The 72,089-nt window shown below is 38.6% G+C and overlaps 1 protein-coding gene across 1 annotated transcript; it reads right to left on the minus strand.

The window, feature by feature from the left end:
* Window positions 1-8,801: 8,801 nt before the first annotated feature.
* Window positions 8,802-52,913, minus strand: axl (AXL receptor tyrosine kinase). Its single transcript, XM_081370795.1, has 20 exons — window positions 52,334-52,913; window positions 48,024-48,231; window positions 47,375-47,475; window positions 46,972-47,154; window positions 41,374-41,454; window positions 40,642-40,757; window positions 37,035-37,218; window positions 30,183-30,322; window positions 28,084-28,228; window positions 27,970-27,987; window positions 23,623-23,752; window positions 22,205-22,296; window positions 18,171-18,266; window positions 17,976-18,053; window positions 17,795-17,887; window positions 15,989-16,110; window positions 14,976-15,085; window positions 14,404-14,563; window positions 12,947-13,083; window positions 8,802-11,625 (listed from the first exon to the last, which is right to left on the minus strand). Exons 1-20 carry the CDS (start codon window positions 52,482-52,484, stop codon window positions 11,178-11,180), a joined length of 2,793 nt encoding a protein of 930 aa, XP_081226921.1. The 5' UTR covers window positions 52,485-52,913; the 3' UTR covers window positions 8,802-11,177.
* Between the last annotated feature and the right edge of the window lie 19,176 nt (window positions 52,914-72,089).

The raw sequence follows: 72,089 nt of genomic DNA on the forward strand, positions 1-72,089 counted from the left end.
AACATCGAGCTAAGTCACCATCTGAATATTCCTGTTGCCATAGACTCACCATTGCCTGGTTCCCGCTCCCGTTCCACCCTTAGTTATAATAAACAACCTGTTATCCACTTACCTGTCTGTTCCCTTCTGTTATGTGACACTACCGGTTGCTGTTTGCATCAAGTTCAAGTCTATCATATTGCAAACTAGACTTGATTTATTATGATTCTTTATTCCTTAAAGGAATCTACCTTTTTTTGTTGTTGAAGTAACCAAATATGTTTCTATTTCTGAGTATCTGAATTTTTGTGTAGGCTAGACCACTGGTTGTGTACTTTACTTAAAATCTACTTTACTCTTTCCCTGCCATTGACTGAATTTTCCAGCTATCCATGTTTTCAGTGTTCTAGGATAGGGAGTTAGATATTATGTATCTTCTAGTACAAAATTTCCAGATCAAAACACCGGTGAAGAAGCAGAAAAAAAGTCACAGAAGATAATTGCTTACACAAATGTAAAATAATTTGATCATCAAACATAACACAGCATAAATCAAAACTGCCTAACATCACTGAATGAAATGTTGATGCAGGAAGGGTTAAAGTCCCACTGAAGTACCTTGGAACGCGCAGCTTTGTATGATGTGTTGACGTAATTTCCACTGAAACCGAAGCTGAGGCGGGACATATTAAATGGCTCCTCCCCTTTTCAAATAGCCAATAGCGTTTAGTTTACCTCACAGACTGCAAGTCATACTTGAAAGAACCATGGAAGTGAATCCAAGCGCTGATGATACGCTGGATTCAACAGTACAGGTAGAGGTGTGAATATATTCTACCTATTTCATTATTTACCAATGTACAGTTGGAAAACTGAATAAAACTCAAGCGTTTTGAGCAGCTGAACACACAGACTCTGACCCATATTAGGCTACTCCGTGACGCGTCAATGGTTGCTTTGGCCAGGTAGTATTTACAGCATAGGGGGCGGAGTTTTAGATTCTAGAGAGCATTTGATTGGACAGAAGATGTGATGAGAAGCTGAAGTCATCAGTGATGTTATTAAAATCCGTGATCTATTTTAGTGGAAGTGAGAGGCTGTAAGATTTGAATGCTTATATCTCCTAAATGTGAATTTTGTCATTGTTCTGAAACACACCAGCTTATTCATAACCTTAAGGCTAACTTATTCATACCACAAGCTTAAAGGGATAGTTCACTTTGAAATTAAATTTTGGTATGTTTTAGCTTACCTCAAGGGCATCCAAGATGTAGGTGTCTTTTTTTCTGCAGTAGTTTCAATTTTGATATTTTTAGGTCAAACCGTTCTTGTCTGTCAGTCGTATAATGCAGGTCTACGGTCACTGTCTCAAAGAGCATAGAGTCCAGATTAAAACAATTCCCCATCGTCCAAATTAAACAATTCCCCATCATAAGTACACATTGATGGCCTAAGACACGAAACTAGCAGTTTGTGTGAGAAAACAAACCGTATTTATATTGTTTTTAGCTCTTATACACAGCCACGTCCAAGTGATCTTTTGGCGCTCGCGCATCCTAGTGTGTGACGTGTGTGCAGACTGGTGCATAGATATATACACTACATGTTGCCTTATCTACGGCAGTTCATTGGAACGAATGTCTTTAAGGCGACTCTAGTGTATATATCTGTGCACCAGTCTGCGCACACGTCACACACCAGGATGCGCCCGCGCCCTCAGATCACTTGGACGTGGCTGTGTTATAAGAGCTAAAAAACTATATAAATACTGTTCGTTTTCTCACACAAACCGCTCGTTTCGTGTCTTAGGCCATCAATGTGTACTTACGATGGGGAATTGTTTAATTTGGACGATGGGGAATTGTTTTAATTTGGACTCTGTGCATGCTCTTTGAGACAGTGACCATAGACCTGCATTAAATGACTGTCAGACAAGAACGGTTTGACCTAAAAATATCAAAATTGAAACTACTGCGGAAAAAAAGACACCTACATCTTGGATGCCCTTGAGGTAAGCTAAAACATATCAAAATTTAATTTCAAAGTGAACTATCCCTTTAAAAACCTAAGTTTTGATTTCAGTGGGCCTTTAACTACTGTTCAGCTTTGGGGGTGTTGATGGACTCAATCTACTCCATCAGTTTATTTATCATCGTTTCGAATCCAATCCGGATCTAGTAAAAAAATGTGATTTAAAATGTTGCTTTTTAAAATGAAACTTACCCACATTAAAGTGTTGATAAAGAAGGATGAATGAAGCTAGAATAAAATGTTTTTAAAATGTAAAGAGTTAAAGTAGCTACAGTTAAAGGTATATTTCAAGTGTAAAAATGCATATCTATATAGGAACATAGTAGTATACTTATAGTTTACTATTTATATATTATTTTTGCACTTTAAGTATGATGCTATGTTCACTTAAAGAAAACTTACAAGTATACTGGCAGTATAAAAATATATTGAGAGTATACTTCAATGTGTACTTTCATAAACTAAAAAATGTGCTATACCTGTGTTCAATTTTAGTATAGTTGCAGTACAAACACTTAGTTGAAAACTAATTGTGTACTTAACGTTTACTACTGCTACACCTAAAGTGCTTTTATACACTAAAAAGTGGGCCAAATTAGTCACTAGTATTGAAGCAGTACATGTATACTACTAGTACATTGAAATTGGTATATTTACTAAATATACTTAAAATATACTTGAACATTACTTAAGTATAATTAATTAAATGAACTTGAGGTATATTTATTATTGTAAGGATAGGTACATATTTGGCATGTATTATTGCCTTTCCTTCTTTAGTGCATTGTTTTTGTTTGTAAGTGTTTTAGACTATTAATGACTGAAACCAGCCCATAATCATATTCTTTTTAATGTTCCAGTCAACTGTGTCCTATTTTAGTTGTCATTCTTGGCCACTAGGGGGCGGGCAGGGAATATGTATTGGGTTGGAGATTTCTTTATGCCAGAGAGTAAAAGACTGAGAAAGTGACACCTCTATATAATGCCATGCCTCTTTAATATAAAGTTTGGAAAAGGGGATTCTTCCAACAAGTTGGAAACATGGGATAATTGTCCCAGTGGCAAAAACAGGAAAGGACAATTCAGTCGCTAGTTATAGGCCTATTGCCTTAGTGTCTAATCTGTGCAAGATTATGGAGAGAATGGTTTTGTTATGTCAAGTCATGTGCTATGGATTCAGCACTATGTCTGGAGTCTGATATTAAGAAGACTCACGTCAACAAGGAAGTACTAATAGGAGTGTTTTTGGATGCGGAGAAAGTTTATGATATGTTGAGGAAAGAAGGCTTTTAGTTCAATTGGATAATTATGGGTATTGCAGGGAAAATGTTTAACTGGATTCATAATTTTTGTTTGACAGATCTGTTCAAGTTAGGGTGAGATCATCATATTCCAAAACATATTACACAGAAAACAGTACTCCTCAATGTAGTGTGTGTAGTCCTATTCTATTTAATGTAATGATTAACGCTTTTTTCCCAGGTTTTTTTTTTTTTTTGGTTTTTAACTATACACATGAACATATACATTTCCATGTAACAGAAACCAAGATCAAAAACCTCTCAGTATTTTACACTGATTTTCTATACCTCCTCTTTTCTTAGTCTAGAATATTCTATTAGAATTTAAGTCTTTGGAAAATAGTTTTAGGGGGAGGTAGAGGAATGTTCTGGAATAAATATAAAAGTTTTGGCAAAACATTCATTTTCGAGATATTTATTTAGGATAGCCAATTAAGGATATGGGTAAGGACATCCATCTTTCTATAGAGCTATTAACACTTTCAAGAAGGGGATCATAATTTACTTGCACAACTTCTTCTAATTTTGGTACATTTTTTACACCCAGGTATGTAAAACAATCAACGAGATTGAAGGTTGCAGCACACTATAGGTTGCTGTCTGTCAATCTCATTTAGATATAGAAGGGAACTTTTAGAATTATTAATTTTGTATCCAGAAATTTCTCCAAATGTATTAATAAGATCTAATAAAGCAGGTACTGATATATCAAGATGTTTTAGAAAAAGAATTACATCATCAGCGAATAATGCTATTTTCTGTCTAATCCTAATGCCTGTTAATTCCACATGTCTTTTTACTGCTATTGCAAAGGGCTCGATGGAGATGGCAAAAAGAAGAGGAGAAAACCGTGTCTGCCCCCTCTTGATATGCTAAATGGTTTTGAAACCATATTATTTGTCCACACTTCTGCTGTAGGGCTATTATAAAGTAACCTAACCTACTTGCAATACCCTTCACCAAACCCAAATCTACACAACAAAGCAAACAAATAAGACCATTAAACCCTATCAAATGCCTTTTCGGCGTCCAATGATAGTAGAGCAGTATCTCGCTCACTCCTCTGTTCATGGACTCTTCAACATTATGAAATCCTTGCCTGCGTTGTATGAAACCATTTTGATCCTCTCCTATTAAATTTGGTAGAATACCTTCTAACCTCTTGGCTAGAACTTTACAATTTGACAAGCTAATTGGCCGCATATTTTCACACTTTGTGTTTGATTTCCCTGGTTTTGGTAATAATGTGATTAAAGCTCCTCTCATTGATGTAGGAAGAAGGTCTTGATGATAGGCCTCCACTATCATTTCCAAAAACGGGGTTAATAACTTTTTTTAAACTTCTTATCAATGGCTTCTTGTAATGTGAGGTCTTCATCCAATTTGTTTATTTTTTTTTTCTTCAATTGAAATCTGTGGTATATTTAGACTATCTAAAAATTGCATCTGTGTATCCAAATTTAATGAGCACTCTGAACTATAGAGTTTTTTTATAATAAATTCTAAATGCTTCATTGATCTCTATAGGGTCAACTGTTGAACTCTCAATTACTGTGATTGTACGTTCTGTTTGTTGTTGTCGGATTTGCCATGTGAGTGACCGACCGGTTTTATCTCCATATTCATAAACATTTGTTTCAATCTCAAAACATTTGAAGCTGCTCTACTTGCTGATAATTCATTATATCGGGACCGGAGTAATAATAATTTCTTGTTTGCTTCTACTGTGTCTGTAGCTTTCTGGAAAATATCATTTTCAAATTTTTTGATCTGATCTTCTAATTTTTTCATTTCCTGTCTAGACCTCCTGGCTTTTGAACTGCAAAAACAAAAAATATGTCCTCGAATATAAGCTTTGAATGCTTCCCATCTAATACCAGCAGATGTTTCAGAATGATTAATTTCAAAATACATATCAATTTGTTTATTCATATATTCTATAAACTCTGGATCCCGAAGCCATCCTATCTGAAAGCGCCATCTAGGGGGTTCTTTATGAATTTTGAAGTTTTGTATGATAAGAATACCACAGCATGATCAGAGATGACTGTGCTGTGATATATACATCTGTTATTTTGTTAAGCAGTTATGATATATACGTGATGACGCAATGCGTGGCGCGTCACAGACCAGCACAAGACGAACAATTATGGTTAAAAATTATATTAATTTATTACATTTTTTTTTAGAAAATGACGGATCGTTTCGCTAGATAAGACCCCATTCCTCAGCTGGGATCGTGCAGAGCATTTGAAACGGCATTGATTTGGACTTCAACATCCTCGGTGTCATTGAACTCCATTGTGTGGAGAAAAATCCTGAAATGTTTTCCTCAAAAAACTTAATTTCTTTTCCACTGAAGAAAGAAAGACATGGATATCTTGGATGGCATTGGGGTGAGTAAATTATCAGGAAATGTTCATTTTGAGGTGAACTAATCCCTTAAGCCTATATCTATTTATTATCACAACCCTGTTTATAAAATTATTCTCACTTACAATAAAATATAAACACACATTTTCACACCTCCATAGAGCAATAACAACTGAATATGCTTAATTATAGTCAAGATTGAACAAATTACTGTTAGGCTAATTCAGTCCTCACCTCAAAAAGAGGATAACGATATTTGTGGAATATAATCTTCTTTCCAGACTGTAATAGTCCATCTGAACTGAGCCCACCTTTATTCTTTGTCTAGTTCTTCAATGAAGCTTCCCATTGCAGTCGGTGTGTCAGACACCCTTGATTTCTCCTGGTGTGTAACAAGTAGACGAGCAGGGTAGATGAGCCTGTGTTTACTGATTCCTCTCTCTCGTAGCCTCTGTCTGACACCATCGTAAGCTCTCTGCCTACTGTGAACTTCAGCAGAAACATCTGGATGAAAACAGAGAGTGTGTTCCTTGTGTGAAACCGTCCCCTTGGACCTGGTCACTCTCAGCACCTGCCAGGTTTTTCCAGGTTGATGCAGGAGTTGAAAAGGTGATGAGGTGAGGAAAATGGGCTGATAAGTGGAGATTTTGCTTATCAGTATCTAAAACTCTGGTTATTTGTTTCTCACGAATGAGAGCAAGTTCTAGTGTAAGATTAAAGATCAAAGTGTACTACTTTTCCTACTAAGGCCCCATCCACACTACTGCATTTTCGTTTAGAAACGGAGACCTTTTGCTACGTTTGCACCACCTGTCCAGACTAAAACGCAAAAACGAAGACCTATAAGGCAATTAGATCTCCCATTCCTGCTCTACAGGTAGAAATGTGTAAACTACCGGTATTATTGTTGGCATATGGATGGCAGTAAAGGGACATCATGAATCTTGTATAAAAAAAAAAAAAAAAAAAAAATATTGGTAAACTGCTGGGAATTGAGTCAGCAAATGTAATAACTTTTGGATGGATTGCAGAAAAAGAAAGCACATTCTTCAGGATATGAGCACTTGTCATGTTCTCTGTGTTTGTCCGTGGACTTTTAGTTCCTGTTTTCTGTCCCATGTGACATTTAGTAGTCAGTTTGTAGTTTTTTCCCCTTGTCTTCACCAGGTGTGTCTCGTGTTTTCGTCATGTTTTGTTGGCTTTGTCAGTCGTTGTTTATGCAGATACATGGGGCCTATACCATGAAGCTGTTTAGGTGACTAGCCCGGTGTGTTACATAAGTTGAGTTTGTGCCAACCCTGGGTTTTAGCCATGAAACTGGTTTCATCGCCATAGTAACTAACACACCACCCTAACCTGCTCTGGGGCAGGTTATGTTCCAGGTAAGAGATCTCAAGCACATAATTTGGACCAATCAGATGTTAGCAAATGTCACATGTTTAATGCAATAAAGTCACTCCCCTTGTTTCAACTCCAAATTAAATGTCATTTTATAAGCATGCAGTTTAAATGAATATAAATATATAAGGGTAATGAGCTTTAGAATCAATAGATGAAGCTATAGAAATTAGAGCTTAAATGTTCAGTACTCTCTATACCTAGCTATATCAACTGTATAAACTAACTTCACAATTTTTACTTGCACTGATTATGCAAAACAATTTGTTTTTATTTTAGTTGTCCTCTTTCATAGACATCTCTTTTCTTCTTGCTGTGTAAATTTGTTTTTCAATTTTTCCTTCTGGTAATATTCTGCAGAAGAGAGAAGTGAATCTCAGTTTCACTGTCCCACAGCATGTGATTGCTTGTTCACTATTCTAAGGAAATACAAACTAAAAGTTCATGAAAACGAAAACAAACAGGCAGACCATGACAATATACCATGTTATATATTATATAGACTGTGAATCAGTCTACATGATGATGACACCATCAGTAAATAAGGGTCATCCTTATTTACTAAAACTCTCGGCAACAGCTCATCCGCAGGATTTTCATTTTTTTTTTTTTTTGTCATAGCAAATATACCTTACAGACACAGTTACAACAGCCAGAAAAAAGCAAACGTTAAAAAGTCAAGGGTCAAGAGCTCAACTAAAGCAAACACTGACCACTAATGGTCACTATAATTCAAACCAAACGGTCTGTCATTGTCCCAACACTGTTTTATATGTCTTTGAATTTACAACTTGAAATTGTGTGTAAAACATGCCTGAGATATTTAAGACAGTCAGTTTCCACACTCTGTAAAAATATTGCCTCGGTTTAACTCAAAAATATTTAAGGCAACTATTTGCATCAGAATTATGAATATTTTGAACTCAACAAATTTGTGTTTGACACAAATTAACCTTCCTCGTAAACTCAACTCAAAACTTTGTGTAGCAGAAACACAAAGAGTTCAAAAAGAACTCTTGTGAATACACTTTAGTGCAACATAGTAAAAACAACATATATTGTCACATATTTTTCAATATATGAAAAGCAGTATTTCCTTATGTATTATTCAATACATTGTAATATATAAGGCAATATGTTACTCCATATATTTTTCAATGTATTTTAACCATTTAATATATTGATGGAAATATGGAAGTGGAAATACATTTTCTTTCCATAAGGTGATCGCCTTATCTCCTGGTATTTCTCTCCGTGATCTTCGTCTCGTCTGCTTGTGTGTGTTTGTGTCTGTGTGTGTGTGTGTGTGTGTGTATCATCTCTTGCCTGCCAAGAAACCAGTTATCATTCTGCCTTTCAATCCTCTATTCTACTATCAAAGTCACTCCTGCATTGCTTTAATCTTGCCTTCATACATAAACTTACCATTGTGTTCTCCAGGTCTGCTATATTCATTTGTATATTCACAAATATTCATATTTCCATCAATTAATGTTGTGATCAATGTCGGTGAGTTGTTACACTCAATAACAAGTCTCTTTTTTACATTAATTGTGCAATCATTATAACAACACACACACACACACACACGCATGTGCACGCACACACACACACACACACACACACACACACACACACACACACACACACACACACACACACACACACACACACACACACACACACACACACACACACACACACACACACACAAATCCTCAACTGTGCAGGTAGTATTTATTTTAATACAAAGCTTATCAAAATCACAATAATGACATTGATGTTATCTAGACAACATTAGACATATAAACCTAAAGCTAAACATTTGTGCACCATAACAGCCACTTTAAGGCGAAATACTGGCTTTCAAAGGCACTTTGAAGTGCGTGCTTCTGTCTATGAATTCATATTTTGATAAAACAATATTTGTACTTCTGTCACTGCACATTTCAGTACATAAAAATTGTCCGGTTATAATTCTTTTCCACACCATTTGATCCTAATTGGCTGATTTACTGACAATCAGCAGAATATTAAATAAAATTCTGTATTTGTGAATAAAGCACAATCTATAATGAGCCTAATTTACCTAGGGAAAGGACTGTCTGGGTGAACAACAAATGACAATGAATTTAAAATGAACGACTCATAGATGGCCATTCATCCGGCCTCCAGATTGCCGCTAGTTAGCGAATAACATGCAGGTTTTTGCATTGAAATACCACACGCAAAAGGGGTTTCAATTTGTCCTCTTCAGCTGAGGTCAGATGAGACACTTCAAATCCATGTATTTACACACAGTGTTCCACATCATGAAAGAAAATGAGCTGAAAATGTGAATTTGCATGCAAATATACACAAAAGGTGACTGACGACATTTTGCAGGGGGTTTTGTGCTGTCAAGTTAATGTTGGACCAATATTTCATCCACTAAAAGGTGTGTAGACAGCAAAACATGTTACATAGATGATTCCAATGGTGCACTGGCATACATCAACATCATTTAGATTTGTCATCAAATGCTGTATGTATCTAAAGCACTGTGGCTTAAAGTACCTCAGTCAATCTTACTAGTACCACATACATCCATAATCATCTTTTTTTCCAAACACTGGTTCTGTGATGAAAAATGATTTCGCTTCAGAACGTTTAATTCACTTATTTAAATTTCAGATTAGATTGAAGGTTGAGTGGAAGAAATGACTTTAACAAAAGACCATTTTTAGCAAATCAAATGGCAAAATAACAATCAGCTAAATGTCATCTGCATTTGACCTTATTTGGAAACTCTATTTAAATTTTTTTTTTTTTTTTATCATAATATGGTAATATTATGGTAAATGTTTTTGTATCATACACTGTCTAAATGTCCATATCAGATAAAAAAAATGCATAAACAAAAGATAAACAAACAATACACTGACAAAAAATTGATTAGTGCAAAATATCAAATTTACAAAAAAAACATTAGGAAACGAGTAAAACAATACTGTGCTTGAGTCTGGGGTAGGGTCTCTGAGAAGCAAAGACCTTAGTCTAGTCTACTCCTCTAAACCTGCGAATCTTGACAGAAACCACAAAATTGGTCTCAAATCAATGCATAAAAAACAAACCTTTTGACTCTGAAGACCTTTGAAACAGAGTTATCAAAATGTACGCTAGCACGTAGGTTAGCGCGAGTGTGTCTCCAGCTCACGCACACACTCACTGAGGATTTGGTTTGACATGTTAGACCAAACATGGAATGTAATCGTCATCCTCCATGTGTTTCTTTGGAAAAAGATGCTGGTCAGGAGACTTGAGAGAGTTTATGTCAAGGACACAGATTCAGTCTTTGACCAGTTCCATCCCAGTCTACAGAGTGGCAGTGTCAAGCTAGTTCCCCGGCATTTGCTGAATCTGAGCTTTGTGTCATTGGTCACTGTGAATCCAATCACCTCCTGAGTTGGTGTGATCAATATCAGCAGCATGCTGACTATACCATGAGCTTAGACCTCACAGAAAAGGGCTTTAACTGGTCAGATCCCAGTTGACTGATATCAGTCTCATAAGGCTGCAGTAGCTGAACGTTTTGGAGTCCAACACCATGTCCTAACCAGTTGTGATGTGATAAAAGCAAACAGGATTTGAAGATTTCCATGAGTTTACTAGGGTGTTACGTGTGTTATCAAGCCTCAATCGCCTCAGGCCTCTCCTTCAATGCAAGTCTAAGTTACTCTTTAAAGTTGTGTCTCTTTGAAAAGTAACAGCAACGAGCCTTACAACCGAAGTGTAATATACAGGGCTGGGGGGGGGGGGGGGGGTGTTTACATTCCCAACCCTGAGTATGAGAAACAGTAAGCAAACACTGCTAAATATGCCAGTTTTGTTGCTGCGCACAGACAAATGACTTTCTCACTGGAAACTTATCACATCCTTTCTGGTTACGACACAGTGCAAGACAGAAAGTTGATTATGACTTCTTATAACCTACACTGAACAGAAATGACAATTTGGAATACAAATATTTGCATATTTCAACGCTGAATGTGGAGTGTGTGGAGTGTCTGTGCAAAGTGAAGGGGTAGGAGCAATAGCTCAGCAGTCTGGGCAGCATCATCCCTGCCAGGGCACTTTCTTCATTTCGTCTCTTTCCTCTGAGGACTCCGAGGGCGGCACTGGAGTGGAGCAGGACGAGGGCTGCAGTAGCGGGACGGGTGCGGAGCCCGTGAGGTTCAGGCTCTCCAGGGAGTCTGCGGTGAGCAGGCGCTGGTTCTCATGTTGGGGGCAGATCACGTACCGGCTGGGGTGGTGGACCTCTACAGTGGCCACAGAGCCCGAACCCTTCAGGGCCCCGAGAACACAGGGGACACCCCCCATTAAGGGGTCACGGCCCCCCACGGCCCCCAGCTCTCCAGAGGTCTCCTCCATATTGACATACAGTATCTCATCCGGGTCTTGGCTCGGAAGATCTTCCAGGACCTTTTCCAGCTCACCGCACAAGATCTGGAAGCTCGGTCTGTCCTTCGGGCTCAACAGCCAGCAGGAAAACATCAGGGAATAGCTGTGGAAAACAGGGAGAGACACAGAGGTGTCAAGGACGTCAAACATCGCTTGTCTCGTGATTGGACGCGGTGTGTTTCAATGTTGTGTAACGTTATAAATATTTGAGAGCAATGGTAGAGGGGATGGCTTTCATTAAAAAAACAACTTGAATTTTGGTCTTTTCCTCACACGATGCTCTGGTTTGACTTTATAAGACTTGTAATGTAGCACATGAGTAGGGCTGAGGATCAAGAGCCAGCTCTTAATCAGTACTGGTTTTTTTTAAACTGCATATTGGGCAGAACACTATAATAAAATAGTGATAAGCCCTATTCGGACGGGATAAGTTAGAGGGAGTCATGTAATTTTACCACAGGACGTTTGTAATAATAATGGCCATTTCGCACGGGATAAGAAATCTCAGTAAAACTATCAGAAGTGGGAGAGTAACTCGATTTACGCATCGCCGTCACCCTCCTGTCGTCATGTGCGTATTAACGTTGCTTTCTGATATCAAATGCGCAAACACATTTAACCTATATTTATATATAAAGAGTAAGGTCCAGTCGAATGATTTATTAACTAAATTAAGGTTGGATTATATTGGTAATATAGGCACTTGCCTAACACTAAAAAAGTGTTTTCGACCTTCTTTCTGATCTGAATGGTGTGTGGAAAACACTTGAGTTTTTCCACAGACTTGTCTCAGCATCTGGAACGCAACTGAATGCTTTTTCAAGCGCATCCAGACTTGAAAAGCCGCGGAAAACTACTTTTATACAGGAAATTACAGAATATTTACAACAGTGGGTTTATTCGCACGGGATCAGTATTACCTGAGGTCATTTTTCCAGACCTTTTTACTGAAGGTAAAAGTCGGCGTAATCTTTATTGCTATTGTCCGTAATGATTACTGAGATGCACATTCAGACGGGACTAAAATCACTGTGAAGCTCTGGTGATAATTACTCTACCCCACCTCTCCATGTTAGACTCGTCCCGTCCAAATAGGGCTAGACAGCTGTGCCACAACCAAATCCACTGACTGAATTGTTCACCAGTTTTGGACACTATCATTATATTTTCAATTCCCTTTGGTGTCACTAGAGGCTTTTAAAGAGCTAAGTGTGTACAAAATCAGATGTCTTTTTTGCATTAACTAGCACTGGTTAAATTTATTACTCTCATTACCCAGCGGTGCTACCTCCTTTCATAATGACAAGTGTGAAGCAATCCTTAAGCTGAGGTTGGAAGTGGTTTTAACCAGGGGTTAAAAATATGTTAAGCCAGGTCTAAGCATAGTGTAAAAAGCCTTTCAGGTTTTTGACAGGCATACTCACATGCTGTCCAGGCAGTCTGGAGGTTGTTTCAGACGGTTGCCCTGCCTCAGATAATCGTAGATTTCACTGTTTTCCACTCCAGGGTACGGCGTCTGACCTCGAGTCGCAATCTCCCACATTGTCACTCCAAATGACCACTGCGGGACACACAAATGCATCTTCATAAACAATATGAACTCCGAGAAAGAGAACAGCAAATGATCCTCAAACTGTCTTTGGAATAACATGCTCTGATGAATCATTCACAATAAGACCAGGCAGACTTATTAAGCTCAGGTCTGAATCCCTCTGTACTTTGTAATTCTTGTCTAGAGTGAACTAGTGCTGCAACCACTGTCTGCTGTTGCTTCTGATTGCTTCCAGAGTGAAAAACTGCCCACATAACTGCTGTTCTAGGATCTGCTTTCTCCGTAATAATAGCATATAGGTGAAACAGATTTGTCATATGATCCAATGTGTTTCGGTTTTTGTTGTTTGATAATATTTTTTTTATTTAAAATTTTGTAATTTTTAGGGATTTTATGGTACTAACTTATATTTATATATCCATTTCACAAGTTTGTTTGCCCATATTATCTTTAGGCTAATAAGGTTAAGCGTATTTGGCTTGCTGTCCGCAGTGGAGGGCCTCGAGGAAGCAAGACGCCTAAATGTTGTTGGTGGAGGTTGGGAGGTGGAGGAATGCCAAAACAAGGTGAGCGGCTGCTTGCATGCTCCGGCAGTTAACTGAAAGATTAGATGGGTTCACTCCTCCCGAAATTACGTTTGTGAATGTACTGCCTGTTATCCACTTTTTGAGCATTGACCTGAAAATGAAATTTCCAACTTAAACTGTTGTAAATATTGAACGCATAAGAGCACAGACTTAAGTTTGATTTCTTTTTAAAGAAGAAACTTGGCAGATTATTGCTGAAGTGAAAAATCTTAAAAGCTAAAAGAAGTTAAGTTTATTATTATGAAAAATACATAAAAAATACTATTTTTAAATTTCATGTGAAATATATTTTACAAAATATGTTGTACTCAAAAACTCTGAGAAAATCAAAGCCATAAACCTAAACTAGGTTGTGTTCCAAATTTAATTCCAAATTGTGCTCACATAGAAAGTGCCAAAACCTTTACCAAGTTTTGTAACACTCCGTTTAAGTAAAACATTCTTACAAAAAACAAAACGTCAAATTTTTTGGTCAAAAATGACTGGACAAAACCTCTGGCTTGGGATGTGGAGGTTGTGCGGTGAGACGTAACTTGAAACTATTTCAAGGAAATCTATTGAAAAGTGTTTTTAAATGCGAAGCACATCTCCCTAGTCTTATCCTGGAGTTGGTTCACCTTCCGCCTATGGCTGCAAAACTGAGATTATCTCTCCAATAGGGATCAAAATCATGTCCACTACTAATGATATGAATCAGTTCTTTCTCAGTCTTTATCTATTCATCAAATGGACGATGTCTTACCACATCACTCTTAGTGGTATAGACTCTGTCTGCCAGACTCTCAATGGCGATCCACTTGACAGGCATCTTAGAGATGCGCCCTTGTCTGTAGTAGTCCCCATTATAGATCTTCTTAGACAAGCCAAAGTCAGCTACACACACATTCATGTTCTCATTTAACCTGGTTAGCAGAGAGGGGAAGAAAAAAACTCGAATCAATATTGCATGTCCATATCTGTAGTACTGTAAGTAGAAAGTGTGCGTGTGTGTGTACTTGTACAGCTATCTCTGTGAGGACCAGTTTGAGTTTTAGACCATTGGAGTGGGACAAAGAGAGTAAAGGGAGGACATTTTGGCCGATCCTCACTTCTGAGAGCCTTTAAAGGCCTGTTTGAGGGTCAAGACTTGGTTTTAGGGATAAGGTTATAATGAGGTCAAGGGTCGGTTTAGGATCAGGGTTCGGGTTAGGCACTTATTTGTGATGGGTAAGGTAAGCGGCTAGAGATTGCATTGTGTCAGTGAATGTCCTCATAAATATAGATGTACAAGAATGCGTGTGTGTGCATGTGTGTGTGTGTGTTTATTTCACCCACATGCAGTTTCGAGCTGCTAGGTCTCTATGAATGAAATTTTTGGCGCTCAGGTACTCCATTCCTCTGGCGATATCTGTCATGAACTTCACCAGCATCTGAGAGGGCAGATACTACACACAGGAGACAAAGATATTTTAGATATTTAAAACAGTAATGATTTTGGTCTTCAAACTGCTGTAGAAAGCTAGTGCATCTTCCAATGTAATGTAACATTTGTCATTAGATGTTTTTGTGAGTTCTTCGTGTGACAGGCAGGTGGTGCCAGAGACTCTCCCAGAAACTGCTCGGACATCAGACACGTACATTGACAATAACAAAAATTATAGACCAGTGGGCGTTAAAAAACACTTTGCGGTACAACATGTTCCTGAGACAATGTATTGTGAGCGTGTGCCTCACGTCTGTCCTTTAGAGGAACTTAATTTATGATAGCAAAGGAGTTTCCCAACTCTGACCATGAGAATGTGCCTCAAAACAAACTGGTCATTAGTTTGATCTTGACAGAATCATTCACTGTGAACGACTTGCTTCACAGTGTTTGCATTCATAACCAATGGTGTAACCACTGTGAAAAAAAGACTTGTTTTAGTAGCGTTGGTGCTAGATAGGATAGGCTGTATCACAGATGTGTCTGTATGAGCCAATGTTTCAAATCTGAGCATAAAATCCAAAATATTTAACTGTTTTTTTTGTTTTTTTTTTCTGAATAGTTCAAAAGTCCTCATTTACTCACAAAAAAGGATTTGGAACCACTTGAATGTGTTAATATTTTTATATATTGCTTTTATGAAAAAGAGCAGCATGAACAAAGAAGGTCACACCGGTTAGGATGACATGAGGGCAAGTAAATAATGACAGAGCTATTTTTTATTTTAAAGGGAACTGCCACTCTTTTAGGTTAAGCAATGCTGAATCTTTTTTTTTTTTTTTTGGGGGGGGGGGGGGGTCTCTTTTTCCCTTTTTATCTCTTCCAGATCTCTCTTCCTCCAGTGTTTCGGTGCGCGTGAACTCACCACAGGAGTGTCTCCGAGTCTGGAGTACAGCAGGTAGCTGTGCAGGTCTCCATGCTTCATGTAGGGAAGAATGACAACAGGAGACGGATAGCCTTCACTCTCCACTGTCTGCAGACACACACCTATCACACAAACACAACCATATCAAACAAACACATTTCTCACATTGTATGAATACAGCGTCAGTCTAACGGCTCAGTAAAGTAACAGCACACTTCTCCTCATCAAACTGCCAGATCATTCATGTCTGCAGGACAAGTTACACATCAAAGTTTAATTCTTAACGCATGTGATTTAAACAACCTCACCCTAAATATGAACATATTTGCAAATAATTGTAATAATTGTAAAGCAACTAATAAGAACATAGCCTATGACATGACATGGATTTTCATGATCTAATCAAATCCTGAAGCAAAAAAAATCTAATCTTGTCCTGCATTATTTCACACTGAATATTCCGTTCTACCTCGACGCAAAAGTATGGGTTAGTTGCGGCATGGATGATCCATGCGACCATAACCAAGGAGAAGATGCCAGAAGCACGACTACGGAGGTACAGACATGTCTTAGGGAGCGACACGGACTCAGTGGCCCGAACAGCCCTGCGGATAAATCCCCGAAGACGCCGACCATGGGGACGACCAAAGATGCGGATTAGCTGAGGTGACGTGATGCTAACAAACAGCAGACAAACGGCTAGCAGTGACATCAGCGGCAATCCACCTGTCACTCAAGTGGCCACGCCCTTAATTATGCAGAACTTTAAAGCTTAATATAATTTAAACGGATGAGTTGTAAAAAAATTCGCTTGGTTATAACTAGGTACTAACCCTGAACCTAGCCTTAAACTTAACCCATGTACATTTCTTGGAAACTACACTGTAAGTACACATAATGTAAAACAAAGTATAACCCAGTTTTTACAATCTCTAAGACACATTTCTCAATACTTAGGTCACTTTTTCAACTCTTCACTCAATGATCAAAACAGCAGTCTATGTGGGCTAAACTCTGGATCATTTATCATTGCTTTGGCACAAATGCATTCAATGACAACATCTTTTAAATTACATCACCTCTTTTCTCACTTAGACACAAACACCACCAAAACCCAGTGAACCTACAGACCAATTTGCACGTTTGCATACTCTTTTCCAAACTATTAAACTTAAGTTCAAAACCTAGCATAATACAAAACTGAATAAGACAAATTCTCAATTTCTACAGTAATAACATATTGAAATATATTCTAAGTCTAAAAAATGAAATATTATCAAGCAATTAGATGTATCTGAACACCTACACAATTTAATTAACACAATTTCTATTTAATTACCATCTATACAAAAGGGGAAAACTCAGGAATAATTTTGTACTGTAATGTAAACATGGACTATGTAACAAACTGCAGTCAATCATAAGCAGTAGAGAGTGTCATTCTTGTTTTGTAAAGAACTTTTACAAAAGAAAATATTTGAGACATCTATGAAGTGTTTTGGTAGTTTTAGTGCATTTTGAATGTGAAATGAATTGCTGTTCCGAGTTGAAAGTTGGTTAGGAGAATTGTCTAAAGAGTTTTGAAGTATTGAGTATTGAGAAATGTGTCTTAGCGATATGGAATACCTTGTTTTTACTAAAATATCAGTCAGTTAGACTAAGCTAATCTACAAACTACTGAAGATTAGTTGACCACCAATAGAAGTGGTGTCATGTGACCATCTCCTGTTACTGTATTTGGTGACATGGAGGAGAAATGGGCAAAACTTTCTTGTAGGTTTCTGTCAGGAGATTGACCCCACTTACCTAGAAGCCGCATGACATTCTGATGATCGAACTCCTTCATGCACGCTGCCTCTCTCAGGAAATCTTCCATTTCTGTGCGAGTGCAGATAGCAACTGACCAAAACACAGCAGGAGGATGAAGTTAGTTGGATGGAAATGCTTGCATGTGTTTTCAGAGATGCTGTGGGCGTTATTGACTCACTTTTCATGGTCTTCACTGCCACTTTGAGCACAGAGTCCTCCTGAGTGAGTAAACCCTCCATAACAGAGCCGAACTCACCTGCACACACACACACACACACACACACACACACACACACACAAGCCTTTATCTGATCTGATCGTGAGTCCGGACAATACAAGTCACAGATCCCAACAGCAGTCATGTAACGCTCACCTTCCCCGAGTGTTTTTCCCAGCGTTAGCTTATGTCTGTCCACCATCACGTCCTGTAACTTTTGTTTGAGCTCATCGCTGATCCCCAGAGAGTTTACTGAGAAAAGAAACAGCCACCTGAGAGATTAGCATCAGTTTTCAAAGCCTCTTTGAGAGCGTTTTCAACATCATGCCATACAAACAATATAATCCTATTCTTTAGAGAGAATATTGTCTTTGACATTTTCTCTTTGTATTGTAATACAATCACCAAGTGACACACTATCAACCAGAGTGAGTTAAAGGTGATATCTGTTGACACTAAATGCATGATAATTAGGGTTGGGTACCGTTCACATTTTAATCTGTACCGGTACCTTTTTTCTGTACAGTACTTTAGGCATGTTTACCTCAAAAACTGTACAGAAACTGTAAGTCATTTATAGAAGTGTTATTGACATTATGCCAGAGCTGCCTTGGTCGCTGTCTGCCATTGTCTATGATGAATGTGTTGAATATAAAAAAAAATAAAACATTTTAGTAATAATAAAATAAAAATTCTATGAAATGTTTTGTTGTGAAATTTTCTAGTAATCAAATGAAGACATAAAACATTAATTTAATTGATCCTTTATATGAAATTTAATTTTTTGTCAAACAACATGCGGCACAACTGAGCTTTATACTGTTAAAATTACAACATAGAAGAAAAAGTGGGATCTAAATGTACAACAGTAATATATTATTAAGTTAAACCAAACGTCACGCGTGCTTCAGTGTGTGTGTGTGTGTGTGTGTGTGTGTGTGTGTGTGTGTGTGTGGTAAATGAAACCACGCGTCTGCGCCACTCATTCACACAGAGACACGCAAAAGATGTATTAGCGTGTAGTATTTAAATATTACTCTCGCGCCCAGATGAGTTCTCAGGTACTGAAATTTGGCACCGACTGATGTGAATCGTTACTTGGTAGTACCGACGTAATTAGAGTTCAGTACCCAACCCTAATGATAATCGTGTTACGTTTTTGATTGAAAGTTAAATGTCTTGTACGAAAACAAAGAATGATGCTATTCCCATGAATTCCCATGTCAAATTTAAGATATTACAGAAAAAATGCTCTTGCTTAATAATATTCTAATAATAATAATGAACAAAATAACAATAATGGTACAATATTCTGGTGGTCCGAGATCAAAAAGTGGATTAAAACCTGATTAACAATGCAATGAAGCAAAAGGAAATGGTACAGAGCCCCTAAAGGGACATGGTGAAGGAAAACAAAATTGAGATGGAGGAAAAAGTATTTGTTTTAGTTGCTTTTGCTTTCTCTCGCAAATGGTTTGCATTCCTCCGAGAAAATTTGGTTTTGCAAGCAAAGAGCTCCAAAGGTTTTGTGAGCGAACGCAAGGTTTCTTGGGGGAACGCAAAACATTTCAGAGAACGCAAAAGCATTGGAATATAATTTTTCCTCCCGTCTCATTTTTTATTTTACCACCATGTCCCTTTAGGGGCTATGCAAGATGGAAAGTACGTGCATGTCTTTTCCCCTCTCCTGACTTTTTAATCCACTTAAAGAGCTTTGTTCTTCTCATTCACACTGCAAAGTTTTATTAGTGACAAATGGAGTTTGTGAATTCCTAAAATGACTGAACAGTTCGGTTCTGTTACTTTGGGAGCATTTTTGCCTTTTTATATTTATCTCAAGTGTGTTGAAAGTAAAGAGATTTGGCTTGCCATTTGAGATAAAGGACTCGAGCTCAAAAGCACAGATGAACTAGCTGAACTATGAACTCTGACTGAGGAATGCGATTGACACTCCTGAAGTAGCAAACTTTGTGTGCTCAGTAGAGGGAGTGAAAACGTCTCTGTTACAAATGTAACCCTCGTTCCCTGAAGGATGAAGTACGGGCTGTAGAAGCCGGTCTTCATATCGGCTGGAGGGACTGGACTGCAATCTCTGCCTGGAGCACAGGGGCATTGTCCACCTGAACTGAATGCCACTGAAGGCTGGGGGGACGTAGCGTTGAACGTGAGCAACTGATAGGGAACTGCATTTAGCAGCAGTGTGTACGCTGCCAAAGAGAAATCTGAAGAACTCTATGATGTTGCAAGATTGTTTTGCTCTACAAATGAACCCCGAATGGAAATCAAGATAGAAAGGGAGTGAGAGCAAAAACAAAATATTATGGAGCTTGTCCAGATGACATAAACCCTCCACCTTTTACTACAAAACAAGATCACATTCATATGAACGCCATCATGACCGTACTCTCTCACTATCTCACAACACATGACGTCAGGCTTCCCTGGAAATCTCTGGCTCAGATACCAGATCTTGAGATAATGCAGATGTTTCTACTCTAGAGCAACACTCAGCTTTTGTTTTAGCGATTGAGCTCATGACAGCACTGAGATATGCATGAGGATTACAGTATAGCCAATATTTGTAAATACTTTTACACATCTCATTTACTTTCAACTCATTCTCATGACACAGGTGAGGTAAAACATTTATTAAAGTAGTAGGAAACATAAGAAAAAAACAAATCAATTCAAATGCACTTGGATGGATGTGTATCCCTGATGTTAAAGGAATATTTCAGGTTAAGAGACAGTTAATCTCTCTCTCTCTCTCTCTCTCTCTCTCTCTCTCTGTGTACTGCACGTCCTAATTTCCCCAAATTGGACTTGTTCCTGGGTCAACATATTTTGTTCATTCCTGTGATATTCTGTTCATTCCAAACATTTCTGTCCGAAAAAGTAGTCCTTACCTCATCCCAACCCCTAAACCTAACCCTACTCAAAACTTATCCCTAAAATCAGAGGGAAATGACAGATGAATAACACTGATGTAGAAGCACCTTACCCTGGTTGTAAGCCTAAACTTGACATAAACTGTAAACTTTTCCCTCAGATCTGATTGATTGATTGGAATGTTGTTCCAGGATCAACAAAGATGTTGATCCAGGAACATGTTTTACTCGGTGAAATCAGGTTCTTCATGTGTGCACGTAAAACTACTGTATCTTTAGACCATCAAAGTGAGGACAAAGAGAGTAAATAGAGGACATTTTGTCCGGTCCTCTCTTTCTGAAACCCCTTTAAATGCCTGTTTGAGGGTCAAGACTAGGTTTTAGGGATAAGGTTATATTAGCTTTACGCACTTTAGGTTAAGGAGCTAGAGATTGCATTGTGTCAATTAATGTCCTCACAAAGATAGATGTAAAATAATGTGTGTGTTGGGTTCAGTCAGGTTTCAAAGCCAACACCCATTTATCATGTTTCTATATTATGCTTAAAAAAAAATTTCTTCATCTGTTTTTCTCAAGGTTCACTTCTCCCTCTTTCTATCCAGTTTTGTTGCTCCTGCATGTTGAGGCACGTCAGTGTCAATCTGTCCCTGTCAGTAATAGATCCAGCAGTTTGAGGGTGAAATGTGATGCCAGGTTAGATGAGTGCATGCTTATTTCCTTCAAACCTCTGCCAAACAACAGTGAACACATCTCAAGTGTACTCAGAAGCGGGGTTGGCTGATTTTCCTTCATATAATACTGTTGAGACCATTCATTTACATATATTCTTCACATCATCATGAAATTATGCATTTTATGATAGTAAGTTTCCTGAGAGAAATAGCACTGCTTACAAGACAGCTAAAGAAAAGTGTTAAAGTTTAGGTTTTAGTCTTCAGTCTGTGCGAATGTAATGCTGACACTCAACTTTTCTGTCAGACAGGTGTGAGAGTCAATACAACACAACAGCGTCTTTTCTTTGTAAAGGCGACAATGGGAGGATATAAAATACTAACTCAGTATGTTAACCTTACCATGACATCATTTACAGTGTAAAAGTAAAATGGAGATTTTCAAACCTACAATTTAACCAGCAGTATAAGTTTGGTAAAAAGCCCACCTAAGACGTGGAGTTGAAGCCCATCTAAGACTTTCATTGATCCATTTTTGACCAGGTGTTACTGTTCTAGTTACAGCTTCATGTGCAAGTAAAGACTCAGAATCAGACAGTTTCATATATGGCTAGAGAAAAAGCAAACTCACGTGTGGCTTCTGTCGTGCGTCGGCTGTACGTGCGACGAGCTCGGTATCGAACCACGAGTTCACCGCTCTCCATCATGGGTTCAAATGCCTCACTGTACAACACACACAAATGTACATATTTCACATGAAACAGAACCCCTTTGTATTTATTTATTCAGTCATTGTATTTTTTGGTAATGTTAAATACCTATATTATACCTATAGTAAACGTCACTAAACAAAAATATGTACACTTAACAGATATTCCACATTTTCTCATTAATTAATTTTACTAAAAAGAATGATGCCCGACCCCATGGAATCAACATTTTTTTTGCAATTAAAACGCATGTCCTATAAGGTTATGAATGGATGATGGCGCTTATTTCCAGCATCTCAGGCCATTGGCAGAGAAAAACACTCTGGATAGATGACCAGTCCGTCATAGTGCTAATACACACAGACACACACTTACATTCACATTTACAGCTACTGACAATTAATGTCTCCAATTCACCTGTGCCACATGTCTTTGAACCGTGGGGAAAACCCTGCACAGGGAGAACACGCAAACTCCTCATGCAAGCTAAATTTATGACAGTCAGGAAAGAACTCCTGGTGATATGCACTTAAAATGCAGCGTTCCCTTTCTTGGAAAATAAACTAAAACATTGATGACATCATCACCAACTCATGGGTGCATACAGTTTTTTGTCCAATGATGTAAACAGCAAGATGCAAAAATTATGTCATTGGGTCTAGTCAATTGTGGAAAAATTTGGGTGAAAAACAATGTAGGATTACATCTTAAGAGTTTCTATCTATAAGAGGCCCTATTATGCCCTTTTACAAAGTCTTTTGGGCTCTACTAAAACAGGTTTCATACTTGAATGTTAAAAAAAAAACAGATTGTTTTTCTCCATATTCTCCATTGTTGCAGCTCCTATCTTCCCAGTCTGTCAGTAACTAAGCTCTGTTTAGTTCCTGTCTCTTTGAAGCTCCTCCTTCTGAAAAGCACAATGTGCTCTGATTGGTCGGATGGATCAGTGTGTTGTGATTGGTCAAGCGCTTCGAGTGTGTTTGGGAAATGTCCCGCCCCTTACCATAACCGCCAGTTTCAACACACTACTAACTAACTCAACGCATTCTGCGCATTAATTATTTAAATGAGGAATATTGTGACGTGTTCATCCCCGGAAGAAACTCAAGACTACATTGGAGGCGTTTCAGGGAGTTCAGAAACACTGACACCGATATAGAGAAAAAGTGGCCGTTTGCACGACTTTCATTTTTAATCAGTCAATCAGTTTCCTGCCATTTTTCAGTTAAGTTTAATAGTAGCATTGACATCTCTGCTGTCAGAATCCTGAAAAGAAAAACACAGAAAATGTGTGTGGCCACTGAATGGAAAAGACAGTAAAAGCCTCATCACCACCCACCCGAAGCGCGTCTCCTTCCGCCTCAGCTTGGTCACATACACAGCCAAGAGCACAGCTAGAGCGACAGCGACGGCGATGGCCATCACCACGTACCACCAGTGCCAGGAGAATGCCGGAGGACTCGAGAGACCTGATGTAAAAAGACAATTATGTCCATTTAAACTTGAGTATAAAGAGGAAAAACATGCAAGCACTGATGTGTATGTATAGCTTTGTTTCAAAACCTAGCGAACTGCCTATTAAACAGGATTTCAAAGCATGACAACCTCTGAGTGTAATGTATTTTCTGTCTGTGCTTTTGTTTTGTAGACACATTTTTGAAGAAAAGAGTTGTGCTTTTCCTTTTCCATCTCTACAAAGCTACGAATGGATTCAGAATCAGAATCAGAATATCTCACCAAGTCTCCACGTTAGAGAAATTAACAGAGAATAAGAGTGTTATATATATATATATATATTAGGGGTGTGCAAAGCAGCCGGTATTTGTATCTGTATTTGTATTTGTTGAGGGGGGAAAAGTATTTGTATTTGTATTTGTATTCGAGTAAAATTCAAAATAGGCGTAAAAATCTATTTTTTTTTGCGTTACACTTCTAATTTACGTTATAGTGTAAGTATTCTTTAATTATATCCATTATAATAATTATGGATATGCAATATTGGTTGATGTTTTTCCATAAATCAAGCAATGAACATGTAACAAGGAACGTCATTGAAAAGAAAAAAAACATAACAGCCATTACCTACGTTAACGTTACTCTGTCAACAGCCTATTGTCTAAATTACCGAGCTAACAGAGCTACTAGTGTTGTCACGATACCAAAATTTCAGTATTCGGTATAGGCTACCAGTGAAAATCCACGGTTCTCTGTACCTATTTTGGTACCAAAGCTTAATTTAGATTACAAAAGATGGAAACTGTAGTATTAAAAACACTTTACAATAAGATTCCATTTGTTAGATAACATAAGATAAAGTGACCTAACAATAAACAATTATACTGTCGCAATTATTCTCCTTGGGTTAATTTAAAAATACATTTTTAAAATCAAAAGTTAACATTATTTCTGTTAACATTATTTAATGCACAATGAATGAAGTGAACAAACATGACCAATCGAATGTTTGTAATAAATAACATTCACAAACATTAATTAATGTTGTAAAAATATATTGTTCGCTCAATGTGTTGATGTTTAATAAAGCATTAAAGTCCCCATGAAATCAAAATTGACCCTATTTACTTTGTTAGCGCATATTACTAGTCTTGTGGTGAACAATTAATCCGTGCAAGAAAATATTTAAAAAAAAAAATTTTTACCATGGTAATCTTTAATCAAAATCTGAAAATGCCCCTCCCCTCTGCATTGGAGGACCTTCTCTGATGACGTAGGTTTGAGGAATTAGGTTGGGAAACGCTTAACCACTCCCCTCAAACCGTTAGTCTGTTATGAGCAGAGATGGAGAGGAGGAGCGCTAGAGTAAAACCCTGCCCTCTGTTCTGGGAAATACGTCATAACACTGGAGAAAAGTCGTTTGCAACTTCCGGTTCACGGGGACTTTAAGTAATGTTAATGAATGGTATCTTTGTTACCAAACTATACAGGAGATAAAACGTGTTTTATTTGACTTGACTGTACTTTTATTTGATCCAAAACTGCATTCATATTTAATTTTAAAAGGGCTTTTTAAACCTGCGTCTGTCGTTGCTATGCAACCATAGGCGCGCCTGGAAAAACGAGCGCGCCTACATTTGAAATCTGCACGCGCAAAAACCGCGCTATGTGAACGGCCCCTTATGACAACGTGATATTAGCCTAATCCAAAATATTTCCATATGTGGCTCTTTCCTCCTTTCTTATCAACAAGTGGATTTACAGCCACCACATCAGCAGCACCGCCAGTCGCTATGTCTCAGCGCTTATGAACTATGAAGAGGACGCAACGGCACGCGCTTCGTGGCTCGGGCATGCACGCGCATCAACTACCGGGTTTGAGAGGTGTCAGTCACCTCTTTTACTCACTCACTCACTCTGCACTGCGGTCTCATGAGGAAACGCAGCTTTTTGATATAAAGTTTTTCTTGTTCCCGAATACAAATATTTTAAAAAGTATTTGTTCGAAATAAGTATTCGTAAAAAACACGTTATTTGTGCCTTTCCGAATACCGTATTCGGGTTCGGCTCCACCCCTAATATATATATATATAAAATAGAGATCAGTGTTGAAAACTTAGCGACTTTTCAGACCAATTTAGCGACTTTTTCCAAAAAAAAAAATCTAGGGAAATTTTGGACTGCTGGTAAAAGTAGTCAACCACTACTGTTTATCATACTCTTTTCCATTGTCTGACAGAAAATGTGCAAATCAGAATAGCTTTTTTGGACGATCGACTATATATCATATTAAAATATAGCATATGAGCACGGATTAGGAGAGAAAGCGGTTGTAAAGATCCGACAGTTAGCACATCATCTAATGGCATTTAGCTACTTTCCATTGAAAATAGTTGGCAACACTGATAGTGACTGATTTACTGTTGAGCACGCAAATTGCCTTGAGTCGTCCTACTCACAATGCAACGCGGTGTGGCGCTTCTCATGGTCAGTAATTTCCTACAATCAAGCTAAGTTTATGCAGGTATTATTTTCTTATTATTTATCTGGTGGTTCTGTAAAGCACTTTGGTCAGCCTAAATGTTGTAAATGGACATTACAACATTGTTGGCTGTTGTAAATGTGCTACATAAATAAAGTGCTACTTGAATCAAATTCTGACAAAATAAAGAAACCTTTAAACCTAAACCTTTAAACATAAGCTGCTACAAAAATGAATGCACTGAGATCACTATTTCTTAAGGTCTTATTTTTCTCCTTGACAACATTCTTCTTCCTGAGAAATCTAAGTTACGAAACATGCTTTCTGTTCCTGATGCAGAAACGCTAGTCTATGCATTCATGAACTCAAGATTATCATAATGCACTGCTGGCTGGATTTCCTGTTGTCTCTGTAAACAATCTGGTTCCATTTAATCAAAATGCAGAAGCAACCGTTCTTACCAGATCTGGAAAATGTATCATACTTGCCCAGTCTAATCATTGCTGCATTGGCTATTGACTCTGAATATAAACTCCTAGTTCTTTATTTATTTATTCATTCATGTATTGCCCTCACACCTGAAATTTGCTGTAGTGTCAGTGGCTAGTTATAGTTATAGCCTTACATTAGAAGAGCATGCATGACTTCGTATTGCAGACTTGCTGAAAATTAGTCACGGTTAGTTTAAATGACTGAAGAAGCCATGATCTGATCCTTACAAACAATTGTGAATTTAAACAAGATCATCTAGTCAAATTACACCAGGCTAGATTCAAACATGGCTTGCACAAATAAATAGTGTTGCACTATGCTCACCAGAGCAATATCTGACGTGTCTTAATATGTTATCATGGTCACCTGGTCGCCTTAAAGCACATCTGTAAGAGGCTAGAAACTATCTCTCTCTCTTTCTTTGTGTGTGTGTGTGTACCTGGTATTCCCTACAAGGATAGTAATACCAGCAAATCTTGACCTTATGGGGACAATCATTTTTTGGTCCCCATGAAGAAAACAGCTTATAAATCATACTAAATGTAGTGTATTGAAAATGTATAAATGCAGAAAGTTGTGTGTGATGGGTAGGTTTAGGTGTAGGGTTAGTGTAAGGGGAATATACAGTTTGGATAGTGGGTATATACCTGTGTGTGTGTGTGTGTGTGTGTGTGTGTGTGTGTCTGTGTGTGTGTGTGTGTGTGTCTAGGGCTGGATGTGTGTTTTGTTCAATTGGTCATTGGTTGGATTAGCTCATTAAATGACCTCAGTGCAGGATGTCCAATTTTGCAACAGGGTGTGTTGCTTCTCGAAATCGTCCTAAAGTCTCTGTTTCTCTTTAAACATGCCTCCCACTCAACAAAACTCCTCACAGGTTCTGTCTGTAACTGCTTTCCTTTCCTTTCATTTCTTTCTGTTCCTTTCTTTCCTTAATTTATCTTTTTCTTCCTCTTTTTCTGAGACAGCAACAGCAAACAGAAAACATTTCAAGAAGGGCACTAAATAAGGGAAGTAAAAGGAAAAGTCCACTTCCATATCTTGTGTGGGTCCGGATTTCTTGCGGCAGCAAATCACATATATGTCTGAAATCACCTCAGTAAAATAACATCTTGATTAAAACATACAAATGTAAAAAGGTTTCTTTAAGGGTTAGGTTAGGATAGAACAAATTGAATTAGATCAATATAAAAAGACTAATGAAAGACTAATAAAAGTCAATGGGAAGTTCCCACTCGTATGTGTGTATATATCACTCACCTCTGGATTGCCCGGTTTCTGCAAAACATTGCAAGAAAAGAGACCATTAACATTGAGTGGAAATGTTTGACCAGCATGTGAGTATTTTAGATAATCGTCTGTGTGCTTTCATACCTGGATGAAAGAGCATGATGGTCTGGAGGGGCGTCCAGGGTCCCTGTCCTGCACCAGTGTACGCACACAGTCTGAAGGAAACGTTCGACAGGGGAGCTGAGAGATTGACAAGCATCTCTGTGTCCAAACCCGTGTCCACCAGAACCTGCCAGAATGGACATATGCAGGCGAATCAGTGAAATGATGGGCCCTATTTTAACAATCTAAGCACATGGTCTAAAGCGCATGGCGCAAAAATGGTCGGTGTACCCGGCACATGGTCTAAAGGGGTTGTCCCTATTCTCTTGATGAGTAATGGGTGTGTTTTGGGCGTAATGTCCCAGCTAGCAAAAAGTCGTCTATTAGACGTTGAATAGACGTAAATCTTTAACGTCTAATTACGACTTTTCAACATTGAAAACAGGTCGATCTTCAACGTCGTGATGGAATATGTAAAACTCTTTAAATTTATTTTAGATAATAATGAACATGGTTTGATAGGTTGTTTTTCTCCGTTAGCATGTATAACTGACTTATCCTGTCTTAGATTATCTGTTGAAAACACGTTGTCACGTCGAAAACCTGTCCAAGGCGGACCGACTTATTTTCAACCATATTTCAATGTTGAAAGACGGTAATTGGGGTGCAATAAACCAATCAGAGTCTCATCTCCCATTCCCTTAAAATGCCAGTTGTGCTCACGCCATGGCGGATTCGCCATTTACACGACGGAATTTGATAGTGGAAAGACCGAATGCATCTCCAGAGCGCAAAAGGATCTGTTCGTGCACGAGGTTAAAGCTCGCAAGCAGACCTTCTACGGGACAAGCCGGATTCATTCCACCATATCTTTATTTACACAATAATAAACTTTTACACTGTAATCCTTTTATTTTTAATATTTGGCATGTTTGTGTGCTGCTGTCCCTGTGTGTGTAATAAGCAGAGTGTATGCGCGTTGTGTACCCGTCTATAGGAGCACATTACTAACATGCTCTTTAAATAACAAAAATATTACACCATTGACTTTATACCAGGTTTCAGTTGGTCAATGGCTCAGACTATTTCAGTGCCTCAAAATAGCAACGCACCAACAATGCGCCAGAACACACACTCGTTCTCAGACCAGCACGCCCATGGGCGCACAGATGGGCACAAATGCATTTGCTATTTAAACAACACGCAGGATGTGAAAATGATAACTGCGTCAGGCTGAAACTAGCAAAAAACACTTGCGTTGCGCCTGGGGCTGCATTGCACCGGATGTATTATAGGGCCCGATATGACAACAACTGAACCCTGCTGAAAAAAACAGCATTGCTGGTCACCAGCATAAGGTACGTTCTTCATGCTGGGACCTGCGTGGGACCACTAGACCAGCTCTAACCAGTATAAACCAGCCTGGAACAACATGGAATTCATGCTGCTTTATGCTGGATTTTCAGCAAAGCAAATGAGATGTTCGAGTCAACATGAAACACTGATTTCTGTAAACTGATGGATCGACACAGCTATTCAATGAGAGAAAAGAATGTAATGGAACAAATTTGATTTCATGTTTGAAGTCAAGTCGTTGATGTCATTTTTAATTCAAAATCCCAGGGAATAAGATGCAATTCTACGGAACATTTTTGCTGGACTTTACAAAAAAAAATTGTTTCCCAATACAACATGGCAATACAATAGTACTGAATGATACCATATTCATATACCAAGGTATTACCAGGTCCAAAACAAATGGTAATTTTTCCAAGATTAAGGAATGGAAATCCAAAAGTAAAAAAAAAGTTTGTTATCAGTGTGCATGGTCCTAGTAAACCCTGCGTTATGGAGACAAAATGTCTGAAATCCTTGTCTGAAGGAACAGGAAAACAGCTTATAAATCATACTGTGATGTTTGTTTGTTTTTTATGTAAAAACACAGAAAGTTGTGTATGATGGGCAGGTTTAGGGGTAGAGTTAGTGTAAGGGGAGAGAATATACAGTTTGTACAGTATAAAAACTATTATGTCAATGGTAGAGTTCCCATTAAACATAAAAAACAATGTGTGTGTGCGTATGTGTGTGTGCGTACGTGTGTGTGAGTGTGTGTCTGTGTGTGTGTGACTGTTTACGGTTACCTTATCCACACTTGGCGCACTGTACTCTATCATGTATCCCTGCAGTTGGCCATTAATCTTTCCAGAAGGTTCGGACCATCTCAGGAACACTTCTGTTCCGTTCACCTCAACCGTCACATTGTCTGGGGCCGAATCCGGAACTAAAACAAATAAAACAACAAAAATAATCAAAACTGTGTGACAGGAAGAACACCAACAGAACCAACATAGAACATCTACACTCTCGTTGCTTATCAGTGGATAAGATGCTTAGATGCCCTATTTTCTGAGAGACTCAATGCGGCTAGATCTGCGATCATGCTTTCATTTCATTTATAAAGTTTACACTCATTTGGCTAGGGGCTCATCTCTACAACATATGAGAGATAAGGCTACACTTGGGAGGTCATGTGTCCCAAAAATGAGTTTCAAAGAGAGAGTCTTTACTGAAGAGAGAGAGAGAGAGCTGTGACAAAGGAAGACACTTACTAATAACGAATCACGTATATACATGTACATCATATGCAGGAACATAACAGACAAAATGTCATGTCATGTTTTTTTGTACATAGATGAACCCTCTGGTGCTCTTCACCTGTCGGTCAAAAATCGTTTTTATTTTATTTCAATGAAATGAATGTGCTATATTTCAGTTTGATAGTGTTTTTTATTTAATATTTTCTATTTTTAGGGGATTTTCTGGAACTAAATTATATTTACTATACTAATATATATATATATATATATATATAATAAATTATTTATAATCCATTTATTCACTTTTTGAGCATAGACCTGAAAATGGACTGTGAATCTTGAATGCTGAAGAGCACAGACTGAAGTTGGATCTCTTTTCAAAGAAGACACTTGGAAGATTATTGCTAAAGTGAAAATGCACAAAAATACTATTTTCGATTTTTATATGAAATATATATTTTCAAACACACGTTACTCTAAAAATGCAAGAAAATCAAAGCATCACATTAGTGACACTTGTCCATCGCCGCTACACTTACCAGCAGATTTAATGGCATGATCTCTATATTGATATATTAACTCATTAATATAACAATGCAAAAATAACTGTCCATTTCCAAGATGAAAACTACATGCCACTGACTTGTGATGTGATGTGGTCATGTGACAACAATGTGAAACATTGCACAAGGCCTAGTGTTGCACTCTTTCACATTTTTTAATTAATAGATAGTATAAGTGTTCTCTGCGGTATTCAGCAAGTAGTAAGATTGTATTACAGTCTGAACATATTTTCACTTTTGATATATTCTGCAAAAGTGTAACAAAGAGCCTCTTTTACTTTTCTCTCGGTTTCTTTGTCAAGCTCATTGCACTTTTGCCGTCTCTGTTTCTAATCCAGAGCAGCAGAAATAACAACACACACTGGCAACGGCCACGGTAATGGGCTGGAAATAGCTCTGTCTGTGTGTGTGTGTGTGTGTGTGTGTGTGTGTGTGTGTGTGTTTGCCAACATCCCAGAACAGAATTCTCTTAAACATCAGGCTCAAAACAAATCAAAACAGTTTCTTTCTTATTTTTTCTCCATTTCAGGTATGACAGAAAGCTTATTCTTTGTCACTTCACCCTGTAAATCCTCGTCCCTGCGCTGGAGACGTCGAGGATCATGGCGTGGCATTCAGATGATGTTATCAGGAGGAGTTTCACGTCTGATTGTTTCCACATGTGTCTCTGGCTCATGGCTGTGAAAATACACTTTTGTCAAAAGCGCTCTGCCTTCCTCTGCCATTTCTTCAGCCTAACCTTCTCTCTCAATAACTTCTGGGAATTCTTAATTTAAATTTCCAGTACGATCAAGCAGACAGTTCAAAGAAACCAGGATAAATAGGGGGACAGGAAACTGGCTGTTACTAAAACTGGAAGGACCAATAGGTATTGTTGGGGTTGTTGCAGTTTTGATCCTAGTCTATTCATCACTACTTAAAATGTAACCAGGCCATGTTTCACCAGTAAACCTCAGTCAGCACTTTGATCTCTTTGACTATGAAACTATAAGTCGAGTGTTTCTTTGAGCACATGTGCTGCGTTACAAGGCCTGAACCTCAGTCTTAAAGCAATTAGTCACAAATTGCGTTGTTTACTGTTTGCGGTTGCACACGGTGTAAAATGTGCTTTCAGAAAGGTTTTCTTTGACTGTTCTCTCGTGCAGACAGGGCTGTGTTTATAGGAAAACACACTACGTACACACACTACAGAAAAACTCAGTTGCCAATTAACCTTTTACTGCTTAATCCTGTTCTGTACACACACACAACCACATTCTACAAACCGAATTAACTCCCCAAAAAATGCAGGTAGAAACAATCGCATTCACACAAAATGATATATAGTGTGTACTGAACTGAACTGAACAACTAGTTGTTAATGCTGTATTTAAACAAGTATGGGCAAGAAGAACAAAGGTGACTCGTTCACGTTGCCAGATCTTGCCAAAAAATACCACAATAAATCAAAAACAAATCCAAATGCTTTATATGAGACCAAAATGCCTCATAATAAGTGGAGATGTCAACACTTCAAGAGTGCGCTCTGTAATGCAGCCTTCAGAGCTCAAACAAATCATGAGCAGTCAATCATCACAATTTCGGAAGTGATTAGTATTTCATAAACACACAGAACTTGATATTTAGGGGATTCACTCCCGTATTTAAATGTGGTTGTGTACATGGCCATAGTGTGGCAGACTGTCACTTGTAATAAGTGGAGGACAGTGTTAGGGAATAACCAATAATAACTGACATTAAATTGCGTACATTTTCAATAGCAAAATAATAACTCAGCATTTTTCAAAACAATGTACATTTTCCAGTTCCAGTTCCAGTGTTGTTGTCGTTGTTGCATTGTATTTCACATGCCATTTTCCAGCTGAAATGAGCAATCTCTGTTAAAACATCCTCAAACGTGGCACTGAAAGTCTGATCTACTGTAGTGATTCAGTCCAGACAGTTTGTTCACAGGAACATTTTCAAGACACATTTTTCTAATGGCAAGATAATGAGGTAAACACTGCTGTTCATAGCTTATAAGAATGTAAATGTGTACCTTGAAATGCAATGTAAGTCACTTTGGATAAAAGCGTCTGCCAAATGCATAAATATAAATGTAAATGTAAATAACTGGTCCACTACGTTTACAGCGTTTATAGCGTCTCCAGCACTGGCGGAGACGAGCAGATGTGATTATGATTGTGTAAGTTCAGCTCACAGGTTTAAGTTAATCCGTTCAAACAGAAAGTGCCAAACCAAAATTCGTTGGGATATCGGCGATCAGCTTTGTTTTCTCTCTCTCTTTCTCTCTCTCTCTCATCCCTTGGGCAATGTGGGACTCTGGGAAACTAGCAAAGTGTATGTTTTTTCTTCTTCACAAACCCCCTCCTCTTTTTCCTGTCCTATCCATCACAGCATTCCTCTGCCCCATTCACTTTTCCCACAGTGTGTGCATGTCTGTATTTCATATACGGGGCGGGGGGGGGGGCAAGAATAAATCAAAGGTCATGTGAGGTCAGGGCAGATGAGACTGGGGCCGCTACATGAAACGGGGGAGGGACAGAAACCAATGTAGCGTGTTTGGGAAAGCAGGAAATTCTTTCTTGAAGAGAATTTGTAGGATTAGTAGAGCAAGAGATTAAAAAAAATATTGCTCAGAGTTTGCTCTTTTTTGTAAGCTCAAGTGAGATGGTGTTGTTCTCAGTTAACTATTAACTTTGTCTAAGATGTTTCTTTTAAAATGTCAAAATAGGAATATTCAAATAGACACAATTGAATATGTGACACACAAGGGTTAGTTCACCCAAAACTTTTAATTCTGTCGCCATTTACTTTCCCACACATCCATAAGAACATTGATCAACACACAGACACACTTCTAATGTGATAAATGGAAGGTTATTCGCGTGTGTCACGCAAGAACGGTATGTATGTGGTGTGTCACAAATTAAATCTGTTCATCATATAAAGTGACCGTGTCTATTCAGAAGACTTGGTTTAAACCACTCCATTCATATGGATTATTTTTACTGTGTTTTTATGAACTATTCGAAACCTGAAGATTTTGGTTGCGTGGACTTTCAATGGATGGGAAAAATATCAGAAATTATGAAAAATAATGGATCTGCTATGCAAATATGTATACTGCAGTTTATGATATCACACATTTGTAACGTGGTATATACCAACAGATAACCCTACAACAGATAATCTAATTTGTGATTTTTCTTGTAGGGAGAAAGATTGAGAAAAGCAGAACAGAGGGACAGCAAAAGAGGTGCTAAAGAAAAGCTTTGAGTCCGCCACTAATAACCAAAAACAACACCACACCTACACACACATATAAACACACATAACACAGTACAGCTGTCCACGACCAAAACCAATCCTGGAAAAAATGAAACATTTCCTTCTCTCCTCCATTATTCCCGTCTCTCACCCGTCCCACATACTGACGCAAATTATACACTGGAGATTGAAAAGTCAAATAAAAGTAAATATGGTTAAGCAGAAGACATAGAGAAAGAGAATCATAAGTAAGACCTTTTTAAAACTAACTTTTTGTCAGTGTTTGTATCGTTGTAGACCAGATGTGAGTGGACGCGGAGCCAAGACTACATTGTGTGTTGGAGCAAGTAATGGAAAAGCCGTAGTGGAGTTGGAGCGGAGTGATTATAGAGCAGTGATGGACAATTGCTGTCGCTCCACTCACATGCTTGAAGCATCGGCTTCTTCTGGAACTATGTTCATGGACGTTCCTATGGACAACTGGTTTCCAGTACAACAGCACACAAATGTCGGAAAAAGCATTGGAAAGGATGCATTTTACTATGCATTACCTATGCACAACTAAACCTATGATGTGTATTAGGAAACACACAGTCAAACTCTGATTTCACGAGTTCACACTTACAAATAATTAGATAGAGTAAAAGAGTATGGTTATTTGGCGTGCTCTCCGGGGGGGTTGGCTTCGAACCCGGAGTACTCCCCCCCTGTATCCCGGGCTGGGACGGGAACTAGCCGAGAGTGAGGAGTCGGGGTGGCGGAGGGATGCAGAAATGACTGTCGAGGAACGGAGGTGAGTCAGCTGTATATATATAATATGATTGGGTAGATCATTGTAACGTGCTCCCCCCAAACTTTGTTAATAAAACATCATTTCGTTTTGATGTTCACAATTGGAACGTAATTGGTACTATTACTACCAGGATATAAGGATATTATATTGAGAGCTAATTGAGCTTATTAGCTGAAGTGTCCTGCTTTCCAGCGAACAATATCCCATGTGTCTCTTCTAGAGCTTCAGAAGAGACTTCAGCAATATCTCAGACTGTGCTCAGATTTCCCAAGTCTAAAGTCGGATATATGAATGTGAACATTTCTCATCAAATTCCTTGAAAAAAAGTCCTTGAACTATGCTCTCCACATTCATTTCATAGCTTTCAAATGCCACCAAATGATACTGCAAGGATTATGACTGTTTTCAGACAGGCTTCCCGAACGTCTGTTATTGGTCAGGTCAACCGATCGCTCCGCCTCAAAGAGCTGATGTTGCTGTGATGGGCTGGCTGGAATGATCAAACAATGTGATCAATGTTGTGGTAGTGCTAAAAAGTCCAGCTGTTTACATTTTATGAAAAAATCAATGGCTATTTATTGTTATCTCTTCGTTTTAAGCTGGGATATGAAAAAGTATTCTAACACACAAAAATAACACACATCTCTTTTAAATAAAGGAGTCAAAACGAAATGAACAAATGAAGAGCAATCACTGAGGAATAGTGTTTTCCAGGAGCTTGAAGGAAATTCTTCTTGTGCTTGCATTAACTCGCCAGCGGCCTCATTTATAAAGCGTGCGTATGCACAGATTTGAACTAAAATCCATGCCATCGTTCATAATTTATAAAAACAGTCTTTGACGTGGAAAAGAGCTTAGTGCCATGTCAGGGTCTAGGCAGACATACTTGATATTTGGAAATCTAAGCAATTCTCGCCGTTCTCAAGTAAAGGGTTTGGACGTTGACTGGTGCTCTTTTATATGTAAATGACATTAATTAGGCAATCTGAAACCATTCAGCTGCGCACAATTTTTATAAATCATTTGCAAATTATAGATTTCACATCCGGCAGAGAGGCATAAGCATGTTTTTTGTGCGTACGTTCGTTCTCCGAATCACACGAACGCACACTTGAGAAATGATCGTAAGATCAAATGTAGGATGGTTTCTATGCAACATTTTATAAATCAGGCCCCATGTCTCCATTTCTTTCTGTCTGTGTGTATTAAAGCTGAACTCTCAGCCGTTTGTTTCAAAGAAACATTTCATAATGCCAATTTATGGAAAGTACCCAACACCCACATGCCCACCTCGCTCTCTCTTCTACAAACACTCCTTCAGCTATAATCTGGCATGGAAAAACTTACTACAGCTCAAGTACAGTTACGGCTGACAGAGAGCCAGAGCCAGAGCAGAAAACACACATCAAAACCTCACAATGAGCCTCACGGTGCACATTCACAGACAGGTCTTCAGGACCAAGTGCACATTATGGAACGGCATTTTAATCATTCCTATGTATTTTCCTGATTGATTCCAAGTACTATGGGCTCATCCCTAATGTACATTAGCACATACACCTCTTCATTCATGTCTGTCTCTCTCAGTCCCTGCTCTTCCCGTCCTGACAGTTTCCATGCCAAACAGCGTTCAGTGTTTAGCGGACACAGACCTCACACATCCAGCTACTGTAAACACACTTAAGCTCTACTGACTCCAGCAGAGGACTGCACTGTAACACAGTAATCTGAACACGAGTACGGCTTGTTCTTTCTCTCAAACGTGCTTACCTCCTTCGCTGGTGCTGATGGGAACCCATGCCGTCCAGTTGGAGACACCCTGACTGCTCTGGCAGGCCATCCTGAAATCATATTGGCTGAACGCTTCCAGATCTGAGATCAGACGGCTGGTGTCCGGTGCGCTGACCGTCTGGTTGTAGATCAGCTGGTCAGAGTCTTCACCAGAAGCTTTAACCTGAAAGGTATTGGATTTTAATGATCTGATGATTTTTAGTGCTATCTATAACACATAAAAATTTGTTATTACACATAAAAACTTTGCCCAACACCAAAATGCAATAAATGTTTGTTTGTAAAAAAAAAAAAAACTTTTTTTAAATGCTCAAACACTTTCGTTTTTTTTTTTTTTTTTTTTGCAAATTGTGGATAAGCAAAATATTAAAGGAATGAAAATCCGTTTGATTCACTCAACAACACTCTCACGTGGTTAGTATGCTGAATGGACATCCTACGACCATGGGAAATGATTGTTATTATTTTATTTTTTAAATGAGGCAAGAAGAAGTAAGTTTTAGTAACTTTTTCCTTATTGGTGTGTGGACACACACTGGGAACAAGCCACAAATTACTTGAGGCAAATGTGTGACATTCACTTTCTGTTTAGGGCAAAGAAGAAGCGACCTCTATCACTTCTCCTTTCCCCAGGTTCCTGTGCTAGTGTCAGTGTAAATAAAAGAGTTTCAGGATTAAATATATCTTACACGTTTGTTCTGTGTAAACACACAATTATGTCACATTCCTTGTTGGTACATGTATAAATCTAATAATTTTCCAGTGCATGTGTAACATACATTTATATGTTTTGATTTTATGTTGCTGTATCTTTCGCAGAAAGAATAACACAGTTGTGTTAAGCCTGAGACACGCCACGATCGGCTTATAAGCTTTAATGTGTGCTTTATATACAAGCTTTTTATATATATATATATATATATATATATAAATTTTTGTTGTTGTTGTTTTTGTTTTTTTATGTAAAATATTTGAAAAATAATATTTTTTTTGAACAATCAAGCATGAAAACATATTGTAGTACACCCCAAGAACTAAATCAAGACTTCGTGCACGGGCATAATAGGACCCCTGTAACATTCCTCATAATCATGCAGCCATCTTCCTGAGCGGGTCTTGGCACACTCCTAGGTATCACACACACACACATCTTCAATAAAGTCATCTCCAGCTGGACACACGCTGCTGGCACAGCAGGACACATGAAAACACCTCACTCAGCAGGAGAAACATGCTGCCGATGCAAAGCCTCAAAACATCAAACCTCCCTCATAACCAACCACCTACCTAGAGTTATACTGCCTCAAATCGTTCTCGGCTGTAGGAATCACAGAGAAGAAAGAAAGCGAGGGCTTTATAAATGAACATAAGCTTTATTGGCATGACTAAAAATGATTACAAGAATTCCATAGAATTCAGGTTGCATGCACGTTCAAGCCAGAAACACAACATAACACAACAAAAATACAATGTGTATTTCTCACGGAAACTGTCAAGAAATTACATTTTAAAAATAAATAAATGTTTATATATGTTGCATAATATTTTGCACAAAGAAAATTATATTAAGGTTATGTGCACGTAATTCTGGAATAAGCAAATCTTGCTTCCCAATTCTCATTAATGTAAAATGAAAAGCAAGCGATGTCAGAGTAGTTTGTGCATTATTGTATTGCAGTGCACCATTATTGCTTTTTTACAGTAAGAAAATTTTGATAAAATGTGCCTAATTGGCATGAAAATATTTTCACAGTTAAAAAAATCTTACTTACTAAAATTGTCAATAATTATACAGTATAATTAATATTTTCTCTATGAATATAGAGATTAAATATGTCACGCAAACACACACACACATACATATATCAATATATGACTCTAAAAATGCATGTGTATACACAACATGCGTCTCCTTGTTTCTATTTTTCACAGATTCTCTGAGGCAGTGTTAAAAACCTCACATGAAAACAAGCTTCAAACGTGTGGCTTCCCAAAGAGCGATACAACCGGAAGAACACAAGCTGGACAAAATGAGAGGTCATGCTTTATAATGTGTATAAAGTTTATTGTAATGTATTCTGATGGGGTGAATGAAAGAACCGACTGATTGAATCAGTGCTGCGGCACGAAAGGGAAGATGTGTCATAGCACTCAAAGCTCAATGCAGAGGTTATTCTTCCTGATTATCTTGAAGGGCTTCATTCTGGAGGAGTCACACGTGAGTCAGGACTCGGTGATTCAGGGAGAGTCAATGAAAAGAGCACTGCTGGTTACTGACTCACACAGCTGCTGAATTCCCCTACGATGGGTTAGATTAGCTCTGTCCAGACCATCGTTTACACTGACCAGACATATTTCTGTATTTGAGCTGAATGATATCTCTATATGCTTAGATGCATGTTTCTTAAATGTGTTCATTTTATTGGAAAGGTTCACAGATGGACATAAATTGTTTCCTCTATTGATTGAGCTTTGTGAAATACAATCATTTTACTGTGGCCAAATGTATTATCATGCACCTTCTTGTTTGTCTTTGATTTTTTTTTATATTATATGGCAAAAGTATGTTTAGTTGAACTCACAATATGATATTATTGCGATACTCCAAGACATATGATACTGTAAAATGTTAATAAAAAATGTACTGTTGATTAAAATGCTAAATTTGGTATTAAATTGTGGGTGTAAATGAATTGGCTTGGACTTGTGCTGGAAACCCAATGCACAGCACAATGGTGACTCAAATATTCATGATTCTGAGGCTGAAAATACAGAATTATTTGAGATGAATATGCTTGCACTCTGTCACTGACTAGATATAATGTAGTTTAATGTAGTACTGACACTAAAACTCTGTAAACTTGATTTTTTTTCTCACACAGTCATTTTTATTTTGGATGAACTAAACAATACATATTGTCACTGTCCACGATACATATTGTTGCATTTTTGTTTTGTGATATATTGTGACACGCTATATTGTTGACACCCCTATTAGTTAAGCAATGAATGACTTCACACTGGTACTGTATATGGACATATTCATAACTAAATAAATAAATCTGTATTGCGTCAGTTGAGCTATGTTAAACTTTTCTGGCATTTCCATTGTTCCTCATTTCTTTTTTATTATCCTTCAGTTTCCTGAGGTTAGTGTGTTTTGTCTGAGTTTGCAGCGTTCGGTTCTGTAGAATTGGGGAACCAGAGGAGGGACAAAGGCTCAGACACAAGAGCCTGCTTTTATTAGAACCAGGCACTTTGGGGTGGTGCTCAAGCCAAGGGGAGTGTATGACACACACACACACACACACACACACACACGTCCTACCAGGGCCCCAGAACATAGGGGGAACTGGGCCTCAAAAGTGAGTCGTACGGGGCCTCTTTTAAAGTGTGAAATGTGATCCTGTAGTCTCCAGCGTGATTAAGCGGCGTGCGTGTGTGGGTACAAGGGTTCTGACTCACATTTGTGGAACAAAACAAACACATCACAAGCTTGTCAAAGTCAAACGACACAACAGTTTGAAACAAACACACATTCACTCATTCTGTGATCGATCTACTGAAAGAAAGTTTCTGAAGGTACCTGAACAAAGCAGAGGCTGATGGGATAGATTCCTCCAAAGCCCATGCGCCAAGACAGACGGATACTTGAATTAGTGACATCTTCGGCTTTAACGTCATGGGGCTGGGAAGGAAGGACTAGACAGAAAGATCAAAGATAGATATAAAACATTTATTGCTAAAAAAAATAGCTAAAATAAATTTGTGTTCGCACCTTTTGTCTACATTCAGACTGCAGGCAAAATATGCTAATATTTTTGCTCACATGTGACTGAGATCAACTTTTTCATAACAGTGTGAAGAGCACAGAGACAGGTCTGATGTTTACGCAGCCTCCGTCTGAACAGTCATATCGGGATTCTTGTGACTTTCACATCACGTATCGCCATTCATCACAATTCGCCGTGATTTTTGTTTGTTCACAGTGAGCTGTTACAACGAGAGCACTATACAAGCCAACCTCGAGGAGTCGTATCGTAAATAATTACATTGTCCCTCACTTCCAACTCGTCCTCAACTGCTCACCAATTTCACTGTCTCCCACTGCACATCACCTTATAAATGAAATGAACTATGTATGTTTTAGCTTACTGCAGCATTAAATATTACTGGAATCAATTGTGGCTCACGACTCTCATGCGATGAGAGAGCCATGTTTAGCAAGACACTGTCTTGGCTGACCACTCGTGAATGGCAGGTAAAACAGGGCCTAGAAGCACATAAAAGCACCCTCACTTCAGGACGTCCCACTTACCGGTCACAGTGCCCGTGCCAGACGAGGCCACACCTTTACGATTGTGCGCCTCACAGGAGAAAGAGCTGGTTTTATTCAGACCTGTTGAGGAGTGAAACAACATGAGAAATCTGAAACTAAAAAACTAAAATCTGCAAAGTTGGGTTACACTTCATTTTCTGTTGATTAGAAGTAATGTTGCACCTACATGTCAACTAACTATCTTTCAGTAGAGTATTAGGGTGTATTCACACCAGGAAAGTCCGATAGTTCACTTGCTTTGGTCCGGACCAAATAGAATGTTGATTTTTTTTGTTTGGTACGGTTCGCTTTCACACTGTTCTTTTTGCAAGTGAACCAAAATGTGTAAACGAAACCACACGTGTGATAAGGTCGTCCATTCATTGGACAGGAATTCTCAAGCAGGGAAAAGCAGGAAGTGCACAAACAGGATCAGCATGGAGATATTTCGTAATGTAATATTTGTTATTTTACTGATTTGGTGTTATTCTCTACAAACGCAATATGAAGAAACTATATGGTATAGATAAAAGCCCGCCCGCACTGATAATTGATTGCTTGGGTCGTTACATGCGCTTCGTGAGGCACACTAGCGCACACACACACGCAAGGTCTCTCGCTCTCTGCCGTGCGCGCGCTCTTGCTCGCTCGCTTTAGACACCATTATGCCAAAATGTCCGTTTTGTTAAGTATCCTCATAAGAGCAGTCAAATAAAAAGGCGCAGTTTTCTGCAATTGGGTCGGTTCATGTTCACACCATAAACGAACCGTACCAGAGTTCGTTTGGAACCGTACCGAGACCACCTCTTCAGCTGGGTCTCGGTTCAATTGTTTGGTCCGCACCCGAGTTCGATTGCTGTATTCACACCTGCCCAAAAGGTCCGCACCAAGGGGGGAAACAAACTAGAGTTCGATTCAATCGAACCAAATGAGGCAGGTGTGAATACACCCTTAGTAGACTGTTAGGTTTGGGTTAGTAGAATAAGTTGACATGTACTTGCAAAGTTACTTATAGTCAGTAGATTGTCTGTTGAGGAGCTTTAAAATAAACAGTTATTAAGCAGTATACTGTAATAATACTAATTAGAGTTAGTTGTTGACATGTAGTTGCAACATTACTTTAGTCAACAGATTGTCTAAAGTGTTACCCAAAGTTGTGTTGGCTTGTGGTTGTGGTTGTGGTTGAGTTTCAGAATGTGTTTGTAGGTTAAAAACTCATTCATTTGGGAAATTAAAGAGCTGATTTGAAAAGAGCTACTTCTGCTTTAAGGAAAACACTGAGGAGAGGAGAGCACATACACACACACACACACACACACACACACACACACACACACACACACACACACACACACACACACACACACACTCACACACACACACTGCGCATGCTGACATTCACAGAAACATGTCAAATGAAGGCCCTCTTTCTCACACACAGCATTCTTCGCACTTTCAGAGAAAATAACGCTTATGTGTGTCATTCAGGAACACTATGTGTCCATTGATGAAAGGCCACAGAAGTTCAATATCAAGAGTCACTCAGAGAGAGAGAGAGAGAGAGAGAGAGAGAGAGAGAGAGAGAGAGAGAGAGAGAGAGAGAGAGCACAAGACACATCTAGTTTCACCTCATTCTGTTTCCTTCCCCAAAACACAATCTGTTTTCATCAGCACAGATTGAAGGAAAACAAGTCTTATTTTAAACCCATCAGTTACTCAACTAATAACCATGTTTTTGCCATATCATACAAACCTGGAAGAAGGTATTTGCATTATAATGCACTTTCCCACAATACAAATGACCTTTCAACTACAAAAGACAAAATTATCACATTTAAGAAGCATGCAGCTAATTTTGCAGCTATACTTTACTGCCAAAGAAATCAAATACAAACTGGAGTGCCTTTGCAGAACGTGTGGTCGTGATGAAAGGGTATTGTGGGCATTTGCTATGTGTTTATTAAGGTGATGTGTATGACTATCAGCAGATTTATGGGTGTTTGTTTTTCTTGTTTTAATACTGTATCTGTTAGGCCGAAATCCTAATTGCCTGGAAAAGTAATAGCACACGTCTCCTCAAAATGTAATAGCCTACTTAATGCTGTTTTATCCTGACCATAAGTATATGGTAATAATAATGTTGCTCGCCTGAGCAAACAGCACTGAATGCTTTACGAAGTGTTAAATGTTCTCTCTGTGAGGATTGTGCTGCTGCATTGACAGAAGGAATGTTATGGACGGAAAGAACCGCCATTTTAGTTTATGAAATTCTTGAATGAGCGTGAGTCAGTGTGTGTGTGTGTGTGTGCAAGCAGAAGTGTTTCATTCCAAAGATGTGAATGCACAACTAATGGTCAGTTATCCATGATGAGTCAAAGCCTCCCTCTCTCTCTCTCTCTCTCTCTCTCTCTCTCTCTCTCTCTCTCTCTCTCTCTCTCTCTCTCTCTCGCTCCCTCTGTCTCTCTCTCTCTCTCTCTCCAGCTCAGTACAGCTGGAACAACAACACAGGCTGTATGTGGCACTCTGCTGTGGCAGGTTTTCAAAGGCCTCCTCCTCTTCTTCCTCCTCCTCCTCCTCCTCTTTTTTCCCCCTCCACTCTTTCTTTCTTCCTGTCTGGCCTTCCTCTCATCTCCTGCTGCTCTTTCACCAGTAAGCAAAGGCCAGCGTCTCAAAGGATGATTCCCATTTGGAAAACAGCCAGACAGGCCGCCTGCTACAAAGAGTGTATGTGTGTGTGTGTGTGTGTGTGTGTGTGTGTGCGTGTGCGCGAGAGAGACTGGTCTTAAAGAAAGAATGTCTCAAAGAAAGAAATAGATGACTAACTTGTAATATTAGTCTAAGCAGTTTATTCAAAAGGCCTCAGGTATCTATATATGGCTTGGGTATCTCCGTCAAGTCTAGGGGAATTTCTTCACACTACAGGATGGGTTACGCACCACAGTTTAATACTTAGGGCCAGATTTACTAAACAGGGCAGATTAGCGTGAGAGCGCAATTCCAAAAAAGTGCTGATGGGAGAGGAAAGTTCAGAGCGTGATCTACTGACGACACACGTATGAAAGAACACAGACACAGCTGGATCATTTCCATAATGACCAACACAATCTATCAGTTAGCGTCTGGTTAAAGACATGCTTGTTTGGGGAGGTAGATAATGGCGCAAACACCAGTACATTGACGAGTGCAAACCTTAGTAATGATTCATTTAAATACTCTCCTCCTATAAATTGTGTCTGAAAGGGAAACTCCTACAGATGCGTATGCAATAAGATCAGCTGCAAAATGTCCACGCCTTTTCACAAATGTTTCACTGCTTGTCTTTAGTAAATCCTGACAGTAGTTTTTTAACTCCAAATTTGAGTTTTTAACACAAAATATTCCCATATATTTTTGTTACGTAAGGGAAGTGTTTATAACACTGGCAAACACCACTAATAATAGCAGCACATAATTATAGTGTATGGTGTTACCGCAACATTATTTATTATTGAAGTGAGAAGAGTTACATGTCAGCGCTGTCGAGGGAAACCTTGTATGTCCATGTGTTTTTTCCGTCATTAGTATGACCACATACAGGTTACAGAGTGTATAGTATCTATGTGAGCCTTAAGTTTTTCCAGCTATGACCAGTGTTGGGGTAACGCATTACAAGTAATTTGAGTTATGTAATCAGATTACTTTTTTCAAGTAACTAGTAAAGTAACAGATTATTTTTAAGTGAATAACAAAATTTCTGTTACTTTCTCAAATAAGCAACTCAAGTCACTTTGTTTTCCCATTTATTGACTGTCCTGTCCCCATGTTGAGAGAAATCAGGAGAAAGTGCAGAGGCGTTTTGTGCGCTGTGTGTACATGTTTACTGTAGTTCTGGATTAATGTGAGCATTTACTCTCTATTATCTCACTGCACAAAAACTGATCCAGTATTCCACAAAATTAATAGAAACAGTGAAATGCAAACCTGCAATAATGTTAAATTAGACAAGTATATGTTATCTCATTTTATTAACCAATGTCTCTGCAGCTGTCCTTTGATGATCCAATTCAACCTAATAAATAAGCAAAAATGATTTTAGATAAACATTACATTTGTGTTTTTTAGTTTTTTACTTAAAGGGATAGTTCACCCAAAAATGAAAATTCTGTCAGTAATTACTCACCCTCATGTTGTTCCAACCGCGTAAGACCTTCGTTCATCTTCGGAACATAAATTAAGATATTTTTGATTAAATCTGAGAGTTGTCTCACTCCTCCATAGGCTTTCAGAGGGACCGAAACTTGCTGGCCCAGAAAAGTTATTAAAGAGATCGTTAATATAGTCCAAGTGACTACAGTGGCTCAATCTTAAGTTTATCAAGCGACGAGAATACTTTTTGTGCGCAAAAACAAACAAAAATAACGACTTTATTCCACTATTCATTTCCTTCTCTCTGGGCCTCTAGTTGGTTCACGTAGTGTTTTTGCGTAGCGCGTCTGTGTTACACGTCACCACGTAGGCTCACAATTGGCCGAAGCGGGTCATGTGTGTGATGCGTGATGACGTGCAACACAGACGCGCAGCGCAAAAACACTACGAGGCCCAGAGAGAAGGAAATGAATAGTGGAATAAAGTCGTTATTTTTGTTTGTTTTTGCGCACAAAAAGTATTCTCGTCGCTTGATATACTTAGGATTAAGCCACTGTAGTCACTTGGACTATATTAACGATCTCTTTAATAACTTTTCTGGGCCAGCAAGTTTCGGTCCCTCTGAAAGCCTATGGAGGAGTGAGACAACTCTCAGATTTAATCAAAAATATCTTAATTTGTGTTCCGAAGATGAACGAAGGTCTTACGCGGTTGGAACAACATGAGGGTGAGTAATTACTGACAGAATTTTCATTTTTGGGTGAACTAACCCTTTAAGTATAATTGTTGAACTTTTCCTGTGTATTATTCTTCTACAATCCAGAATGGCAGCACAGCTAAAGGTTTGTTTGAGCTGCGCCCTCTACTGCACAGAAGTGAATCTGCATTTCATTCAGCCTGAGGCTTATTTGTTTTTTTGCCATTAAAAACATACAAGCAAGCCCTGTCCAGATGAGAAAAAGTAACGCAATTGTAACATTACTTTCCATAAAAAAGTAACTAGTGCGATTAGTTACTTTTTTTAGGGAATAACACAATATTGTAATGCATTACTTTCAGTCGTAACTTTCCCCAACACTGGCTATGACTAGACAGCAAATGCTAGCCTAAGACGCTCGTCTCTGCTCCTCAAATACATGAAAATTTTGCCTTTATATGCATAGTGTTTGTGCAAAGAAAATGCTTTACCAGTTCTGTATTTACCCTTGCATTGTTGGTGCAGAAACTGCTCAAACTGTCTGTGGCACGTCATTCAAAACAGAGGTGGAGCTTCGAGGTTTTGTCAACATTTCATTGGTTAAATATTTGCAAAACTCACAGACAGACTTCAAGGGTGATCAATAAGCACTGATTATGGAAAAAAAGACGAGATATAGGAACACAAGGTTTCCGCCAGACAGCGACAAGGAATTTGTTGTTAGGAAAGCCAAGTTGTAAACAACAGTATACAGCTGAGACAAGATAGATAAATACCTGAGAGGTGGAGTGTTGAGGGCGACAGTGATATCGGGTCATCCAGGTTATTGAGAGGAGCCCCGTCCTGTAGCCAGATGACCCGCACAGGTTCAGGAGGACCATGAGCCTCACAGTGCAGACTCAGCCCTACATTAGCCACTACTGACAAATGGTGCGGTTCCACTGAGAAATGAGGGAGACCTGAAGGAGAAAATAGAGAGATTGAAAATCTATAAATGTATCAATAATGTGCAATAGAGGAGTTCCCAACAGTACAGTCTATAGTTAGTCTCAACCCAGGCCAGACTCACAAAGCTTGTTTCCACCTCTTTGCACATACAGTATATTCCCATCACAAAGCCCATGCGAATTTAAAGAGAACATTGTATTTTAAGAAACATACACTAAAGAAAGATAATACCTTCTACTTGAATGTGCCCCTCATTGGATAATGTCTTCTGTGAATCGAAGTAAACCACACACCGATAGGAGCCCATATCTGAGAGCCTTACCTCCTCTATCCTGTAAGCAGAAAGTGGATGCTTTTAATCTGACATTGTAGTCACATTTTGATGTATTCATTTGGCAAACACTTTTCTCTCAAAGTAAATTTCAGAGCTTAGAAAGGTTTCAGTTTGATCAGTATGTGTGTTCATTGGGGATCGGACTCATGAGCTGTTGTACCAATCAGCTTTAGAGAAAGCACAAGGTTGTTTAAAATAAAAAAATAAAAAATTGATGTAATGAGATTACATTCAGAAGTAGCAAGTAAAGTAATATGATACTTTAAGAATTTATAGAATAAGACCCTAGTTGCTTTTTCTAATAAGCTAAATATTTTGTAATTTTTCTGTGTACTGTAACTATCACGTTACTGTCCAAAAATTCAGGATTTAACGTAATTCAGTCTTTTTATCGGGCATTAACGCAATAATATGCAACACGCTAGTTATAAAAGTAATGGTGCCAACACCAATCATGGACAGAGGAAACAGAAAAACCAGTTCACTTGAATGGCAGTGTAAACGTCCAAAAGAAACAGATATGCACGGTAAAGACGGCATTCCTACTTGAGTTTACTGATAACCAGCCAGCTGTTTTCATCTACGGGGACCTGCATCTGGTTGAGCTCAGCCAAGTCCAGCAGTTTTCCCTCCTTCTGCCAGAACACATCCAGCGGTCCATGGTCCACCCCGTCTGCTCGCAGGACGCACTTAACCTCCACTGCCTTCCCCAGAGAGGAAGTCACATTCCCAGGGCTCTCCACGAAACTCAGCCCTGCACAGTGCAGGAAGACCATGGAAAAATCATTAAGTCAGAGGTAAAGTCAAGTCCATCACTTCAGCTTACACAACCTGTGTTAGTTTTGAAGAGTAAGATAAATTAAGCAAATTTTTGATAATTTGAAATATACCATAGTGCTAAATAATTGCCACGGCAAGACTTTTACATGGTGCTCCAAAGTACGTCAAAGCACTAGAATGGTAAATGACCACAAAAACATGGTGCTCTTTTGGACATGCAATTTGCTGATGTTTGAAGAGCTGGTTATCATATTGAAAGGGTTCATCCATCAGAAGAGAAAAAAAAAATCATCATGACTTTATTAAAAAAAACTAGCTGTTTACATTCCCTGAAGAAAACGTTGCGCGGTTCTTGCTAGGGTCATTGGTATGCGGTGGCTAAGGTGTTGTAAGTATTTTAAGGCTGTTTCTCTGTGGGACGCAGTGTTTCCCAGCCCTGGTCCTTATCTAGCACACCTATCTTGTAGTGTCAATGATAAGCTGAATCAGGTGTGTTGAGTCCAGGGCATGGGCTAAAAACCACCCTTCTTCTTAGGGGTTACTATGAGTTCACCCCAAAGTGTCAATGCTATGGCTCAGGCCCTTCCATTTAAATCTAAGGGTTTTTTGTTTACCTCGTTGTCTCTCAATCCAAGTGAACATCACGTGAACTTATCAGACAAACCTCCTTTTCAATGCCAGTGGTGTATGTCTGTGAACTGATTTTGAAGGCGAGGCATTCAAAAGCACAACAAAATAAGACGGTAAGACTGCAAATCAGCTCTCTGTCAAACATCAGCTTGGCCACGGTGGTCCACTTTCCACTGGCTCCATGCATGCCCATCTGCCTGAAGAACTGGAATGTTTTAAATTCTTTTGTCAGCATGGAGTGGATAACAAGCTCTGCAGCTGAAGCCTGAGAGATACCAGAGGCATGTAATCCAGCCAGATCCATGTAGTTTAGCTTCGGATGATGCAACTCACTCCGAATTCCTTCCGGCTTAACTCTTTCCCCGCCAGCGATAAAAAAAAAAAAAAAAAAGTTGCCAGCCACCGCTTTTTGATCTTTTTCATTAAATTTTCATGACCCCCAGAATATTTTGATGTATGAATATCTAAACATGCAGTATATCAAAAAGAAAGAACAGACTCTACTTAAAAAAAAAAAAAAAAAAAAGTTTTATTCTAGCTTCATGCATTAATTTTTTATCAACATTTGAATGTGGGTATGAGTTTCATAAAAAAAGCAACATTTTTAGCAAAAAACTACATCCAGATTAGATTCAGAACGATGATCAAACACAGATGGAGTAGATCGAGTAGCAACACCCTCAAAGCTTCACAGTCCTAGAGCTCGTCCTGGGTCGACATTTCGTTCAGTAACATTACGCAGTTTTGATTTGTATGCTGTTTATTGTTGATGATCGCGTTATTTTACATATGCATCTGCTTACATTTGCTATCGCTTGTTCTTGCATCCCGCCTGTGTTTTGATCCGGAGATTCAGCGCTCTTTCAGAAGATGCGTAATAGCGCCCCCTACCATATAACAGTGAAAACACGGAAAGCTAGATCGCGGGGAAGCGTTTTCTCACAAATGACTGAAATTTCCATCAATGGAGGGGAAAGTGTTAATAACTCAAGTTTTGGATTTTCAAAGCTGTCAGACACTGCCATGACCCTTTAACCTTTGACCCTATGAAAATTATTTCACCCAGTCGGATATGGCATCCAAAGCACTAACACAATCATCCCTCTTCTATGTGGGCCTACGTTCTCAACAACAAGGAAAAGGACTGACTTTCGGAAACTTTGGCCCACTCCTCACATTCAGGGGCACACTCAACAAAAACACAAAACGTACAAATTTAAATTAAAGGATTTTTTTTTTTTTTAGTTTAACAAATTTCCTTACAATGCATCTGGAGTCTGTTCAAATATGAATGGGCTGAACAACATGTTGACACAGACAATCTTTCAGTGAAGGTTTAGGAGAACACACACACATACACACACGCACACACACACACACACACACACACACACACACACACACACACACACACACACACACACACACACACACACACACACACACACACACACACACACACACACACACACACACACACACACACACACTCAGAGATGCGAGTCCCAAGTTGATTAAAATGAGGCCCACTAAAACCCTCCTGTCATAGCTAGTTTTTATATATATTGCTATAGCCTAGTGGCTTTTAGCTTCACTAGTTCTTTTTACCATCTCTCTTTTTATGATGGCCTGAAAGTGGGCAGTCAACTCTAACCTCAACTCTCTTTGTGTGCATGCAGCTTACTGATGTCCTGATGCACTTTTCCTGATGTTGCATATTTTTCAAAAGAAACTGTTAGTTCATCAAGAAGAAACTTCTGTATTCTTGACTATTCAACAAGAAGAATCTTTCCGGTTAGAACAGATTGTATTGTGAAAAGTGTCCTGTATATGGCAGTTCTGCAATGATCAGTTGAGTTTGTCAAAACTGTATATTTTAGTCCATGTCATGACATATCTGTTAGGTTTAAGGCCAACTATATGTAATCTATACACAGTGTACTCCTAAAAGTTGACAAAATGAATGCAATAAGCAAGAAAATAGGGCCAATTTTGATTTCATTTTGACTTGCATTTTTCATTATAGCACTTCCTCCATAACACTATATTGTACAGTCTTGTAAAATGTCATGGTGTTTCTCTCATCAGTAAAAACCTGTCAAAGACAACTACTAACCTGCAGGAGAGCACCCCTCTCCATTACCGGCCCAGTCTAACACAAATCTCTTTTTCTTTCCTCCTTTATGTTTTCACTTGTGGCTTTTTATTCCATTCTTCATTCAATTCATCCCCTCATCTGTCCCTTTGCCCCAAACCCAATCCATCATTTCCCCTGTCTGATTCAGCATGGCCCCTGAGTCACATTCTTTCTGAAATCCCTCACCGGTCCCCACTTCCCCACATTATCCACGCTGCATGTTTAGGCTGCCCGTCTTCACAGTCTGGGATATTTGATGGGAGAGTCTGACAAGTGTCCGATCTGCCAGACTCAGATTCTTCGCTCAATTTAACATCACACATAAGGGCCACTCATAGACAACTTGAAACAACTCTAAGTTTGTATCTGGTAAACACTCAAACCCATTATCTTGTGCAAGACAGTGTTGCAATCAACTTTTACAGATCCTGAGGAAAATGTGAATGATGCTTGGTTGTGCAAAAGTCACACATGATGCAGTGTGGTTGCTAGGATGGCTAGTTGCTAAGGTCATGCGATGTTATTGTTAGGGTGTTGTTAGGGGGTGGTTTCTTACGAACCTTACTAAGTCAAAAGAGCCCACCCTCAAGTCTATAAGATATTCTTGTCTCAAGATATACCTCAGGCCCCTCCTTCAATGTAGGATTTAGCTTTGCTCTGTCAGATGAAAACAGACCAATTGTGTTGAAAATTGAAACAATTATAATAATATCACACAAACTTCTAAAACTAGCCACTGAGCAAAACCGGTGTGAAATAAATAAAGCATGTACATACAGTACATGAGTTCAGAGTAAACTACATAGGCCTATGTTGTCAAGCATCTTTCACTGTTTATTTGTTTCTGTCATCAATGACATGATATATGAGATCTAAAAGATGCTGTATGGGCCCCAAAAAGTTTTTGGACACTTTAGTCACAATATCATTTCTTAAAACTGTATTCATTTGTCTAAATTGCAATTATTTGCATTTTCCTTTGGCCATTTTATTAAGTGTATAAAACGTTCCCCTCAAGTTCACAGTCACACTGCAAAGTAACCACATATGTAGACACGTAGTTTATATTTAACTACGAAAATGTTCAAATAAAAAGCCTCACAATACTTTATCTTCATCCTTAACTCTTTTAGTTTTCTAATTCAATGACATTCAAACAAGTTTAAAGACTAACTATAGTGTCCGAATAATTTTTTCAGACAACTGTTTTACGATTGTCCTACTAATATTAAATCAGGTTGAAGCTCAGGAAACCTTTGAAACGTTAATGCATTGACTTGAAAAAGTTTTGAATCCACAAATCTCGTACCTGACACATGCTCCGCGGACCCGAGGCGCAACACTAGCAAGAGTAACAGAGTGAAAAGGTTCGACCCGGTCATTCTTTTGTCTGGTTTCGGGTTCGGGTTCGGTGTCGTGTGGGACTCAGTGACGGTGGACTCAGATCGCATCATCATCATCGCATCGCTCCAGCGCTCCAGCGCTTCAACTTCCCACAGATGAGCGATTCTGGCAGATTCCTTATTCAACTTCAAAAAGTTTCAGAAGAAAAAAACAGAGGAAAACTCGAATCCTCAAGTTCAAAATAGAAGCTGTCAGGTCGTCCCCAAAATTGTCATCAAAATCTGTTTCAAAAAGCAGCGTAAACTTTTTTTCTTTCTTTCTTTCTTTTTAAAGCTAAAAAAGTTTTAGTAATCCTGAACGTGAAGTAAGCTATTGAAGCGCGTGAAGCCAAAACCAAAAAAGCGCTCCAGAGTTTTCCAGCCAGTCAGAGTTGTTATTTTTGGAATCACGACGCGTATTTTTGTCAGATTTTCCCTTTGCCTCCAAAACTCTCTTCCATCAGGACTCCTTTATTCCCCTTCAGACAAACTCACATTCCTCCACTCAACTTTTGTCCTTTCTGTCGTTCTCCTCCCCTCCTCCTCCTCCTCCATCTCGCCCTCCCTCTCAGTGCTCCAATACACAACAACCCCCTTCACCTATAGCAGACTCGACTAACCTACGGACACACTAAATATACTTTAAATCTTACTGAGATTGTCTAAGGGTGAGTCGTTTTATGCAATGACTAAAGTTAAAGTTTGGCTGATAGTCCACACTCAAGGCAAATTATCACTATGTAAATCCCACATGTGTTATTTTATAGTTTTAATGATTTTAATAGTACTCAGATGTGTAAGACAGTAATCTGATCTATTGATCTAGATCTGCTGTACACCCAAAACAAACTTGGTTGCCTTATTTTCCTGTTATCACTGTAAAGCTGCTTTGAAACAGTCAGTATTGTAAAAAGCGCTATATAAATAAAGGTGATTAGACTTGCACACTTGACTTGACTAATAATAATAAGTCATCTAATCTTGTAACTGGTTGTGTATATTTGTGTAAAACCTGTTCAATCTAGAGAAAATATTCCAAAAATTCATGAATCACTTTAAGAATATGATGTTTTGATGATCTTTGCTCAAGTGAAGACATTTAAACTTCAATCACATTGAGTATAAAGGTAGACACACACTAATTTGTGTGTCTCTGTGTGTATAATCTCTTGTTTTCTAGTTTGTTATGTCGCTCTCATGGTTATGTCTGCGGGTGAGAGAGTACAGCATGTTCATACAGGGCTCGGGAAAGATGATAAATATGGGTGAAGTTTGTTTGGGCGAACTCAGGGAGAGTGTAAGATAGGTGGGCTTCACGCACCCTTCATGAATAATTGATTCCTACTTTTTCCCATGAAAATGCATGGGATTGTTGTTGCGCTCTCAGGTTGTTTTGGATGGAGAGTTCTCTGGCCCTTTAAGAGGAGGTTGAGGGGTCCGTGCAGTGTTCCCAGGGTCTTTAATGGAGACAGAACCCATCTGAGAAAGACCCCATTGTGTCCTTGCTTTTCAAAAGAAACCAAGGAATCAAGCTCTCTCTCTCTCTCTCTCTCTCTCTCTCTGACACACACATGCACTCTCTCTCTCTCTCTCTCTCTCTCTCTCTCTCACAGACACATGCACACACACAAATACACAGACAGAGACGGGGGAGATAAAGGAGGCAGAAAGTATCAAACATGTTCTTAAAAGAATGAGAAGGGGGGGGGGGGGATGCAAAAATACTGAGGAGATGAGGAGATTTTGTCTGGGCAGACAGAAAGGGCTAGTGTGGGTTGGTTAGGTTTATATGAGGGAACTTCAAGCACTGATTAAACTGTCTCACTAAACTTGTCAAACAGGTTAGACCAGGTCTGCCTCAAATCACGATGACAATCATGTCATTAAAACATAGGTTGCAAAGAAAAACTGACCACAGAACCGCAGAAACAACTCAACTGTTCACTTTTTGTAATTCAGCTTTGTAATTAATTCTGTGAAAAACAGTTTGTAGCCGGTCATATACTAGAGCTCAACTATTTGAATGGCCTAGAGTCAGTGTGAGGGACAGCTGATTTGGTACAACTGATGGAACGCTCTCTAACTTCCTTTCATTTCAAATCTTTTTACATTTTTTTTTTAAATTGAGTGTTCATCAGAAAGCTCTATAGGACTTTTATCGCACTTGAACCACGAATATACAAAAACATGTTTTTTAATGGATTCGAGGAGTTTTGTGGTTGAAATTTAAAAAAGTAACAATTCCTTCCTTTGCGGATCAATTTGACCCCTTTAGGAATGAATGGAATGCGAGGAATGCTTCAGTACACATAGAAAACCCTAAAAATGCTCAAAATTCAAACTAAAAATGCTAAAACTTTGAAAAAAAAAATAATGAAAAAAAAAATATATATATATATATATACTATATATATTGTAATGTCTACATGTGTATCTGAATGCATACTGAAGAAAAACTGACTTTAGGACCCAGCAGAACAGCTCATTTGCTCCATATAGAGCGATAAGGCCATCTAGAGTCATGAAATATCATGTTATATTATTATTTTCCACAAGAGGTCTTCAAAGACTCCCAATGTAAGATATTTTGAGCTGAATTAAAAGGGTTATGCATGAAATTGTTGAATTGATGCATGAAGTTGAATGAATGTGAGGAATGTGCTTAAATTACTATTCATTTATTGATCAAATCTAGTCATTTAAAGGTAAATAAAATAAAAAGAATCTCCCAAGAAATGCATTAAAAATGTAAAATGATATAAAATAAGCTTTCTGGACAAAAAAAAAAAAAAAAAGTATAATTTTAGGGCTTCAGGTCATTTTGAACCGCGAGGGAAAGATGTGTTACAGACAAGGATGAAACTTTCTCTGCTGTGTTTTTAAGTTCACTGATCATGTGTTAAAACATGGATTTCTGTGACACATTAAATGTTTGTCCAATTTGTCCCCACAAAGATGGCAATATCCTTGTGCTTGTGAAAATACTGGCAAGTAGAAATTCTGAATTGTACTCAGAGACCTGTATGCACAGATTAAGTGTTATCAATAGTACCTAGGCCTGGTTTCACAGACAAGGCTTATATTAGATTAAGCCAGGATTAAGCCAGGTGTGCATCTTGAGACAAATCAATGGCTCTGGCATATTTTAAGAAATGTCACCGCATGTTGCTTTCAGTTAAATCAGCTCAAATATGCATTTTGATCTAGATTTAAACCTTGACTGTGAAACCGGGAGATAATGTTTTACAACAACAGACTTTGTCACTTGTAATAGCCTCCATCCATTTATAGCTGGTCATCCTTTATCTCATGATCTCTGTCAACTCATAGATGTGGTTAAATTCAAAAGCTAAAGCTCACACTTTCACAGATGTGATTTACTGACTGAACTCCAGAAAGAGATTGCAGTGCTGAGATTATATGTGTAACGTGCTCCTAAAAATGACCTGTGCGCCACCTTCTGGTTGCTAACAAAACTACAAGTGAGGTCTGAAAGCAATGTCAAATTGTGATTAGTGTCTTTCAAAGAAATTAGGGGTATGGGAAAATCCCCCAGTTCAGCTCTTCTGTACAAAGAGCTCAAGGGTGGCACAGCAGAATTGGGATGGTAGTCCTGTTATTTGCTCAGTCCTCTGTAACTCTGATATGAAACTTTCAGCATTATTGTTTGCAGCTAAAGTCTACCAGCAAATAATATTATTAATCACTCACATCCCATATGTACAATCCACCAATACATGTTATTCCATAGAAATAATTTAAAATGTAAGAAAAATGCATTGTAAGCTGGCCATTTTTACAAAATAAACTTGGTGATGTCCTGTCACTGTCACAATTATCCCGCTTAATAGTTGGCTACTGACCAAATAAATAAATATGAGTTGAAATTATTTTTTATTCTTTCTGTAAATTATTTTAAAGCTTCTGTTAAGAAAAAAAAGGACAAAACAAGGCGGTAACAGTAAACTCCTCAAAGGTCATTTTGAATACAGTCACTAACAAGATGTGGCTGCTGAGTTTTTATGGGGGAAGAGTGAGAGTGCAAGTTGGAGGTGTGATATGAGAGACATGAAAGTGGTTTCAGTTACCTGGATACTTTGCCAACAAGGTAAACTATTTGCACTAAGTTTAAATAGTATAAATAGTCTCTACCCTAAATGTTACAGAAATCATAGCAAATCCTGATAGATTTGAAAAAGAAGTATTACCTTTAGGATAAGTGGAGAGGTTCTGAACATCCCTTTGAAAAGCTCTCTCGGAAGTGTTTCTGCACTGTAAAGCATACTATGTACTGTGCCCGTTTTACACAATAAAATCGAGGCAACTATTGATGTAACATGGTTAATTTTTTTTTACTATAAATGTTATGTCTTTCACCAAAATTACTATTTTGATCATTTAATAATTGTTTGGTGACCCCTTGTGGCGACATTAAGCAATGTCCCACAAGGGGTCGTCCCCTAACCCCCCCAAACTAAAAAGTGCTAGGTAAAATGTGCTCTGAGAAAATTAGTTTCTTTTGTTACTTAATATTTGTCAAGATTAAGATTCAGTGATGTTATGTAACAAATATGTTAATTGTTGTTGATTGTATGTGATGAACTTTGTGAAAAGTGCAATGACATTTAAATAAATAAATAAATAAATAAAAGAGAAGTAACTTGGAAAAAAGTTGCATGGCTGACAGCATGTTTTCGAATCAAACACAGGTGAATCTCTCATTTCTTTTTGCTCTTAGATGCATGTGTATGTGTGTAAATGCCCACTATCGACAGATGATATATGTTTCTCCTTGTTGTGTTACAGTAAACAACGCATGAAACGCAGTTCTCCGTGTCCACCTGTGATTTGAGTGCTGTCGGATGAGAAGTGTTACATTTGCATCAGCTTTTTGAGTATTTAGAACTCAAATTTTATTTGTGTTTATCCTATTAGACTCTACATGTTTTCAGCTGGACTTGAGTTGATGGCAACTCAATTTATCAATTTACAAACTATAGTTTTAAGTTTATCCAACAGAAACCTTTAATATTTACACATTTCTCCTTGTAAGCCACTCATTTTAAGTTACTTTTTTCCAAGTTTCTTCTCTTTTATTTATTTATTTATTTAAATGTCAATGCACTTTTCTAAAGGTGGAATGTACATTATCCCTTGCTTAAATATTAGTTTTTAATTAAATGAGAGCTTTCTGTCCCTCCATGGAGATCCAACGCAATTTACACATTCAAGGCCCAGAACAGTAGTAGACATCATTAAAGGGATAAAACCTGTAAAACTTTTGTTCATCTTCAAATGAAGATATTTTTGATGAAATCAGAGAGCTTTCTGACCCTCCCTTCACTGAAACGTCCAAGGCCCAGAAAGGTAGTAAAGGCATTGTTAAAATAGTCCATGTGACTCCAGTGGTTCAAATGTAATGTTATGAAGCGACAAGGATACTTTTTGTGTGCCAATCTCTTCTCTTCCATGTCAGTCTCTTATGCTGTTTGCGTAGGAAACACAGTCCAGCGCTTCCATGTTCTGGAAATCTGCCATATTTAACTCAAAATATCTTTATTCGTGTTCTGAAAATGAACTAAAGTCGTACAGGTTTGGAACGACAAACGAGCTCATCAGCAACAAAATCTGTGCATTTAAAACACTTTTAAAGAAACAGTCCCAAAATTTCTTTCTTTAGTATCTCAGTATTAAAGGTGCTCTAAGCGATGTTATGTGACGTCACTTCTTGTTGATGTTCAAAGTATTGTCCCGCTGTACAATCGTATTGTACAGCTGTAGAATCCAAATTAATCCATTAACTCTTCTTTCTTCTTTCTTATTTGTTATTTCTTCTTTTTTTCTTTTTTCTTTTAGCATTCAGCTTGCTGAATTTAATATGAAATTTATTCATTTCATTATTTTTTCTAAAAATAATCTAGTTGTTCCTTGCTAGAAAAAAAGTTCTGGCACCTTGAATGAACCACTATCAAGTTATACTAAATTACATCTTTATATCCTGGCTTTGCAGCCAGGTCCAAAGTTTTGAGAGTTTAGACGGTCCTTATGTGTGGTTTGGAGTGGTGGACACTATTTACCAGTTTATTGGGGTATGTGTAGTGTTGATACAACCCCAATTGGGGAAATTAGTGATGTGGACTACAATAGATCTAAAATAGATTGTATTAAAAATTCTTAGGTTCTAGCAAAGGATCAAATTGATAATATCAGTAGGTGATTGTTAGGTGTTCCAGAGAACACATATATTTCCAACAGGGATGACTAGACAAGTCAATAAATTGACCTCCTTTATCAAACCCTCCTCCCCCAATGTAGAAACCACAGCTCGGGTCAAACAAAATACAAATACATGGATGCAAGTCAATATGAACATCCTTAAGGAGCATTACGATTTGGTAATAGCGGAGGGTCTGCAGGACCTGCCCTCTTTTGAACAGACTGCTTTGGATAAGGCAATTGCCTACGGAAAAAATAGGTATAAAAGCCGTTTAACATCTACATCCATTTCAACCTTGACAATATTAGTGGATAATAGGGTACAGGACACAACGGGGTTGATGAATGAAATGGCTCTTGTCGATCCTGCCTTGTTGGAAGAGGAGTGGCCAGAGTTGAGGCCTTCTTCTGGTCCGGTGGGGAACGTGGGCCCCAGACCAGAACCTAATTCCAACACCAGCATCAATTCTAGGCCAGGCCCTTACCCTTACCCCAAGCCTAACCCCAATCCTAATCCTAACCCTAATCCTAATCCTTACCCTGATCCATGGCCAGAGTTGAGGCCGTCTTCTGGTCCGGTGGGGAACGTGGGCCCCAGACCAGAACCTAATTCCAACACCAGCATCAATTCTAGGCCTGGCCCTTACCCCTACCCCAAGCCTAACCCCAATCCTAATCCTAACCCTAATCCTAACCCCAACCTGGACCCTAATCCCAATCCTAACCCTGATCCTGATCCTAACCCCAATCCACTTTTGGTTTTGCAATCTCCAATCCTAACTACAGTACTGGATCATATACCTACCCCTGGAGAGAGCAGGTCAAGGCGGGCCCCCCCATGAATTGGAATTGGGGAACAGGCTCCAGATTTGCACAGCTGAAATACATCCAACTGTTGCATCATGTAGCTTAAATAATAGCCTGAGCTTTCAACTCAATTTTAACCTGTCAGAGGGTTCTGACATAGGGGATACAAAAAGGGGTGAGGAAGAAGATCTATCTGGTTTGAGAGAGGAAATGGTTCCACAGTCCAATGTGGTGGTGATTCTCCCAGGGTCACAACTCTTAGAAGAGGAGGAATTAGAACTTCCTTTGGAGAAGGAAACCTCCTCGAGCCGAGGTAGTGACATGGTTTAGGCCAGAGCGCTTTCACATAGGAAACCCACCCGTCACTGTAATACAAATAAAAAAATGGTACAGTGGAGAGTAGAGGTTAAACAACCAATCCTAATAATAGGGGATTCCAATTTGTCTGGGATTCCAAAAATTTAACATCCCTTGATCCAGACAGACAGCTTTCCTGGAGCTCAGATTCTCCATCTGAAGGAGATTCTGGGTAAATTTGATCCCTGTTTCAGAACTCAAAAAGTCCTTCTCTCAATTGGCCTTAATAATTGCCTTAGGAAAAACAAACTAACTACTATACAGGGGCAGTTTCGACAGATAATGTCACGAGCCAGAGGTTTTTTCCCGCAGGCGGAGATCTGGGCCCCTTTGATTCAAATTTCAACACAACTTCCATTGGAAGTACAAACCCTAGTAAGGGAAGTAAACCTCTTTTTAGAGGCTAACTTCAGAACCTTGAGAGGGATTGAGGAAGATCAGTTCCAAGTGAGTCAGAGGGATTTGATCCATTGGACAGCTGGTACGGCAACGGACATTCTTAATAATTGGATGTCTCAGTTAAACTTAAAATAGGGGGACCTAGAAATGTCACACAGCCCCTTTCAAATATTTTAAATATTTCACTTACCTTCTCTCTTTCTGAGGTTGAGGAAACGGTGCTGGAGAGAGGACTCTTTTTAATTCCTACACCGCTTAGAGTGGATAGGCAGGGGCTTCTCAGAGATCTCCATTGATATCATAGGAAACTTAAACTTTTGGACCATTTTGGCTATGTTACGGATTTCTCTCAGGAGCCGTTTATCAACCCTTCCTCTTGGGAGCCTGAATGGAACTCTATATCAGAACTCATTAAACAGCTAATCAGGCGAGATAGACGAGCTCTTGAGAGGATTTGTTTTTATGGGTAGAGGGAGAATAATTTGTCAATGGAGGAAAGAAATGCACTCAATCATTTAAAAGTCAACCAGGACATAGTGATAAAACCTGCAGACAAGGGTTCGAAAATTGTGATTATGGATAAAAATCAATATTTGACCGAAGCTCACAAACAATTAAGTAATACAACACATTACTTACCTTTGGCTGGTTCCCTCCAACTGGAGAAAAGACCCAGAAAAAGATCCGTGAAATTGTTGGTGACCTGTATGAAAAGAAGATAATAACAGCTAAACAGAAATACTATCTCTTCGGTGAAGATCCCCCACAGCCTAGGACATTTTATTTATTACCTAAGATTCATAAGGCTCCAGAAACCTGGACGATTCCGAATCAGGTTCCTTCTGGACGACCGATTGTATCGGATTGTGGGAGCGAATCATACAGGATTGCGGCCTTTATTGATTATTTCCTTAACCCCTTATCACAAAAACACGATAGCTATGTTAAGGACACCTTTGACTTTATAGCAAAGTTAAAACAGATAAAAGTGCGACCTGGTGGGATGCTTTTCACCGTTGACATCGATTCTCTCTATACCAACATAGATACCCGATTGGGTTTAAAAGCAGTACAGGAGATCTTTGAGAAGTACCCCGACCCTTCCAGACCAGATGAGGCTCTTCTTACCCTATTGGAATTAGGCCTTACTAGGAATGATTTCGAATTCCATTCAAAACAGTATCTCCAAATTTCTGGAACAGCAATGGGGAAGAAATTCGTCCCGGCATATGCTAATATATATATATGGCAGACTGGGAGACAAAGGTGTTTCCCAAATGCCATAAGTTACCCAGTTTTTATGTACGATATTTGGATGATATATTTGGTGTTTGGAATCATTCAGAGATTGAATTCACAGATTTCATTACGATCCTAAATGAGCATCATGCTTCCATCTCAGTTAAATACAATCTACAACGGGATAGAATTGAATTCCTGGACACCGAAGTATACATTGCCAGGGGGGATGGTGGGGAGGTTTCTCTGGGAACGAGGGTCTACTTTAAGCCCACCGATACTCACACGCTGTTGCACAAGACTAGTTATCACCCGAAACACACCTACAGGGGGAATTGTGAAATCACAATTAATAACATATAATAGAATTTGCACAGCAGTGGAGGATGTTGGTGGGGCTACTAGGACCCTCTTCCAAGCCCTTAGACATTGGGGTTACAGTAGAACCTTCCTCAGAAATATAAAGGTCGAGGTTCAACAACTTTTTCAACAAGGGTTGAAACCTAGAGAAGAAAACCGTAATAACCATCTGGTCCCCTTTATTTCGACCTTTTCTTCTGCCTCCCTGGCATTGAATTCGAAATTAAAAAACAACTTCCAGAGAATACAGGATCGTTTGGAACCAATTACCTTGTTCAAAAGTATAGCAGCGTTTAGACGAAACAAAAATTTGAAAGATTTATTGGTACATTCCTCCTTGGGTGGCAGACCTAAGAAAGATAAATACAGCGGGTTTCTGAAATGTACAAAATGTATTGAAAATAAATTTACTCACCTGGGTGCGCCGGTCTCACATGTTCTGGGGTTACCGTCGTCTAACCTGGTCTACTGTATTGAAACATTTTAGTTTTCCTGGTAGAGGGAGATACACCTTCGTTTTATAATATACTAGAAAAATGTATAATTTATTTTAATTGTTGACGGTGTATTCCCATATGAATTAATCCGGGAATTAACTCTCCCCATATTAGAGAGAGATGTAAATAATTTTTTATATTTACCTTTTCCAGTTTGGATCGGATGGTTTCCATCGTTAACCGATGAAACACCTGGTAACCTTCTGACCATAAGAAACCTGTAAAACAGAAAGATAGGATTAAAATGAATACATATAAAGGTGAAACGACGTATAATACTTACCCAAGATGAAAACCTCAAAAAGAGAAACCGGTAAAACTGCCCAACCAGTTTAACGTATGATTAGCGGTGAATGGTCAAAAACGATGTGCGAGCCCGTGCTTTCTGGCTCTCGTAAGGGACTGCTCATATTTAATGTCATTCTTACCTTTTTTAGTTTGTTTGGGTTGCCAGCAATGCAAATTCAGTCCTGTCACCCGCTGATTGAAAACATTTAAGTAAAGTACTAAACAGGTTTATTTGATGAAAATGTAGATTTTTTTTTTGTTGCTACAATAACAACTCATTTTTCTCACAATTACGAGTCATTTTTCCCAGAGTGGAGGGGCGAGGATTCTATTTTGAACGCCCAGTCTTCACCAGTTCATGATTTTTGATGGATAAGATCCAGCCCAGGAAGTTTTATGGTTTGCAGGTGCTGTTATCATCTCTCATTTAAAAATAAGTGGTGCTGTTAGAATGTAAGCCATAGGGGAGAGTGGGGTGATTTGTGCCAGGGGGGGAAGTAGTTCCACCCTTGTTTCTGGAAAACCATAGAATAAATTTGTCATGTGACCACATAATTTTGAAAAGCAATCATACTCCAAAGAAGAGAGACACATGGCATGAGAGTTAAGCACATTTTAGTGCAAAAAACTGTTTTTTTTCCCTTTCAAAGTAAAATTTCTATGATTAAGGTTTTTTGATTGTAGTGTCTGAACAATTATAGACAAGTTTGAAAACATTTCACACATGTTTTAGTGCTTTAGTAGTCTACACAATGAGTCTATACAGTTAGCATGATGTTAGTTCTTAACTGCTGGATCATGCTAGTTTTTCAAACTTGTGGGTCTGGGGTGATTTGTGCCAAAGGGCATGGGGTAAGTTGTGCCAGATCCAGACCACCTAGAGACCTACATACTCACAGGGGATAATCTTGAGAAGTGAGGAGATGGGCATGCCTCATCATTGATTGACTTAGGCCTGCCTGCTATTTGTTTAATTTAGCTAACACTGATTTCAGTTTTGAGCTTGCACTATGTTATTAAAGAGAAGTTTTATTCCGCTTTTAAGTGGCCTATGTCACAATAGGATGTTTAGAAATTAGCCTAGTCACTTTATTCTTATGTTACATGATTGACAGACAGCGCTATGTCAACAGGCATCTATTGCCAAAGCCTTTTTGCCTAAAATGATTCACAAATATCATATATTGTGTTGCTATGGTGCTCTAAATGGTTGCTAGGGCATAGCTTGATAGCTTCACAATGATCCTGAGAGACTGATTGGTCGTCTGAGTAAAATGAGCCCGCCCCCTTGTCTCTATGACACTGTGATCCAGAGTTATGTTCAATACAAAATCCCTATGCAATTGACCATAGTAGGACAAACGCATGCTATGGTATTCCAGGGTGACAATATCTAAATAAACATTAAATTAGTCATTTTGTATTGAATTTATCTTGCTTTCATATAGCATTAAGGTTCATAACATTAAAATGTTCTGTTTTACTTCAGAAATCACTGGCACAATTTACCCCCAATGTATTCCCCCAAAGGCACAACTTCCCCCGCACCAGGGGCAAGTTGTGCCATGAGACCACTTTTTTCCCAAGAGCTATATTTCTGAAACAATTTATTTCAGATCCAAAGTTATTGTTCTCAGGGATGCACCACATCCTGAAATATATGTACATCCTTAAGTTGAAGGCATTACTGCCATGGCCTCACTTTAAAGTCACTTGAGTAAAAACTGGCACAACTCACCCCACTTTCCCCAGTACAAAAGTGTAATAGTGATTGAAAACCATTAGTGCTAAAATTTTACAATTGGAGACTACAACAATCATGCTGCATAGCCATCTTTCTTTTTCTTCGTGCTGTGTGCTAAACTTAGATTATTATTTAATAAAGAAAATAATATACAATTATATTAGTGTTTATATTAAAACACTATCTAATGTCAAGGTTTAGGATCAGGTTTAGAGTGAGAAAAAGGATCTGCTTATAATATTCATATGTATTCTATAGGCAGTGCCAGAAGGTATGATGGGCTTAAGATGACAACCTTTTATTACTCTTGTTACATAACAGGATGCAGTTACTGTAGGACAATGATTCTACTTTTTTCCTATTTCTCTCTCACATGTAAAACTAAAAAACAATCTTTATTATTGAGGGCAGGGGCTGAGGAACGTGTGCCCGCTCTGGCTGAGATTAGCAGCGAGCGCTGGAGCGCAGGACATCTGCGTGAGAATAACAATCCCACGACTGATAATCCAGTCAGCTCACAGCTTACCACCAACATCAGAGAGAAATAATGAATCCACAGCAATGACCTCACTCACACCGACTGTATAACGGCTGAACTGATTATGAATATTTTTCTCTTTTTACATGTAAATATGTAGGGTGCAATGGGGCTAAGGCACTAAACTAAAATCAAACTAAATGCAAACTAAACTCTTCATAAAATAGGTCACTTGTCTATTCTGTTTTTTTTTTTTTGTGTGTGTGTGTTCAAGAAGATGGATTGGTTTTTAGCAGTGTTCATCGCAATGGTAACATATGCTGTATGGCTATTCTGCTTCAGAGCAGATTTTATTCTGGGTATAAAGATTACAAACTGACACAGACACAAGGTTGTCCAACTCGGTTTGTGTTCCGGGGCGGAATGAGAATGTGAGTTGATTTCATCTTAGGCTGTGGCTGAAGTCAGTTGTTGTTCTTTTATTCTGGATAGTGGCCTAAAGCTGAACAAACAAATCAATGCTGTTGTCAGTTCCAGCTTTTACCACATTGATTACTTCAATTCGCTGTACCATGGGGCTGCCTGTCTCATCTATTCACAGACTCCAACTGGTCAAAAACGCTGCTGCCCTTTTGCTCACGGGTAGTCGCAAACGGGACCACATTACACCCATTTTATGTTCATTGCACTGGCTACCTATTCATTACCGTACTGAATTAAAAATGTTGTTGTTGTTAGTATACAAAGCGTTAAAAAATCTTGCTCCTCAGTACCTTTTAGAGGTCACTGTTAGACCTTATCAGGCTTTTTTATAGTAAAATACTGGCAACACTGATGCCAGTAATTTACTGTTAATTGTACAGTTCTTTACAGTAATAAACAGTATGTTAAAGGTGCTCTAAGCGATGTCACACGTTTTTTAGGCCCAATTTTTTTGTTTGTGTCACATACAGCATACATCTCCTCACTATCCGCTAGCTGCCTGTCCCCTGAACACACAAAAAAAACGTGGTCTGTGTAGACAGCCCAGGCTCCACAAATGGCAAGAAAAACAAACTGGCCCAGCCTGGACCACGAAACATAAGTGTTCCAGCCAATAACTGACAAGAATGATTTTGGGGGTGGGGTTAGTGCGCGTGCACATGAAGGGGTGTGTGGGGAGTGGAGAAGCTTGAGGAGGGAAGTAAGCTAGAGGAGAGATGTTCTAGAAAAATGAAACGAAGGAACGCGCAAAGTCCCGAATTTACATTGGAAAAGCTGTCAAGGGGTGGCGAGAACTCCGTCGGCTCCAGAAGGGCTTCCAATCCGACATACAGGTGTCTCTGTTTTTATTGAACAGGTAATCCAGTTTGTTTGTTTTTTTGGTTTTCCAGTTTGGATATAATTAGCTAGAACTATGCAGTCAGCACTAACCTTGGTGAATACAACATATAGGTTTCTAGCTGCTAGCACTCGATCTCTATTGTAAATGATCAAGCAAACTCACAGTAGGGTGACAGTTTGAGTGAATGATTGTTTTCACCCACTGTTTGTTATGAAATTGAATGTTCACTTATAGCCTATTGACAACTTTGACTAAATTTGTTTACGACAGAGCCGTTATTTATGCTCACTAGGAAACGCGAAGCTAACGTTAATCTTGCTATTATTGCGTTACCTTGTATGGAAGCTAAAATTATAACCTCAGCTGGCGAAATGTTTTATAGTGCGTTTTTGGTAATGTTTCTCTTTTTCTGCATGACCGTTTATATGAAAGCATTTATCTAACTTGGCGACATTACGCTTTGAATGAAGTATCAGTAAAACTACACTTTGTTTGTAGTGACTACTTTGACTTGCATTTATGCCCACACAAATCACCCGCACCCGCTAACCTAAAGCTGTAAGTGCTCAGTCATTTTATTTTCTAACGATCATTTCACTTTCTTGCCGCCACTGCTACGATAAGGGCAAATGTACCTCCACACCATTCAGGGCTGGGACCAGGAGACCTTCCCCGACCACAATTGACCGTTCGCAAAAGCCACACCCCCTAGTTATTGTTACTACGCCCGTCAAACAATTGAGAACCAGACATATAGCCATGGCTGGGTTGAGCTCCATACCTATTGGTATAAGTGATTGGTTTTGGAGTAATGCAGCAGACATATCCTCCGGGGCACGACAGAAAGGGCTGCAATCTAGTTTAGGTAACAAAGATTCAGTTTCTACCTGTTCTATCAGAGGTATGGCAGGTTAGCTATGCTAACTAAGCAAAGGATGATGACCAGCCTAAACAAGTGACGTTAGCCTACAGTTTCCCCACCTCTCAAGTTTAACCTTTCATCATCGCATATGTTCTACGTGTCTTTAAACATTTCATACTGCGCTCGCTCGCGTCCTATTCGCTTTGGACGCGCGAATGGATTCAGAATGTTCAAGCGTTGAACTAGACGCGATACACGCGAATTTGACGCTCTATTCGCGTTTAGTGTGAACGCAGCATAATGAACAGGCTCCGATGTCAAGATTGCCTGGAATGTGTGTGTGTGTGTGTGTGTGTGTGTGTGTGTGTGTGTGTGTGTGTGTGTGTGTGTGTGTGTGTCAGAGAGAGAGAGAGAGAGAGAGAGAGAGAGAGAGAGAGAGGCACGGGCGCGATCGAACAGTGGAAACATAAAAACATACTCCGTAATTTTAATCATACAGGACATTAAAACTGCAAAATGTTTTAAGAGTAAGAGTATTTAAACTACTTATTGATAATTGATATGCTAAGTTAGCTCGCTAGCTTTACTTAACGTTACCTTAGAGCAGACATACATGCTTATTAATCTACGAGGCATTTAGCTGTGAGTGAGGTCTCCAACACTGCTTAATCCATTGTCGACATCTTTCCGCTTGGGTCTTGGGCTTTGGAAAGGCAAAAAAAAAACGACCCCTCCCTCTAAACTTTTGGGGTACCTGGTGTTAGACTTGCAGGTGCCATAGGCGCATCGTTTTACCATCTTGCTGAAATCGCAATGTTTGACGGAGGTCCCTCTATTTAGTTACAGTTGCTGAGCTTGGATTGGACGAGGGCCGTTCGAGGGCGGGGTTTTGCGAACGGTCAATTATGTAGCATTGGCTCTCTTTGTCCAGACGGTGAGACAATTTGTCATTGATAACTGTCCACATTTTTGGTATGCATACTGTAATTATGTGATAATCTCTCGCTTTTTTTTTCTATTTGTGTTGGTAGTGCTGGGGAACAGAGATGAGTTTGCCATCGAGGGAGTGGAAGATATGGACAGGAGCACTTTATCAGTGATTGAACAGTTGGAAGTGAGGTGTGTACAAAATAACTACAAGCCTTTAGTTCCTTATCTTGTTTGTTGTCGATTGAGCTTGCTTTGATGGTTCATTGATGAGTAATTTTGTGATGAACTCACGTTTATCCTGGTTGCAGGAACACAAAATATCTCCCTCCATTCTTATGGATGTGCACTTTACTTTCTAATGTTGTTCAACACACTGGATAGGGCTCTTTGAAAAACACAAAGCTATTTCACTACCTGCTGTCATAAAGACAACTTTTGTAAAATATCATGGCGCATGAATATTGCTATCACACACATTGTCATTGGCCACTGCAGCATCACACACATAGCTATGTTTGTTTTACACCCCTGCTGTATTCCCAAGGCATAGTCTGATACTGTTTTCATGTCTTTTCTAGTATGTCATCAGTTGATCTGAATGAGGCCACAGTCACTGCACATACAGTTGACGAGAATGTCTTCAATGACCTTAGGAATGCCACATAAGTAATTGTGGTTGTGTATTTTTCAGGGAGATCTCAAGTTGGTCAAAGCATACCAGATTATTAGTTTTTTTTCTTTACACTTTGTGTAGTACAAACTGTGAGGACACCATAACCTGTCCAGACGAGGACACCACAAGCTGTCCAGACAAGGTCCCAGGGGACCTGTTATATTTGGCAGAGGATTACCAAGTGGAAGCCTGCAGTTCTGATAGTGACCCAGACTACGTACCAATGATTTGTATCAGGTATGTCATACCCATCATTGTTGCATGAATATTTGTTTGTGTAACCAGTTTCTGGATTATTTGTTTTGGTTGAATGTAAAAATATTAATTTTAGGATAATTGAACTTAATTAACTTAATTGTTTTGGACAAAATTAAGACGGTTAACCTTATTCAACTAAACGGCATTGGATTAACCGTATGTAATTAACTTAAGTTAATTGAAATAAATAATGTTACATGAATCCAACGTGGAACCTGTTGACATAAAAAAGTAAATTAAAGCCAACTGTTGACATAAAAAAGTTAAAGCCAACATAGCAAATGTTGTATTTAATTAATAAAGTTTTGTCAACCGGTCCCACAAAACTTAGTTGCTTAAATGGAAAATGTAATATACAATTAATTTTAACATAATGTTTTAAAGGGATAGTTCACTTTGAAATTAAATGTTGGTATGTTTTAGCTTACCTCAAGGGCATCCAAGATGTAGGTGTCTTTTTTTCCACAGTATATTTCAATTTGGATATTTTTAGGTCAAACCGTTCTTGTCTGTCAGTCGTATAATGCAGGTCTATGGTCACTGTCTCAAAGAGCATGCACAGAGTCCAAATTAAAACAATTCCCCATCATCCAAATTAAACAATTCCCCATCGTAAGTACACATTGATGGCCTAAGACACGAAACGAGCGGTTTGTGTGTGAAAACGAACAGTATTTATATAGTTTTTACCTCTTATACACAGCCACGTCCAAGTGATCTGAGGGCGCTCGCACATCCTGGTGTGTGATGTGTACGCAGACTGGTGCATAGATATATACACTAGATGAGTGGAGAGCTTGTTCCCATCCAATTCCATTAACATTTTCTTAAGAAATTCAAAAGTGTATTGCAGCTCCTTGGGATAGCTCAAGTTTAAACAGTAGATCAAGCCAAACAGGACTGCACATCCATTTGCACCCTCTCTCACATCTCGCAGCACTGTGCATCCTTCAATGACGACGCCAACATCCTCAGGTGGATCTGTAGCATCTGCTCCATCATGTCGAACAATGTAGACACCCAAAGCCAGTCTCTCCATTTCCGTCATTGCATCAATACCAATATCCTCAATAGCCTATGACAAAGAAAGAGACCCATTGTTAATTATGCATCTATGACACTAGTAACAAACCCAAAATATGTTAAGTTTACAATTAGAGAACACAATACTCATTCCCAAGAAGTATATTTGCTTATTATTTTGCCTGTTTGTTTAAATAAGGCAGATTTTTATTTTATTTTTATTTTAACTTTGCAAAATGTTATATACTAATGTAGAAATTGTTGTCCATTATGTATTTGGTAGATTAATCCTATATTAACCATCATATAATTTTTTTTTTTTTTTTTTTTTTTTTTTTTTTTTAAATTTGATATATTGCCAACATTGGCAAAAATCAATATAGCATAACATGCATGTTCTTAGCCTACACAACACATTTCAATTCACAGGTTTGTGAAATTAAAATGTAAAAAAATACATATTTTCTGTATCAATTTGTCTATGACTGACAAAGAATGCAACTTTCCCAGTACTCCTTAATAAGGCTGTCAGGCTTTTCATTTAAGTAGACGCACAACGCCTTTAGGATGCATGTCCGTCGTACTTCAACACTGGGATTCTGTGGGAAACCAACAACTGATTTTGAACATTTTATTTGAGGAAACTGCCTTATGACCTTATTCTACCATGCTTTTAATTAATTGATTTGATTTGTGCAATTTTCATGAAATGTCAGTTGTAAATCTGCAGTTCAGCTTGTGGTGTTGAATCTGCATTTGTCAAGTGCCTGATACACACTCATTCATTTTAAAGGTATAGCGGAGGATCTTTCTGAATTTTAGATAAGACCCGCCCTCTCCACTTTTTGAAAAGTTTGATTGATTCACCAGAATGATTGACAATTAGGAGGACCAATAGTATAAGTTATTCACCCGGAAGTAAAAAAATCCTCCGCTATACCTTTAAGGACATAATTTTGAGAAAATCATTTCACTGTTTAGTGAGCCACTATTTACACAAATAGCTCAAGTGTTTCTCAAGGTTATACCATTGACACCTTGAAGGAGGCAGTATTGTTCAGTTTGAACTAAAATATACGTAATTGCATGGACGAATGAACAAGTGCATCAGGCAATTCAGAAAAGCAGATTCAACACTTCACAAGCAGATGTACAACTGACATTTCATGATAAATGTGCACAAAATATAAACTATCCTTTTTATAAATTACAAACATTTAGGGACCGTTCGGTATTTATGGAAGGGGCCACCCGGAGGAAAATAGGGGAGGGTCATGTCTTTTTATTCTTTGTTAAGGGGAGGGTCATCCAACTTTTTTTAGTCCAGGGGGAGGGTCACCCAACTTTTATATTCATGAAAACAGCAACATTTCAAAGTGGCTTGTTTGGTGCTATTTTTTTTCCATTTAGCTCCATGTTGATCTCGCGTTATCAGCCCCCCTTCGATATCAGATGGGTCTGACCCAACAAAAATCCAGTTTGGCTGTTTGACAGTGCGCGCACACTTCAGTTCGCGCTTAGAAAAAGTGCATCATGTCAGAACAGAATGCCAAAGAAATGTTTACCCGGCAAAGCTTTAAAGCACGAGCAAATAATGAACTTTTGTTAAGTGCACAATGTCCTGTGAGTGTAACTCTACCGCTGCATTAACATGTGATGTGAACGTACGTCGAGTTTTACAGTAGGCTATTGGGACTGAGGCACCAGAACTGCAGCTGGTAGAATGTGCGCTGTAGCGCGATACTACCATATTTTAGTTTCCATTCTTATTTCGTTTCCACGATGTGTAAGATGTAGGGCTACCACATCTTTAAATTACTATTAGTATTATTTAAGTTAACATAAAATACATAGACCTATAGTTGAGGATAAATTCGTCAAAATTGGGCGAATCCAGTGTTATGGACGTGACATTTGCAGTCAAAACTTAAAATAAAAATTCTCAGAAAATGCATTTAATACCAATATTTTGAAACGTCTGAAAGGAGTCAAGACATTAGAAAAATATCAGTCTACACATGCGTTTTATATTTAATATGAGGGAAATACACATGTGACGTGACACAAAAAAATCTTTAACTTTTAGGTGGCAAAATATTTTTTAGTAATTCTATTACACTGTGCAGTGTGCAAACCAAAAGATATACCCACCGGATGAATAAAGATCGGCCTCCACAGAACATAAAATATTATATTATTTTTATTTTATTTTTCGCGTTCGCATTTAT

The sequence above is a fragment of the Scardinius erythrophthalmus genome (assembly GCF_964197995.2).
Source record: "Scardinius erythrophthalmus genome assembly, chromosome: 7".
Taxonomy (NCBI): Eukaryota; Metazoa; Chordata; class Actinopteri; order Cypriniformes; family Leuciscidae; genus Scardinius; species Scardinius erythrophthalmus.

Bases quoted from the DNA above. Each gene is read 5' to 3' on its own strand.
- axl (XM_081370795.1), bottom strand. From the start codon at position 52,484: ATGATGATGATGCGATCTGAGTCCACCGTCACTGAGTCCCACACGACA. The intron at 47,476-48,023 runs GTAGGAATGCCG...TTCTGCTTACAG, and splicing joins CTGGTTATCAGTAAACTCAA to GATAGAGGAGGTAAGGCTCT. The intron at 18,267-22,204 runs GTGAGTTTGCTT...TTCTTTTCTCAG, and splicing joins ACGCACGACAGAAGCCACAC to TAAACTCTCTGGGGATCAGC.